We start from the raw sequence: 66,945 nt of genomic DNA on the forward strand, positions 1-66,945 counted from the left end.
TCATCTTCCCCAAATATTGTGTCTAGATCAATGTATCCCCGCACCATTACTTGCTCCCCCGCGAAACCTACCAAGGTTCCCGCATATGGAGTCAGATCATTGTCAGTTAGTCCCAACTTGTCAAATGCATCACCATAGATAATATCAGCCGAACTACCCTGATCCAGGAGTACCCTTCTGACGTTGAAACTGTTCATCCTTAACTGTACCACAATCGGGTCGTCCTTATGAGGCTTTATCCCCTCAAAGTCCGCCATCGAGATTGTTATGTCAGGGTGTACGAATCCAAAAGCGACCTCATGAACGGAATTAATGGCACGAACATGGCGCTTACGCGCCGCATGAGTGTCGCCACCGCCGCCAAATCCCCCGGCGATGGTGTTGATGGTTCCGACGGGCGGGCCTGAGTGTTGAGCGAACGTGTCATCAGCCCCTTTTGTGGCGATAGCCGCTGATTCTTACTTTTTCTTGCCCTTAGTGTCCGCTCGCTCCTCCTCCCGCTTGTGCGCTTTGTTTTGATTGCCACCGTTGCGCCACAGACCTTGACGATTTCCTTGATATCCCGCCCGAATCAACTTATCAATCTCCCGCTGCAAAGTCCAACAGTCATCCGTATCATGCCCGGCGGACCGGTGGAACTCACACCACTTCTTGGGATTGGCGTCCCGTGGCTGATACTTTGGGGCCTCCGGTTCATCCACTAAATTTGCGTCCCTCGCCCCTTGGAGCATATCCGATAAATCTGTGTTCATCACCATATCAGTTTCCTCCCGCTGGCGATGAGAGTTAGATTGCCAAGGCCGACGTTGTTCATAATCATCGCGCCGTGGATACAACTGTTCCTTGGTCGGTTTGAATACCGACTTCCCCTTACCTGGTCTCTGCTGCTTGCCATCCCCCTTATCTTCGCCGTTCCTATCTTTTTTCGCACGCTTGGGCGACGAGTCACCCTTTTCCAACTTCGCGCGCTTTCTTTTGAAAGCGTCGTCCTCCTCGTCGAGAATATAAGTGCTGGCACGAGCACGCATCTCTTCCATCGAGCGCGCCGGCTTACGTGTCAATTTGCTGTTCAATCCTCCCGGCAGCAAACCGTTTTTAAATGCTAAAGCACAAGCTCGAGGCTCCTCGTCCTCTACCTTTACCGACGCTGCGCTGTACCTTGCCATGTACTCTTTCAGCGACTCCCCTTCTTGCTGGCGAATATTGTATAGGTCATTGATCGTCACCGGCTGATTCTTATTTGCCGAGAATTGCACTAGAAACTTGGATGAGAAGTCTCTGAAATTTGAAATCGATCCTCGCGGCAAAGTTGTGAACCACGCCATCGCCGTCGATTTGAACGTCGATGGAAACATCCTGCACTTCACCGCATCTGACGCCGCAATTATCACCATCTTCGTATTAAAATACAGAAGATGATCTTTCGGATCGGAATCTCCGCTGTAAGAATCCAGAACTAACGTTTTCATGTTATCCGGAATCGCCACACTCTCAACATCTTCCGAGAACGGACGGAACTCAGCCACGGAATCTGCTTCTCTGCTTCCATCATCTCGCTGCTCGCGACGGTAGAAATCTAACTGAGCCTGTAGATGCTCATTCCGCTGCTGGATGTTGCCAATGCTGCGCATCAAATGGCGCCATTGCTCCTGTGTCACCGCCGGCTGTTGTTCCGGAGCAGGTGAATTCTCTGGTGAGCGCTCCAGAGATCCCACCTGTGAAGGCGATGGAGGAGGTGGTGGTGATGGAAGAGGAGAAGGCGACTGTACTCCTGTCGTTCGTACCGGAGAATCCAGGTCCACACGATGAGGCCGCCGAGGCGGCGAAATCCCCTGTCGCATTGGTGAATGATGCTGCCTCCTGCGTCGAGTCTCCATCCAAACCAGAAACGATGCAAACTCGATCGGAAAACCAACACTAGTCACAGAATCAAAATCAGAAAACCAGAGAATTGCCTAATCACAATCAGAGGTAACTTCATGCACAATCAATCCACGTGAATGGGAGTAGAAAGTTTACAGTCCCCACAGACGGCGCCAAATGTTCTTGGAATGAACATTGAAGAGAGGTATAGTACCTAGAGGTGGAGGATTGCGCTAAGAGAGAATGAGAATGAGAGAGAGAGTGCTGAATTTCATGTGTTATTTCATCAAATGAGCCAAAAGTCCTTTACACTTGATAACTACCCCCTATTTATAGAGCTTGGGTACTACCTATTGGGCCAATTGGGCCTCCAAGGTCAAGGCCCATCTGAAGGCCAGGGCCCCGCCTCAGGGCGGGATACATGCTGGGCGTTGCCCCTCTAGGGGCTCGCCCAGTCCAGCTCTTATAAGTTATAAAACCGGAATTATTTAAAGGAATTGATTTACTTTATTTTGATTAGATCTGTCTTAATTCTCCAAAATAAACAATATTTACCATTTTGTTTTTCCAAGCATTCCGTAAAAACTTGGATTTATTTTACTGTTCATGTGTTGACATTGGTGGGTTATACAACGTTTATTATTTAACATTTTTAAGTTGGTCTATTCACATACATATTTGAACATATTCTCTGTTATACAACTATTCTACATATATATTTACACAATAAACTTAATCGTAGTGCAATGCACGGGGTAAAAACGCTGGTGTAGACAAGAAGAAACTAATTAAAACACTTTTAGCTAGACAAAGTCCCCCACTCACAAGAGAGAGAAGAAGGATCATGGAAGTAAAGACATAATAATCATTTTACCCAAAATGGAGGAGGAGTTGGGTTTGTGACCACAAAATTTCTTGACTCCATTAATGGGTGAGTTTGGCACATGGATATTATGTTAGTGGGGATGCTGATGTTTACACTTTGCACACACACACCCCAATCTGTCTAAAAGCTAGAGAAAAACAATAGTTAACAATGTTCCTCCTTTTTATTATTCTTGTGTTTCTTTTTAGTTTCTCTTTTCCATGTTTCATCCATAGTGGGATAGGCTTTTGCATTCAAAAATGCAATAAATAATGTCCTTATCTTTACCGTCACTCCACCGATCGCATCGCACCAAATCCAAATCCAAATCCAAATCCAAATCCATCCTTGTAGAGTACTAGAATCATCATTCATGGCAGGTCATTCAAATACCCTGATATATACATAAAGAAAAATATGCTCATTATGTGAGATATGATTTCTAGGTGAATGGTTCATGCCTCTTTCTTTTAGAACCTAGTGGATTCTTAATTGCTTACATGACCCACTATGCCTTTTCTTTAAAAATATATAGATAGAAAGATATCACCCCCATTGTCCTTACAAATTAAAGTAAATCTAGAATCACAGAATGTAAGAAAGAAAATGTTTATATAAAACGCCAGCAAGGCACTTCCCAGTTAATATAGGATTGCATCATCCAAAAACAAATACTTATCTTAGAGGAGAAAAAAATATAGATGAAACGATGTTACTTATCAAGCTTAGCTTCTTTTTAGCATTTTTATTGAGAATTAAAGGAATCTAATGAAGAAGACTAGTTCACATTTGGCTTAATTAAAAAGCCTTTAGACAATGCGCCTATTGAGTATGACCTTCCCCATTAATTTCAGGAAAATAATGTAATTTTTTAAAGTTATTTGGCCGACCTCAACTAGCAATATGTCATTGGTGATTGAAAACCAAGAATTCCATTCTTTGGATTTATCAAATGCCTTTTCACTGTGGCAACTTTAGACTTTGAGATTCTCAATTGTTATGAAGAAGACAGAATTTGACATGCTACTTTGGGAGCCAGCTTCATTTCAACTCCATCTATTTTACCTACAATTAATATTTATTGTTATGTAAAGCGATTAGTGGGGTCCTCTTCTTTAAAGAAGAAAACATGTGTTAGGATAGAACAAAAGGAAGCAACTAAATCAAAATCAATTATATATGATGATGGACTAGTTACTAGTTAGTAGTACATATATGAGTGCCCCCTTTCACAAGGGAAGAAAGTTAGGTTTCAAAACATGGACCCCCCCTATATGCCCTCTTTAATTAGATCCATATTCTATGCTTTGTTTTGTACTATCCCATTTCTTGGAGCAGGTCCACCCAACCCCCAACTGAAAATTTTGGAATATATATATCACCGATATAGACAACCTTATGTCACACACTTTTCTAATCCTTTTGCACCAGTCTAACACGTCTACACATTCTTCAACAAGATAATCAAACAAAGGAACATGCCATGGGGTCTAGATACTTACAAGGCTTTAGGTGATTGTTTGAACTATAAAGTTTAAAGTTTGATAATTATAGAAACTACATTTTTAGATATTATAAATGATCTTCTAATTGTGAAATAATTTAATTTTATAAAAAAAAAATGTATGTAATGTTTTCATGACAAAAGATTTGATATTTGAACCTGTCTTTGACAATTCAATCTCAGGTCAGTCGAATTGTTATGAGGCGGCCCAAAAAGTTATGACCCAACTGAATAGAGTCATACAAACTGTTAGTCGCTTAGTTGTTGGGGTCTTATCTAAATACACCCTCGATCTTTTACCTTATCAATAGGCCGCCACAATTTTCTCTCGTAAATGTACTTACACAATTCCATTTTTCAATATCATTGTAATCATGGAATTATCCCCTTACACTAATGATCACCATTTAAGAGGCCTTAATTAAGGAAAGAGTCCTCACATATTGTATCAATATGTTTATTGGAAATTCTCAAATTCCTTAAGCAAGGCTTTTCACTATCATCTTGTCGATTTTGTTCTTAGGATTTTTCGTGAACAAATTCCATTATCATATTCACTCTATCCTTTGAGTGGATAGATAAAGATGTTTTAGTGAGCAATTAACTTATCAAAATGAATATCATTGGGAGGAGGAGAAGAAGAAGATGGAGAAGGTGGGGTGGCAAATGCTGTGACCCCACAGAAAGTGGATGTGTGATTCTATGCAGAAAAAGGGACCAAAGCAATGAAAGTGGATTAGTTTATTCACACGTCTCTTTCTTAAAAGGGAGACATGGAGCACTGTGGTATAGTGTTTGTTGGTTTGCCTTTCCCTTCGGCAATAATAATATTAGTATTATTCAGTCAGTGTCTTTGATTGGTTCATGTTTGATGATTTGCGTAAAGGCATTTCAAAGCTTCAAAAAGTTGGAGGGGGATTCCAATGTGCAATGCACCACTCAACCAAAAAAAAGCTTCATCAAATGCACCGTTTGACAAACTCAATACTTACTTGAAAATAAAATTGAAATTCAGTACCCAAGTTGACAAAGCCTAGTTATCTTTTTTTTAAGTAAACAGATTGTTTGGTTGGGAGAGACATTTTTTTATTTATCGGACAGGAGGTTAATAACATATTAAAAATCTTCAATAGAGAGAATTGTCTTTTCTTATCTCTATGAAGCCAATATAAGTCCACTCTATGTTTGAGCGCCAAATGAATTCATTATATAAAAAAATCCAAATTATCTTTGAAGGGACAATCTTAAATAAACATAGTTACCATTTTTTAGTCAGTTAAGAGGTCCATAATTTATCCCACTTTTGTTTGGACTTTTAAAATGAACCATATATATCACCATCAATTGAACCTGATGACAGTATGAAAAGGGTCCCACGCACATTCATCAATGTGGATGCTCTAAAAAAAAATCATGCTCAAACAACATCCATCACAATTGCAACTAACAATTTAATTCTTCTAATCAACTGTAACTTGTCATGATTATATATTTGTATTTTATAGATTTGCCCTGTTTGTTCTTGTTTAGACTATGTTCAATTTAAATATTGAAATTGAGCCAAATGTTCAATCACGCTTAGGTCAAATCATGCTTAGTTTTTTTAAATCAGTAACCCATGTAAACAATTTTAAAATGATATAAAGAAAAAACAGTTCAAAATTATAAGATCAATGTTCATTGTACTAATTTGGTGGTCCATCATGGCTCAAATTGTCATAAGGGGACGCCTAATCAGTGGTGCCTATAGTTGAAAACAAATTAGTATATACTGTACAATATATAATTATATATATGTGTCAAATGTGAACTTAGCTCTTCATTTAAAAATAAAAGAATAAAAATAAATAAATAAGCTATCATCATTCAATACGTTGATAACTCAACCACTTTGTTGATCTTTTGCATAAACATTAGGTGTGTTGTATGAACAATGTAGCTTGTAGGATAATATTGGTTGTTCATGGTTGTAAAATGCCGGTGCCTCATTAGTCTTCTCCAAAAAACAAATCAATCTTATAAAGTAATTTCAAAATATGAATGCACAAATTAAAATCAAATATTCAATATTGTATTTTAGTACTCCTACTTCCCTTCTAAGCAATTAGAAGACAAGCATATGACATAGTAAGACAAGGACTTCTCAATTTCAACGTACAATAGTTGGAAATCCCTATAAATTAAATAAATGTGAGGTGTGAAAAAAATGATGATATCGAACAAGATTCAATTCGCAATAAGCAATTATCAATTTCAACACGGCAAATTGATGGAAAATAGAAAATTTATAGATCATACATTTGGAACAAAATAACAATAATAAATTGATATCTAACCATTGTGTGATAAGTGACCAAATTGAATGTTTATACAATTTAATATTGTGAAAGAAAATAATTAGTCAATTTCATGGGGTAGACTATGATATCCATATAGAGGTGGGTGGCACAGACAATTTCAAGGAAAGATAAAAACAAATGCTATTCCCAACAATGATATGGTGTGTCAATAAGACATAAAATTTAAAAATAAAATTAAACAGTGTCATTCAATAACTGTTGTAATATTTGACCAAAAATATTAAATACTGTAATAATTGAGTGAATTAAAATGCAAAGAAATGCAGGCCAAAGAAACACACAAGAAAGAGCCACAATACTTCGGCACATCACATACTATATCTTGTTCATTTGTGTCTCAATTATGAAGCCTGCAATACAAGAAATACTAACTTAAGATGAAAAGTTACATTTTCGACAAAAACAACATATATCCCTTCTAGTAATTATCTCATAAGGTAAAATGTTCACTTACTTTTGCCTAAATTCCTAAGTAGAAATATCCCTTCTAGTTTTATATTTATTTTTCACTCTTATTTCTGTAACTATTCATGGAGTAAGTCCAAATCCACTGGGTGATATAAAATATTAAATTTTACTTAGTAAAAATTAGACATGTACCACTTAAGAATGTTTGTTTAGTGATAAGTAAATTAAATTCACATTGATAAGTAAATTAAATTCACATAAGAGTGATGACAAAAATTAAACTTTGGGAAATTAATTTGTTGGGACGCACTGTCACAAATTTTTTAATAAGTTTACACTCATTAAAAGAAAAAATACATGTACCATTTAAATTAACCACTAAATTGATGGGGCAATTGCTTTATTTTAGTTTGAATTTATCTAACAAATTAAAACACATATTTTCAGTATCATTTATACATTATACATTATTTTTACTAAAAAAGTTAATGGAAAATTTATTTATTTTTTGTTTAAGGCAAGTGTCCTCTTTCGGAGGCAATCATGTTCGAGTCAGGAACATCCATATTGTGGTGGGACTAACTCTTCCAATGAGGGTTTTTTTCATCCACGTCATTGTGGAAACTTAATTATAGATATTCTTCTTATCATTATAAGATAAACAAACAAAAAATGTTTGATTGATTATAATATTTTTTTACTAAATACCCTCACTTATACTCCATCCATTTTTTTAATTTCTTAAACCATCCAGGGGTGTCAATGACAAAATGTTAAACAAGCTTTGAATTATCAAAACAATAAAAAAATTTGAAAAAAAAAAACCAAAAACCAAAACAAGTGAAGTTATTAACCATAGCATGAATAAGATTATAACAATAAGTCAAAATTTAATGATTAAATCAGGTCAGGTGGTAAAATAATGACCTTTATGTGACGATCAACATTATGATGATATATAGTAGTAGTATTATAAAATTGAAAAGATTAGAGGGTGAGTGGAAATCAGATTCACGTGTTTTGGAGAGCTGCCGGTCACAAAGGGACAGATGGTCCTAATCCAGTGGGGGCCCACGAGAGGCCCAAAAGATCCCATCCCACAAAAATAAATGATTATTGTTATTAATTTTTGGTGTTGTCACTGTTACTAGGGACTCCTCACTAAATGCTAACTTTGGCGTTAGCACCTGCCCTACCTACGTGGGGTCATCTCCTCTCCAAGGGGTTGTAGTTGTTCCCTTACTGCATCAAATCAACAAAAGTTCTTTTTAATGTAAAATGTCGGTCGAATTAGTTTTTATGATCAAATAAAACATCAATTAAACTAGTTCATGTAGACATAATATATTGAAGATTTTACACAATTAGAAACCGTTGAAGTGTTTCGTTCTTTTAAGGACAGACTTCCATCCAACGCTTTCAATGACTGATTTAACTATTGACTCTAATTTTTTCCTCCTCTTTCTCTTTTCTCTTTCAGTGTGTGCGTACATAAATCTCTTTTGGCCCATCTAAGCAGTGATTTGAGGTGGGACTGGGACACTGCATCGTGGAGGGTAATGTTAATGGTGATGGTAGTGGTGACTGCTCGATAGATTTGGAAACTTTTTGCCTAATTGCACCACCAACGTAGAACAAGCTCACTACTGCTAGTGCTAGTGCTGCTGCTACCTAAGCCAATTGCTTTTCCAGTGGAGGCCACTATAGTCATATAATATATATGATACATCCTTGTTCATTTTACTGTTGGTTAATATATTTTCTGTTGAACGAATGTGACATGCAAGTGATAACTGGAGCTGATTCCAATGTGACACCAACACCTTCTGGAATTGATCTCTTTACAGATTATGTTGAATAATAATCGCTTGGTTCAATGATGAAATTATTCACTATTTATATATTTAGTTTCAAATGATTTAAAATTAATGGAATCAATTGAATAATTATTTGAAGCTATTATTCCAGCAATGAGATCACCTGAATCTCTTTGTCTCTGGTGGTACGTATGGTCACAGACAACTCTTCTAGTTCGTCGGAGGTGCGTTGGCATGACGAGATATATCTGCAGATGACACGTTATGCTCAAATTAGAAGAGAGCAAAGAGAGAATGTTAAAGTCTAAAACGAACTTTAAACTTTGTATAATGAGTAATGTGTATAAATTAAATGAACAACTACACGAGTGTCCATCATAACACAATTAATCTCTCAAAGTCTTTAAGGAAGCCTTTAAAGAGGACTCCCAAGATCTTGGTTGCCTCAGGCGGCCTCGCATAGTCTTTAATAAGTAAGTCAGAGACTTGTCACTCAGCCATAGCTGGGACGAGAAGTTCCTTAATTAAGTTATCTCGCATGTCTCTACGATGTTTGCTTGTTTGCTAGACCTTTCAAAGGACTATGATGCTATTGGGTCTTTTGACCTATTGGGGTGACCTAAAACAGGAGCCCTCCAGCTTGTCATATAACATGTATATTGCCAGGCTATTCAAACTTTGTCGAACCTTTTTTGCTTGTAGTTTCTCTTAGCTAAGACAATTTATGTATCCTTTCTGATCGTCTATGAGTCACTCACTATTTAGTTTTGACTCTCAACTTCGATTTTTTTTTAAACTCGCTCGGTCATTTTGAATCTTCAACGTTACAATTAATGAGAAGACACATTTCCAACATTTGTGCAAGTAATATATAATTGTATGACATAAAGTCTTGACTCTCCACGCTAGGGCTGTCCATCGGCCGATTATGGTTGGTTTCGGACCACCGATGTCGATTTAACCCAAAATCCAGATCTGTCACCGTCTATGTAAAGTGTGGGTTTGGTCGAATCGCGGGTGATACATGTTTTCAACATAGGCTTCTTCATACACACACAAAAGAACATGCAACAATTCTAATTTATATTATTTATCCAGTTTTTAATTATATTTGTTTTTGTCCTTATTTTCTCAATTAATTCTTACTTTATTTTTTGCGATCCTGATAATCAAATCGATAAAATTAAATTTTTAATTCTTATCCTAACTCGTCTCCGTAGATATTGAATCAAAATAGTAACAGTCATTATTTAAATTTTAATTTAAACTTGTAAAATTTTATATTATCTAATAAAAATATTTCATTTAAAAATTATATACTTAACACTTAATATTACTATAAATTTCATAGGTTTATATGGTTTAATATCTCATATTTTTACATTGTTACATGATTTATTATTTTAATTAAGTTTAAAATTTACTTCTTAGTTAAGCTGAGAAGAAAACTATTGAATAATAGTGTATACACATTATTATGCGGACCACCTCATTGCGCTATTAAAACTATAGGAAGACATTTCAGGTTATCCGGACCATCTCATTATGAACCATTTCAAGGGTATTTGCATTTGGATTTCTTCTTGGTTTTCTTTTCTCTTCCTATAAGGCTTTTGCTTTGGGGTGTTATTGGTTTTGTTGTAATTTTATTTTAAGTTAATTTGTATGAGCGTTTTAGGCTTTCTCCCTCTCTTTGTGGTGTTTTACTGTTTTGTATTTTTTTTATCTGCTTGAGAGTCTCAAAGTTTTTGCCAAATTAATATATATTATTGATCTTTAAAGTATATACATTAAATCTTAAAAATGAACACAAATTATATGTTAAATCTCTTCTTCATCATATGTGAGTGTCCTTTAATATTTCATCAAAATCGAAATGTTAAAGTAGTGTACTCTATATATCTATACTTTTTCTACACAAATTCTCCATCAAACGTTTGGAAGAATAATTCACATGTTTCCTTAAACCTTTCATTCGGGCTTAACCTTAGCGGCTAAGTTAATTGATCTATTTGTTCAAGTTGTGAACCACATGCAACCAGATATGCCAATTCTAGCACAATTTTGCCTTTTACTTTTTACTTGGCAAATCTTAATGTTAAGTAATGGACAGAATATTTGCTAAATATTTATTGCTTAAAATTAATAATATTATTGCATGTGTTGATTGTTTTAAATATAATTAACAGGCAAGTATACATTTCCAATTTGTTGTAAAATATCAATATCAGTTAGAAACATGGCAACTTAAATATTCCCATAAACAGAAACAACGGTATATAAGACAAACAACTTTTATGAAGAAGTGATAACATAACACACGCAACCATGGATGGAGGCTACCTAAAAACCAATAATGGATTCAACACATCCATGTCTATCCACAACTTCAAAGTTTTTTATATAGGTGGATATGGCCAAAGTCTAAGATTCAGGGGATGCATTATATCAAATCAAAGCCTGGCAATCTTGAACTAATTAGAGCTTACTAGAAAATATCAGATTTGGAAGACAATTTCAATGGAAGAAAGCCTACGCATTTGGAACGTAAAGATAAAGTCGAGCACATGACAAATCTGATATCTTGACAAAAGTTCAACATTAATTATTAGTAGTTAATGTATACCCCCACCCAAGGAGATGGATGTATTCTCAGTTTGTCACATAATTGCATCTCTATCGATCTATCTCATTCATGTCAATGCAATTTTTTAATTATTTTTAGTAATTAAGAAACTTTCAAAAAATTATCCCATTTTAAAATCAAACACTCTTGCAAATAAATTTGAACAAAAGCAATCATATTAAAATATTTTCTTCTAAATTTTGTGAATTAATAACTATTTAAATGGCATATCTTATAAAATAAAAAACATGTGACTTGAGAACTAAAACTAGAAACAATTTCAAAAAAAAAACTAAAACTAGAAACAGAAAATCTTTCTAAATTTTTTGCAATGTCAATTTGAAAAGATGAAAATTGTAATTGCTTTTAAGAAGTTTTTTGAAACACCAAAGATATTTTTTCTTTAATTGGTTTTGGTTTTTATATACTAAAAGGAGTTTACAAAACAGGTTCAAGCATGGTCATAATGCTTATAGTGAATTTTCAACTAATTTGATCTCATTGATTAAGTGTGTGTTTGCTTATCCAAAAAAAAAGTGTGTGTTTAAATATTAATTAATTGACATTATTTTTTCATACATTGAAAAATTAATTAATTGACTTTATAATGATATGAAAGGATATTCATTCTCATAAGAGGAGTCTAATCTAGTTATTTTTTGGATCGAAGTGAATGCTAATGCTCACTAATTAGTGTCAATGAGTATTTGACCTACTCTAAGATTCAATTAACCGCAAGTTACTAGTACTAATCTCTTATTTCATGCTTAATTAATGTAATGTAGTACTACTCCATTAAAGAAAGGATAGATCAGGTGAGCTACTAGTAGATGAGTATTTATATTTATTAAAAACAAACATGGCCGAATAAAGAGGTTTGAAATTTCCAAGGGCTACGTTTTTCCATAAGGACGTATAGGTTCAGCGTAATGAAGGGTATGGGCCAGGACGCAACCAAAGCAACAAAGCAACACCAACAACACATGACATTAACATTATGAATGAATGAATCAAAAGAAAAGAAAGACACTTGGCGTGGTGGAATCAATGGTCCAACCTCACAACTCACAACAACAATAAAGCAAAGTAGTAGTAAAAGCAAGCAACGTTTTTCTCTCATCTTTTTACATCCTCATGCCATGCCACCACCATGACTCAACCAACCAACAAACAAACAAACAACATTTTCCAAAGGAAACTGCCAAAAATCCCTTCTTCCTTTGTACCGGGTACACCGTACTACTACTACTACCTTCTCCGGGTCCCACGCCCCCTTCCACGCTGGCAGGTCACACGTGCCCACCACCACTGTTCCCCCACAACCCTGCCACACACGTGTTTCGACGACCACAAGGAAAAAAAAAATTAAAAAAAATAAAAAAACTCTCTTGGATTCTTGCACTGCTTACGTGGCGTCCTTTAGTCGGCACGTTTTACGTGTCACTGTTACTTTTTTCTTATTTTACTATTTTACCTACTCAAGGTTAAAAAAAAGACAAAAAAGTGACAAGGTAAAAAGCATATACTACTACTATACTTGGTTTATTGCTTTCTTTACCCAATTGTTACGAAACAGACGGGATTTTATTACCGAAATACCCCTAGAAATCGGCCTTTACTAACTTAGGCCTGACTCGTCAAATCTCTATGTTCAAGATCATGTATGTAGTACTACAAAAAGATCTCTCACACTAGAACCAACACACCATCTTTATTTATCCTTTTTATTTTTAAATAAATTTTCGGTCTAACGTTATTTTTTTAATTTAAAACCATTTAATTTAATAATGATGTGTGGTGGGCCCATGCAAACCTTGAACAAACACCACCCCATATAAGGATTGCCACCTCTATTTGCATGCCATTTTCTCCCCCCTTCTCTTTCACTCACTTCTTTTCTATTCTCATTTCCTCTCCTATTCTCTCTTATCTTTGCTCTCAAACCAAAACCAAAACCATCTTCAAATATCAAGAACCAAGCTTAAACCTATCATTTCTATGGCTGTTGAAGCTCGTCATCTCAATCTTTTTCCTCCTCAACTCATTACCAACCGGTAAATTTTCCATTTTCTTTATCTTTTACCTTAATAATCTCATGTTTTTTTCATTCTATGTCAAAATTTACTAATGTTTTGTTGGTGAATGAATATGCAGGGAAATGATGGTGAACCCAGTTGAGACAAACGCTAATAATCTCTACAACACCACCACCCAGATGTGCTATTCATCAGTTTTACCATTATCCGGCGGCGTCGGTGGCGCAACGCCGGAAAACATGCTCCTTCCGGCGGCGTATAATTCCATCATGGACAACTCCTTTCCTCAGAAAAACTCAATGAAATCTGACAGTGGCCTCACCTACAATGTTCCCTTATCAACCAAAGCCTGCAACACAAGAGAGAATTCAACTTCAATCAACAACTTTCCATTCCCATCTTACCCTTCTTCCCGAACCACCGCCACCGCCGCCGTGAACAAAAGCTGCGCCTCCTCATCCTTCTCCTTCCTCGGTGAAGACATTTCCCTTCAGATCCACCAGCAACAAGTCGACATCGATAATCTCATTGCACAACGGGTAAGCAAAATTGCAAAAAATATTCACAGTTCAATCTTATCAAATTGGTTTCCATTTCCCAGTTTCTCATCTGTTTCTGTTGTATTGAATTCTTCAGATGGAGAAGGTGAGAATGGAGGTAGATGAAAAACGCAAGAGGCAAGCGAAGAGGCTCATAGAAGCAGTTGAAATCGGCGTGATGAAGAAGCTGAAATCAAAGCAAGAAGAGATAGAGAAGATTGGGAAACTGAACTGGGCATTAGGAGAAAGAGTCAAATCTCTCTGCATAGAGAATCAGATATGGCGCGACTTAGCACAAACCAACGAAGCCACCGCAAACGCTCTCCGATCCAATCTCGAGCAGGTACTAGCACAACGCGACGGCGGAGGCGGTGGAGCCACCGTGTCACCCGCCGGAGCGATGGTGGACGATGCAGAGTCATGTTGTGGCAGCACTGACGGCGATGATGAGGGGTGGCGCACGTTAGCGGGAGAGTGCGCAGGGGTGAAGGATAAGGATAGTGGCAGCAGATTGTGCAGGAACTGTGGAAAAGATGAATCGTGCGTGCTGATTTTGCCGTGCAGGCACCTGTGTTTGTGTACAGTTTGTGGGTCTACCCTACACACTTGTCCTATCTGTAAATCCTTCAAAACTGCCAGCGTTCATGTTAACATGTTCTAAATATGGTAAAAACAAACCCTATATCCTCCTACCCTACAAAGAAAAACTCAATTTTCACCTAATGAAAAGGGTACAAAAAATTTGTTCATTTTGATCCAATTTGTTCTTGTCCATATGCTTCAATGTTTTGTAGTTTAGATCTAAATATCCAGATAATTTCATTAAATTTTAGCTGCAAATTTCACTTACCTTGTGCATTTTTGGTTGTGTGGTTTTTTAATTTTTTTACTTTTTACCCTCAAGTTTTGAAGTAACAATGGTTATTGTTTTAGAAATTGAAGGTTAATTATTAAGTTTTCTTCAATTTTACCATCATTTGATATTATACTACACTGTCATTAATTTTCACTAGCAATCTTCATAAATTACTTATCAATTACTAGCATTCTCTTTAAACTATCTAATTTAAAGAAAGAAAAACAGATGAAGGGGCTCAAACATGTGGTATAGCTTGTTCAAGCTAATGAGTTTGCGAATGTCCGTCCATTGTTAGATAGGGATTGAGAGACTTGCCTCACGCTATTTCAAGAAATCTAATGCTCCTGCTGATTATCTCTCTTAGATGGGTGCCTCGTCTCTATACTGGTTTACGTACGTACTATCCTTGAGAATCCTCCTAATCAGGGACGGATCCAAGTACATTGGTATGAGGGTAAATGCCCTCACTTAATTTTAGAAAAACATTAGAAAAAAAATTGAGGGGTAAAAGTATGTGGTTTTTTATGGCTCATTTGATAAAAAAAAATGCCCTCACTTGTGTTCCACATTACTAAATGCTCTCACTTGTGGACTGTCAAAAAAAAATGTTCTCACCTGTGTCCCACATTGCTAAATGCCCTCACTTGAGTAGTAAAAATATGTGGTTTCTGATGGTTCCTTTGGTAAAAAATGTTCTCACTTGTGTCCCCTTTGGTAAAAAAATGTCTCACGTATGTTAACTTTTTTGTTATTAATTTATATATATATATTTTGCCCATACTACATCAAATTTCTGAATCCGTCACTGCTCCTAATTAAGTTGTCCTATGCTTCAATTACTATGTTTTAAGAGTGTAGTTTCTTCTCTTTTTTTAATTTCACACCGATAAAACATGTGGCGTATTAGCTGTGGTAAATGTGAAAAATGAAAAAGGTAGTTTTGTGGGGCCCGGGGCGCATCTAGGCGACAGTTCCCCCAATGGAGAAACTAGGTAAATCTCGAAGGGATAGAGAAGTGCGCGTGGGTGGGAAGGCGCGTGGGGTCAACTAAGTGGGGACAGAAAGCGACATGTGTGCGGCAAAAGCTGACACGTAGGACGCGCGCAAATGTCGCTGTTATTATTGAAGAGTGCCTGCCTGCAACGGCCATAAGATAAGAGGTGAGGCTTTAGACCAAAAGCCAATGCACAACCCGACACACACGATAACCAGTGGTTCCCAACACCCCGCCATAAATAAAAATTATTAACCTTACGTTAATTACTGTTGGACAATTTCTACTCAATGAAGTAAAAGTCATGATCAGAATCTGTATATCACTGCCACGGTTATTGTGATCAATAGTATTGGATGGTGTACCATAAAGTTTAGAACAACCGGTAAATAGTTCGGCTCCTTAAATATTTAGTTCAGATTTAATTCTTAGGTGTGCAGTGCGTATGAGAAGCATTTGTTGAGAAAGAAATCTACTAATTACTAAATTAATTTTCAAATCCTAAAAGATTAATCTCATGACTATAGGCGGTTACGTAGCTTAAGAAAGTAAAAGATACTAGCTACTATATTGATAGTGTACAGAGAACCTGTAATTTTTTTGTTTATTCACGGATAATGCAAAAAAAGTGTTGTTAATAAATTAGGAGGCGGTGCAGGTGGATTATTATGATCATTTTGGGGAGTGAAACAGAAAAGAAAAGGAAAGGTAATGGTGATGGTGGTTGAGTGAGGCGTGTCATACGAAGCTTACTGTGAGACCTTGATTCGCTCTCTTGTCACTGTTAAATAGGGACTAGAGCTAGCTACCAGTACCCAACCCAATTATATTCTCCCCTTTATTTTGTCTATCTATCTATCTCCATTGAGACGACATTTCAAGGGAAAATATTTTCCTTGTAACACGAAAATGATTTCTGGTACGTACGCAAGATCAGTGAAATATGACTTTCTTCATTTATTTTTGCAGTAATCGTCTCGTACAAAGGTAAATGGAGGTGTATAATTAAATCAGAGTTTAATCTAACAAGTCACAAAGTAATTGTAGTTTTATCCAAACAATGATTCTCAGCTCAAATTTTACTTTTACATTAACATATGTCAGACAAATATAGACTAGTTAATCAATTAAGTGTTCATTTATGGCTCTAAAAGGCTTTTAAGAGCAAAATATATTCTATTAAAATGTACTATTTCATACCTTCATATGTCATTGACGCTCAACCAAAAGTTTTGACAGCTTTAAATCTATTCGAATTACTTTCTAAGAAAAAAAGCTAGTAAGTCTCACTTCAATATTTTTCCAATAATCATTGATTATAATAGAAATTCATGTGGAGTCCACTGCCTATAAAAAAAAAATGTGGAGTCATGAAGAGTCTCGCGTCCAATTTAATGAGACTCGTTGAATTTCAAAATAAAAAATTGTTGATAATAATATTGAATTGAGTGTTACTATGGTAGCGTTTGGTAGACGGGTGAGAAGAGAACGAAACATGACACATAGGTTATGTTATGAAGTAAGCAATAACAAACGGTTTCTATGCAAAATGTTCAATTGAGTTCAATTTATTTTCCTCAATCAAATATTAAACATGCAAGGTTATATATGTAATTAAAATCATGGTTCTGTTCTATTGATTTGGAGTTACCAAACACAACACACAGAACATTATTGTCCTGTTCCATCATGTTCTGTCTCGTTCTGTTCTGTTCTGTCCTGTTTCATTCAGTCACCAAACGCTACCTATGTGTATAAAATGACAGGACAAAAAGAAATAACTTGCAGGGTGCATGTGTTAGTGCAATGTAGAAGGATCAGTAGAAACTCATTTTTAAGTATGTATGGTCGACTACTATCTAGTATCTACTACAAACAAATTCGTGTTATGCTAGGATGGCCCTAGGAGTGCCAAGAAATCTTTATTAGGAGTGTTGTCAAACGTCAATCAACTGAAAAATACTAGTAATAACTATAACAATTAATATTGTTATTACTAGTATTAGTATTAGGATTATCAAGATTCAAGAATTTAGTAATCTCTTAAATTAATTTAGTAATCTCTTATATCATGGTGTTCTTGAATCTTGATAATCCTAATCCTAATACTAGTAATAACTTATAAATTTGAGTTTTAGGTTAAGATAAAACGAAAATGAGGTAGTACTCTAAAAATTAAGTGTTACTCCCTCCGGTCCTATTTATAAGCAAAAAAAAAAAAATTCACATAGTTTAAGAAATGTAGTTAAACTAGATAAAATGCATTAAATTTGTCTTAAATCAAAATGAACTACCAAAATTACCCTTTGTTATTAGTGTTGGAAAGTGGGAAAGAGAGAGAATAATTAATGAGACACATTTTACAAGTTAGAATTAATAAGGGCATTATTGGAAAAAATTAATTAATATAGCTCAAACTTTCATTTGGTTCTTATAAAAAAGACCAAGGTTTTTCTTCTCTTTCATGCTTATAAATAGGACTGGAGGGAGTACCGAGGTAGGTACGGTCGTCCTTTGACTAATAATTGTGCATGTACAAAAAAAGATCCCCTGCAGTTGAGATTTCACGGCACGCGGTTAAAAATGGCAACCCCTCGTTACCAGCTACTCTATCTCTATTATTACTCCTTTTGTTTTTCTTCTGCTACCACGCTGTGCTGTGCTGTGCTGTGCTGCTTCTGTATCTTGCTTCTGTTTCTGACTTCGACTCAACAATACCCACTATAATAATGGCTCGTACACCGAATCAACAAACGGGTCCTATTTTCAACATGTGAGTGGCACGTGATTGTTCAGCTCAATAACTTCAACTCTTTTTTAATTTTGTTTTTTTGTTTTGTGTGCAAGATAATATACTAGTAGTAGTACTACTATCATGCCACTGCCACCACCCCTGTTAGAAGTCAATGTTCAGCCAAGGAGGTGGGGATCTTGGGGCGTGCGTTTGCTTTTTTATTTACTAGTACTAACTATATTGAGAAATCAATTTGTGTTTATTTTTAAAATATACTCCTAAATGTCACTATATACTCCTAAATGAAACATGTCACTATTTATTTAAATTGCTTTAAGATGAATCAAAAGATATAGTAGAAAATTAGGGAGTGATGGAGAGATAATGTACGACTTTATAAAATTAAGTGAAAAATATAAAGCACCATGTATGTTACACGTTCTTATATTATTATCTTTATGCAAACCGAATATTTGAATAATGTGAATATAATATATACAGGACAGCCAAGTTATCACGTTTTTTGGAAAGGGGGTTTTGAATTTGTTACCCGGAATCAAGTATTTCGCAATGTAACTCTGACATACATGTTCGATTAGCAAGTGCCGAATGAAAAGTAAGGTCTTTGATAGGGTTTTAAAATCTCGCAAAATACCGTAATTATTTGTTGACACCTCAAAAATGAGGTGGAATGAGGTGGAGAAGAAGAGAGATATGAAGAAATGAAAAAAGTAAGAGAGAAAAAGTATAAGATGTGATAAGTGATAAGAGGAGAGAGATAAAGATAAAAATAGGTGGAAATGAAGTGTATAAAAAAGGAGGTGTGCATTGTTGCGCAAAATAAATAAAGATAATTTTGTGATAGTCTATGCCTTGCTCCCAAGGTGCCATAATTTTTTTTTAGATACTTTGTAAATTGCAGTGGTCATAAAAATGCCACAATTCCCGTCTTCTCAATCTAATAGATAGCAATTTCGCAAATGTATGGATTGATCGACGTAATAAAAAGATATCGAACCACAATGATAGTTGTTTATCAATTTGTTCTAAGAGTTTAGTGTTCAGAGTGTGAAAGAGAAAGCAATATAAGTTTGTGGTTTTGTTGTGTTTAACACACTGGTGATCAAAATCAAAAAATGTAATTTATAAGAAGAAATGCCCTGGGTAAAGTTTCACTTAGTTCAATTATGTTTCTTTCAACTGAATCCTTATATGAACTTTAGAAACCCTTCTATGGTGATGTAGCATATACCTTCACTTGTTAATACATCAATCAAGCAAATCATTCATCTCAGTTTGCAAAGCCTAATACCTTAGTACCTAGTCAATTCAATTGAAGAATTATTATTCTATGTTCAGGCCAACACAATAAGTTCCCACCCTTATACCTATGTGGGAGTAAACAAATCAATCTAATCTCAAGTCCCTTAATTGTTACCAACTACCGTTGTGCAAGAAGAAAGTCAAACACTTGCATGCATTCAAGAGAGTATTGAAACAGAGAAAAGATACATAAAAATAAAACTTTATTCATATAAGAAACTCAAAAGTTCAAAACATAATCAAAGTTAAGTTTCACTTCACCCAAAGTACAAAGGTAAACTAGCCAAGCATGGCTAGGAAATTCATAATGCAAATTACACCCAAAAGAACAAAAACCTGAAATAAGAGTGTCAAGAAGCCTTCCACAAGCTCTAAGAACTAAAACTTTAAGTTTTGTTCCCAAAATTACAAGATACCTAAAAGAAATAACAAAAGCCATATTTATAGAGTTTCCAGCGGTCATCCACGCTTGTGCGTGGCCTTCTCCACGCACATGCGTGGGCAAAAACGCTCAAAACGCACAAATCGCAGCATCAGGTCAGGCCACGGCGCATGTGCGTGGATCAGGCGGCGCACATGCGTGGTCGTCATGTTTTTCTAACAGTACCTCCACGCATGTGCGTGGGATACATGGCGCACATGCGTGACTCATCTGGTTTTTCTTCAATTTTGTAACTCACACTTCTCATATCATCATGACTCTTAACTTAGCTTTCAATCATCATCATTAGCCATCAAAAACCTATTAAACCTGAAAAGAATCTCAAGAAACCATCAAAACAACAATGTAACTCATGGGAATATGTCATTAATCATGATAATCCATTATCCTTTCATTCAATTCAGCAAATAAAACCCCCAATGTGCAATCAACATTCATGAATTCAAAGGACTTTAGCTCAAAACTGACCATATAAATTACTCTCTAACTAAACTAATAAAAAGACCAAATAAATTGATTAAAAACACCTAAACTAATCTTCTATATATATTAGTAAAGCTCACTTGAGCTAAGTATTAAATACAAAAGACTTGGAAAAATAGCATTAATGAGATGATCAAATTCCCCACCTTTATCTTCATCACGTGCTTTAAGATGAAATTAAAAAAATAAAAAAATAAAAACTACTCAACCTTTCATCTCCAACGCAGGTTGATATAATGGCACAAGTAATTTCATTCGGTTACTTTAATATAAATGGTCCTTTATTTGTCCTTTCCACCGTTAAGATTCCACTCTATAATTCCATCAGTTTTAGTTTTGGGGCCTTAACAATTGTCACTTCACCTGCTAAAATTTGCAATTTTTTAAACGTAAATTTACTAATTTCAAGGGTTGTGCAGCTTCATTCTAGCTCCACTACCTTTATATTACTCATAAAAATAGCTGAATAGCATTGGGCCTATCTGCGTTATGGATGAATTATTGGGTGAGTCCTCTCTCCTTTTATAATTCCTATTCAATCATTATTTAAACGCATAATTTCATAGTTCATACCCATTCTTCAAGTTCTTTTTGTTCCCCTCCAAATTCTTCAAAATTCTAGCTTTTTACGGACATTGTCTACCCAAAGTACTCTGGACATGTTAACAACCGATATCAGCTGAATGTATCAAAACTTGATTGGTTTATCATACGATGTTGCATTGCTCAATTTTTTCTTGGCTTAATTGCAACTTTGGTCCCCGACGTTTAACAATGCCACGATTTTGGTCCCCCACCTAATTTAATTACATGGATGGTCCCCAACGTTGTAGGCCGTGTGCAACGTTAGTCCTACCGTTTATTTCTTAATGGAGGAGGCTTACGTGGACGTCCAGTTGGAGAGAGAAAGGAGGTATGAGGAGAGAGGGAAGCACGTGAGTATCACGTGACCCTTATCTGAACCTATTATACCCAAACCCCTGACCTCCCTGGAACGAAGAAGGTAACGCGATTTAGATCCCTAGGGTTTCAGATTTGGGTATAATGGGTTCATATAAGGTTCACGTGAGTTCACGTGATACTCACGTGCTCCCCTCTCTCCTCAGATCTCCTTTTTCTCTCCAACTAGACGTCCACGTAAGCCTCCTCCATTAAGAAATAAACGGTAGGACTAACGTTGCACGCAACCTACAATGTCGGGGACCATCCATGTAATTAAATTAGGCGGGGGACCAAAATCATGGCATTGGTAAACATCGGGGACCAAAGTTGTAATTAAGCCTTTTTTCTTTTCAATTTTAAATTTCATTCATATTTTGAAATTAACGATTTGATTAAACATCTTGGACTATTATTCATGTGATTGGAGCTTTTGAGTGATAAGTTGGATCTTGGCATACGATGTTATCCGATCCGATTAGTACGAGATTCAGAAACAATGACATGCTAAATTGTTTGGTTTGGAAAAAAATGATAATTCCTTTTTTTTTCTTTCCTACTCCATTTTCTCCTAATTGAGATTTACTTTTTATTTGCATAAGAGGTTTGCTAGGGTTGGACTATAAATAGAATTACGTTCCTATATGCTAACAAGCTATTGAAGGTGAAAAGACAATTCATGTTCATCAAAGGGAACCTTGAGAAAATTAGAGCACTGGATAATTCTCTAATTCGTCTATCTTTTCATTATTCCATATGTTGATCTTAAATAGCTCTCTAGGCTCTAGCAATTTGATCTAAGATGACTTATGAGGTTCGGGGTCATTTTGGGGTCTCTCTGTGGGATTTCAAGGTATATATTCATAGATCTAAATTTTGCTATGTAATTTTAATTTACATAAATTAAGCATACATTAAGAATTTTGTATGTTTATGCATCTTATCTCTTATATAGAACTTCAAATTCCCTTCTTTCCTTGATGTATAACCACTTACTTAATGTATTAAACTATTTGATTGTTATTTAGTTGATTTTCCTTACGGATGGTTTAGGTTTTGTTTCTTATTTATTCTAAATTATGTTGTTGGTCTTGACAGGGGTGTACTTATTTGAGATATTATTATTGACTCTCCAAACAAATAATTTTCTCAGTAAACAATAAAAAAATGTTATTAATTACAACTAATTTAATGATATTAAAAATTTATGACTTAATCTAAAATATTTCAAATTAACTTAAAAATTTATCATATTGTTAAATTTTAAAATTACTTCAATGTTAATTGTTAAATTTGGTTAATACTACTTATTTCATAAAGAGAACACTAATACTATATATTGAAATGTCTTAACACAATTATTTTTTTATTTTTATATCTTATAATTAAAATGCTTTTTAGTGTATATTTATTTTTTAAACTATAATAATTTTATGTAATGTAAAAATATTGTAAATAAACTCGTGCAACGCACATGTAGTAATATCTAGTGCAGATGTAATTATGACTTAAAAAGGGACTCAATTTGACTTAAAACTCAATAAGTTACTAAAAAAGGAAAAGAAAGAAACAAGAAGGACTCGACTAGGGTTGGCAATGAGCCCCGTGGGTGCGGGTTTGGTCATTCCCACACCCAAACTCAAACTTAACACCCAAACCCAAACCCAAATTCAATATGGGTGCAAAACCCAAATCCAAACCCAAACCCCTGGGTTTCGGGTTACCCGAACCCAAACCCAAAACCCAATGTGAGCACCGAACCGACAAAAAATCAAAAATATCAACCTGGAAACAACATGTACATAATGTAAGATCAATAATTGATCAGTAGTTGCACCTCTATGTTTTGATGATTACAATTAAGGTTTTTGAGTATGAACAATTATGGTACCCTAACGTTTGTCCTTTCTAGTTATGACAAACAGGTTCTGATTCTAGCCAAGCCGATTCCATCAGAAGATGAAGACCCAAGGATAACCAAAAGAGAGTTCTAAAGCTCACCATGTTCGTTCAGAACAGTGGCAAATCCTTCAGAAGTTCTGAAGATAGAAGCTCTCAAGAGGTACTGAAGAACCGGAGTCAAAAGTTCTGAAGACCAGATGTTCCAGAAGGAACGGTCCTGAAGTAGAAGACTCAAGTTCTGAAGACCTGCAAGAAGTTGGCTCTGAAGACCCAAGCTATTCTAGCTTTGGCATTCAGAAGTTCTGAGGAACATGCCCAGAAGCAGAAGTTGCAAGGTCAGAGGATCCAATCTTCCGTCTGACTCTGATCAGAAGCTTCACCAACGTCCATCTGAAGCACTACAGATCTTAAGTCAGCTGGTGAAAGGACAGGTCGCTGTCATAGTACACATCGTACTGTCATAGCCTGTCCGCCACCTACCTCGTTCAGCCTAGCAGTCTGATATTACAAGATTGCCACTCCAACGGACAAAACCCTAGCAACGGCTACACCATATGCCTTGGAGTATATAAGGGCTGAACATAGAAGAAAGAAGCCAAGAAACTTTGCTGATATTCTTGAATCCATTCTAACCGATCTCTTAGCAATATTTCTTCATTTTTCTTGAACATCTGAGTTTACTATTAGCTTTTCAAAAGCATTTCTTGTAAACCCAAAACCTTTTACAAACACTTTGTAAAGTTCCTTAAGAGACCAAGTTTGGCCGGATCTTGAGATGACTGAATCAAGTTTGGTTTAGTGTTTAGCTAGTCTTGAGAGGATCGATTGATCAGCTTCTTGAGAGTATACTAGTGAGAAAATCAGTGTACTGTTAGTCACTTTGCAGGTTGCAAGTGCAGTTGTAACATTCATTGATTTTAGTGAATTGCCTTCATCAGAAGAAGGAAGAAATCACCTTCACGGGTGGACTGGATTAACGTGAGCTTTTATCTCAAGTGAACCAAGATAAAATACTTGTGTGCTCTACTTCATATTCTTTAGCACCTAGTTCTTATCTTTAAGTTTGTCAAAACTTAAAAAGGGTAAAACTTTTGTTTAAAAACTCTATTCAAACCCCCCCTTTCTACTGTTTTTCGCACCTTTAATTGGCATCAGAGCTCCGGTTCTGATTTATACACTTAACATTGATCAGTGATCCAGAACCTAGTGTGAAAAACAACGATGGCCCAAGCCAATACTTCCGCTGACAACAACAACAACAACCAACTCAGAGCACCAGTCTTTGATGGTGAAAAGTTTGAGTACTGGAAAGATAGAATCGAAAGTTATTTCCTTGGCACTAACCCAGATCTCTGGGATATGGTCATGGAAGGATATACTGATCCAGTAGATGCTGCAGGAGTGAAGATCCTCCGTACTGAAATGACTGACGCTCAGAAGAAGCGTTTCAAGGATCATCACAAGGCGAAGTCCATGCTGTTCAGTTCAATATCATATATTGAATATGAGAAGATCTCTGACAAAGAAACAGCAAAATCCATCTTTGACTCATTGGTCATGACGCACGAAGGAAATGAAGAAGTCAATGAGACTAAGGCTCTTGCTCTCATAAAACAATATGAGCAGTTTAAGATGGAATCTGGTGAAACCATTGAGGAGATGTACTCAAGGTTTCAAACTCTGATTGCTGGAGTCAGAGTGCTAAACAAGAGTTACTCTACTGGTGATCATGTCAAAAAGATCATCAGAAGCTTGCCTAAGGAGTGAATGACTTTTGTCACTGCACTGAAGCTTTCCAGGAATCTGAACTCCTTGAAGCTAGAAGAGCCTGTGAGTCATCTCAGAAGCCATGAGATTGAACTCAAAGAGCACAAGCCTCAAAGGAAAGACAAATCTATTGCTCTTAAGTCAAAACCTGACAAGGCGAAAGCCTATCAGGCAGAAGAGGAAGATTCCTCTGAAGAATCATCAGATGCTTCTGGTGATGAAGAGCTATCTCTTCTCACAAAGAGATTGAGCAAGCTCTGGAAGAACAGACAAAGCAAGGGCAAAGGACCGAGGAAAAGTAAAGGAAGATTTGAATCTTCATCTGGTCAGAAGAAGCCCTCTGGGAAGGAAGTCACCTGCTTCGAGTGCAAGGAATCTGGGCACTACAAGAGTGACTGTCCCAAGCTAAAGAAGGACAAGAGACCAAGAAACGTCTTCAAGAAGATAGCTCTTGTGACCTTTGATGCGACTGACTCTGATGAAGCTGAGTCAGAAGAAGATGAAGCTGTGGAAGCTCTGATGGCTACCACTAGCAGAGATGCTGAAGCACAGGATGATATGATAGCTTCAGAAGATGACTCAGACTCTGAGAATGACGATGAGGTATTCTCTAAATTTTCTTCATCTGAACTAAGAATTGCATTATCTGAAATAATGAAGAAACACGATGTGCTTTTAAATAAACATAAAGAGCTTAAAAGAAAATATGTTGTTAAAACTAGTACATCAAAAGTTCATGAGAAGTCAGTCTCTGGACTCATTGAAGAGAACTCTTCTCTTAAAAATGACAACTCTGTTCTTCGTGCTAAAAATGCCATGCTAGAAGATCAACTTGCATCATCTGATGTTAAGCATGAAACTTTATATGAGAAAGCGTTTCAAAGGTTCTTAGCCAAAGGCATAGACAGAAGTGTTATGGCTTCAATGATCTATGACATAAGCATAAATGGGAACAGTGGTCTTGGCTACTCCAAACCTATGAGAGGTGAGCCATCTGAGCCCAAACGCGAACCTTTGCATAAGCACTTTGTTCCCGCTGGTACTGTCATTCTAGAAAGGGTTACACCCAAGGTGGTAAAACCAAAGGGAAAATTTAAACTTGACATGTCTAAATATTATAATCAAGTTCCCTTGTATTATCCTCCTGTTGCACCCAAAGTTCTGAGAACTTCTGGGAAAACTAACAAGAAAGGACCCAAGATATGGGTACCTAAGACAAAAATTATTCCTGTTACAGATATCTTATGCAGCTCAGTTAAGACACCTGTCATGGTACTTGGACAGTGGATGCTCGCGACACATGACGGGCATAAGGTCTATATTCCAAAAACTGATGCCACTTAAGTCAGGAGGAGACGTTGGCTTTGGAGGAAACCAGAAGGGAAAGATCATTGGAAAAGGTTCCATAGGAGATGGAAAAACTCCAGTTATTAATGATGTACTTCTGGTGGAAGGATTATTGCATAACTTGCTCTTCATAAGCCAAATAGCTGACAAATGTTATGATGTGATTTTCAATCAAACCTGCTGTAGAGCTGTCAGTCAAACAGATGCATCTGTTCTGTTTTCTGGGAAGAGGAGAAATGACATCTACAAAATCAAATCCTCTGAACTGCTATCTCAGAAGGTCAAGTGTCTCATGTCCATTAATGATGAGCAATGGGTTTGGCACAGACGCCTAGAGCATGCAAGCCTCAGGAAGATCTCCCAACTAAGCAAGCTAAACCTCGTTAGAGGATTGCCTCGTCTGAAGTTTTCATCAGAGGCTCTGTGTGAAGCCTGTCAGAAGGGAAAATTCAACAAGAAGCATTTCAAAGAAAAGAATGTGGTATCTACAACAAGACCCCTTGAGCTACTTCACATTGATCTCTTTGGACCAGTGAAAATTGAATCCATTGGAGGAAAGAAGTATGGGTTAGTCATTGTGGATGACTACAGCTGGTGGACATGGGTAAAGTTCTTAAGGCACAAGGATGAAACACACACTGTGTTCACAAACTTCATTACCCAAGTTCATAAGGAGTTCCAAACTTCAGTGATTACTGTCAGAAGTGATCATGACGGAGAATTTGAGAACAAAGCCTTTGAAGAATTGTTCAACTCTCAAGGGATCTCTCACAACTTCTCCTGTCCTCGCACTCCTCAACAAAATGGAGTTGTTGAAAGAAAGAACATAACTCTTTAGGAGATGGCTCGCACCATGATGCAAGAATCAAGTATGGCCAAGCACTTCTGGGCAGAAGCAGTCAACACTGCATGCTATATCCAGAACAGAATCTCCATCAGACCAATTCTGGAGAAGACTCCTTATGAGTTGTGCAAAGGAAGACAACCTGATATCTCTTACTTCCATCCCTTTGGGAGTACTTGCTACATGCTCAACACAAAGGAGCAATTGGGTAAATTCGATTCTAAAGCTTTAAAATGCTATTTTCTTGGTTATTCTGAAAGATCTAAAGGTTTTAGAATTTATAATATTGTCCCTCAAACTGTTGAGGAATCTATCCAAATTAGATTTGATGACAAGCTTGGCTCAGAAAAGTCAAAGCTGTTTGAAAGATTTGTAGATCTCAGCATTAATCCATCGGAAGCAAATCAACCAAAGGACAGCCTAGAGGATGCTGCTCCAAAGGCAGAAGCATCAGAAGATGCTCCAACAACTTCTGATGAACTTCAGAAGAAGAAGAGAATAGCTGCCTCTCATCCAGAAGAACTGATTCTTAGCAACAAAGATGCTCCTTTCAGAACTAGGTTCATGCTCAAATCTTCAGAAGAGACTCTTCTGAGTCTGAAGGGACTTGTATCTCTCATTGAGCCCAAATCAGTTGATGAAGCTCTTGAAGATAAAGGCTGGATTCTGGCAATGCAAGAAGAGCTAGATCAGTTCACCAAGAATGATGTCTGGTCTTTAATGCCTAAACTCAAAGGTTTCCATGTCATAGGAACCAAGTGGGTATTCAGAAACAAGCTGAATGAAAAAGGAGAAGTCACGAGAAACAAGGCAAGACTGGTAGCTCAAGGCTACAGTCAACAAGAGGGGATTGATTACACTAAGACCTTTGCTCCTGTGGCAAGGCTTGAAGCTATAAGGCTACTAATCTCATTCTCAGTGAATCACAACATAATTCTTCATCAGATGGATGTCAAGAGTGCCTTCCTCAATGGCTACATTTCAGAGGAAGTGTATGTCAAGCAACCTCCTGGCTTTGAAGATGACAAGCATCCAGAGCATGTCTACAAGCTCAAGAAGTCGCTCTATGGAATGAAACAAGCTCCCAGAGCTTGGTATGAAAGGCTTAGCTCCTTTCTTCTGAAGAATGAGTTTGTAAGGGGTAAAGGTGACAACACTCTTTTCTGCATAACCTATAAGGATGATATTCTTATAGTTCAGATTTTTGTTGATGACATTATATTTGGTTCTGTTAATCCCTCTCTTTGCAAGGAATTCTCTAAGATGATGCAGGCTGAATTTGAGATGAGCATGATGAGAGAGCTCAAGTACTTCCTGAGAATTCAAATTGATCAACGACCGGGAGTCACTTATATCCATCAGAAGAAATACACCTTGGAACTTCTGAAGAAGTTCAACATGAGTGACTGCAACATCTCAAAGACTCCAATGCATCCAACATGCATTCTTGAGAAAGAGGAAGTTTCCTCTAAGGTTTGTCAGAAGCTCTATCGTGGAATGATAGGCTCTCTTCTTTATTTAACAGCTTTCAGACCTGATATATTGTTTAGTGTGCATCTCTGTGCTAGATTTCAATCAGATCCTAGAGAGACTCACTTAACAGCTGTTAAGAGGATCCTCAAATATCTGAAGGGAACCACTAACCTTGGCTTGATGTATAGAAAAACATCAGAGTATACACTTTCAGGTTTTTGTGACGCTGACTTTGCTGGAGACAGAGTGGAAAGGAAAAGCACCTCAGGAAGTTGCCATTTCCTTGGAGCAAATCTTGTCACTTGGTCAAGCAAGAGACAGAACACAATTGCTTTATCAACTGCAGAAGCAGAATATGTCTCAGCTGCCACTTGCTGCACACAAACCATTTGGATGAAGAATCATCTGGAGGACTATGGTTTGTTTCTGAAGAAGATTCCAATCTTCTGTGACAACACAGCTGCTATCTCCCTCAGCAAAAATCTCATTCTACACTCAAGAGCAAAGCACATAGAGGTAAAGTATCATTATATTCGAGATCATGTTCAGAAGGGCACTCTATCATTAGAGTATGTTGATACTGACCATCAATGAGAAGATATCTTCACTAAGCCCTTGGCTGAAGATCGGTTTTTATTTATTCTTGAAAATTTGAACATGGACTTTTGTCCAGAGTAAGGAATTTTCAGAACCTCTGACCATGGTGCTTCTAAAGTCATCAGATGCTGCATATTCAAAAGGTACTCGATCAGAAAGTACTTAACCCACCGGTTAAACTTCTGTGGTAGACAACAATACATGTGTCACTTCTTTTGTGACATAGTTCCTTGTGTCGCGTGGTGTATCTGCTATAATGATGATACCTACTCTCCTCCACTGTGCTATTTTCTGACTAAGTATTTTACAAACCGTTGATCTTGCTTTTTGCTTTATGCTTTTTAAAATCTCAACGGTTATCATTAAACCCACTATACGCACGATCTCACACACGATCTAATCCACACACATACTTAAAATGTTTTTCAAACCTATTGTGTGCATTGCATTTCATTCACTCGTCTCCCTCCAAAATTTCCCTTCTCTCTGAACCCTAAACCTCGCATTCCTGAGAATCATGGGCAAATCAAGGAAATCGAAGGCGACTGTTACTGCTTCTTCCAAACTGACTGTCGAAGAGCAAGAGAGGCAAAGATTCGAAGAAGCTCAGCAAATCCTGAACGCGGCCAATGCGGTCAGCTGCATCAAGAAGATTGAAGAACTGGTTGTATGCAACGAGTCAAGAGTGGACTTCGACAACCTGGCTAAACACGGGTTTGACATCAGGGATCAAGTCGATTTGCAAGGTTGGTTTGGCTATTTCAATCGGCTTTGTGGCCCTATCTATTACAAATTAGTTGTGGAATTCTAGAAGAATGTTGTATGCAACGACTACTACGTCGTTTCTCATGTATTGGATAGAAAGATTGTTATCTCCGAGGAATCCATTGCAAAATTGCTGGGAATGGAGTTCCAACAGGGCAAGAGAATCAAGAATGTGGATGCTAATGTTCCTGGCATGAGGAACTTAGTTAATCGGGCTATTTATGATAACTGGTCTTTGGAGAAGACAAAGTATGCCATAAAGGAATTGAAGCCAACAATGAAGATCTGGCAGAAGATTTTCATATACTGCATTCACCCTAGAACAGGAGGAACTGATTACCTCAATGCAACTCAAAAGGTAATCATGTACTATATCTCTAAGGGTGAGCATGTGTGTCTTCCATTTCTGCTCTTCAACTATCTGAAAGAGTGTGTTGAGAAGTCAAGGACTACTGCAATTGAGACCAAGAGGTCTATCTCCTACATTCCTTATGGCAGGTTGCTTTCAGATATATTCACTCAGAACAAACTGGTCAAGACTCTATCTGACATATGCCTTCATGATGATCTGGCTATGTCCATTGGAGATGCTCTCAATGGGACTAAGTTGAAGAGAATGCAGATCATTGACAAAGTTCAAGTTGAACCTGAAGAAGAATCATTTGAAGAGGTTTGTCAGAAGAACTACTCTGTTGATGACTTTCTTCTCTGGTCTAAAAAGGATAATCCAGCCAGTATTCTGGAATATGTGAGAATGCTCAGAAGTCAAGGATATCCAATCACTCTCGAGGAATTCATCAAAGCACTTCCTGAGAGTCCTCCTGAGGTATTAACAAGGAAGTCTAAGAGAGCAACAAGCAGCAAGCCTTCAGATCCCAAGGGCAAAGGGATTCTGATAGAGGAAACCAAGAAGATGAAAGCTGCATCAAAATCTGTGGTCATCAGGGCAGCAATTCCATAACCCTCTCCTAAAAGAACTCCAGTGCATTCATCTCATAAATTTAAGTCTGATAGCTCTGAGAGCTCTCTGGCTTCCATTATTGGAACTCAAGAGGAAGAAGATGACACCAACAGAGGAAGAATTGTTCACTCTAACTCTGAAGAAGGTTCACCCAGAAGGAGTGTCAAGAGGAAAACTGTCATGAAAGAATCTTCTGGTGAGGAAACTGAAGATGATGATACTCCCCTAACCAAGAGGCAAAAATTTCAGGTAATTCAAGTTGAGGAGGAAATTGAGCAGGATGATAGTGAGATTATTGGGTATGTGCTCCAAGACATAAGGGAATCTCCAGAAGCTGAATCAAAAGAATCCACTGATTCTGATGAAGTGCTCATAGCCAAGAGGAAGAAACTGCCTCTGAAGGGTCCACTTCAGAAGAAGGAGCCAGAACCAAAGCAAGCATCTGAGAGTGCTCATGAGGTACAAAGGGAAAGGATATCAAAGATAGCTTATGATCCTGCAAGGACTGCCAGACTCACCAGATCTGCCACCCTCAGAGGTCCAAGTAAGGCAATTACTGAAAGCATTAATTTAGATTCTGCTTTAGTAACTATTCCTGAACAACCTGTACCTATATCTACCTCCCTGCCAATCTCAATCCAAACAGTTCCACCTCAAACAGAACCTCACACACAAACCATATCTCAAGCCGAAACACAAGCTCCCAACTCAAACATCCAAACTGCTACCACTTCCATTCCATCCATCCCAATCCAAACCTCTTCCACATCGACCACAACTGAGTCAGTACCTCTCATCAATTCATTCATTAAGGGTATCGCTCAGAGTGAGGCCACCTTGAAGGACTTGGTTCAACAATTCACACCCAAGCCTCCATCCACCTCAAGAACCTTTCTGGTAACTGAATCTGGTGAGATTCCTGCTGTGGAAGACAAAGGAGATGAGGATGTTCAGATTCTATAACCTCCTTTCAATGTGCAACCTATCCAGCAGGTAGCCTCTTATTTTGAAGATCTGTTCACAGATGTTGCTGCTGAGTCTTCTTATGTGTCCTTGTCTCACTACTCCACGGTGAACTCAAGAGATCTGAGCTTCACCTCGCCTGAGAAGACAGCTACATCCAGGCAAAGATAAGAGACCATTCCTGAGATTGAGTATATGGATGAATCAGATCATTCGGGACAAGAGAAGGTTCATGTGGATGAATCAGCACCTTCAGGATAAAATAGAACTGAGAGTTCTAATGCATCAAGCTCTGACGCAACCAACACTCCTCAGCCAATCATGGATTTGGCACCCTCCTTCAGACCATAAAGTCTTATTCAACTCATTCAGGAGTTCTCTGATGAAGAGCAATGGCGGCAAGAACATATGTTGTCTCTGAACGTACCTCAGAAGATGTTGAGATGATTCCAGCAGAGGTTGCAGAGGACAATGCTGAAGAGATCATCATTCATGAGGCTGCAGAGGTTGATGAAGTTCAGATGGAAGTACCGATTCAAGTTGCTGCTGAAGTTCAATCAGAGGAAGAAGTTCAAGCATCTGCATAAGTTCCTATTCCTGTTCAAGCTCCAGAACCAGCTCCACATCCGGAAGTTGCTCTCCTGGCTGCCAGAATTGATAGGATACAAATGATCAGCAGAGGCTGTTTCAGATGGTTGAGCATCAAGGCATTATTCAGAGTGAACAAAGTCGGCAGATTCGGGAATCTTCAAGCAGAATGGAGGATATGATGAAGTATCTGATCGAGAATCTACCATCTTCATCAAAGTCCTGAACCCCTCTCATCTATCTTTCATGCATATTTATTCATCTTATCTGTCTGTGAATTTATTCTATGTTTGACTATGTTTTATTTCCTTATGTGTTTTTGCTACAACTTATTTAATGCGTTTTATCTGAGTTAATTCTTTGTTGTTAGTATTTTTGTTTTTCACTCTTTTTGCTTATGACAAAAAGGGGGAGTACATAAAATGGTTTTGATAAACTTTTAATAAACCAGTTGAGGAGAATAAGTATCAAATATTTATAGCACATAGATATTGCCAAACGTCCTAAACAAGGAATACATTTTGTTCAATCTTCTGAACAAACATGCCTCTGACGCCCTATCACAATCCATCTGGACAATACTCTATGTTTCCAAGTGATCTACGCAAGTTCTGAACCATCAAGTCATCAAGTTCTGATGAGTATACACTCTTCTATGCGTATCTTCTGATCACCTCACAAGACTCCGAATCTAGACTCTTCATCATCTCATCAAGTCATAGATTCAGGGGGAGTCAAGGGGAGTCCCCAGCTCAGAATCAATCCTAGATTCAGAAGGAGCAACATAAACCGTTACACAAGGATAAGTTTAAACTCTTATCTCTTCTCTCTTGTGTATTCAGTTTATTGACTTAGGATTGTTCATCAAAATACTTGTTTTGTCATCATCAAAAAGGGGGAGATTGTAAGATCAAGAATTGATCAGTAGTTGCATCTCTATGTTTTGATGATTACAATTAAGGTTTTTGAGTATGAACAATTATGGTACCCTAACGTTTGTCCTTTCTAGTTATGAAAAATAGGTTCTGATTCAAACCAAGTCGATTCCATCAGAAGATGAAGACCCAAGGGTAACCAAAAGAGAGTTCTAAAGCTCTCCATGTTCGTTCAGAACAGTGGCAAATCCTTCAGAAGTTCTGAAGATAGAAGCTCTCAAGAGGTACTGAAGAACCGGAGTCAAAAGTTCTGAAGACCAGATGTTCCAGAAGGAACGGTCCTGAAGTAGAAGACTCAAGTTCTGAAGACCTGCAATAAGTTGGCTCTGAAGACCCAAGCTATTCTAGCTCTGGCATTCAGAAGTTATGAGGAACATGCCCAGAAGCAGAAGTTGCAAGGTCAGAGGATCCAATCTTCCGTCTAACTCTGATCAGAAGCTTCACCAACGTCCATCTGAAGCACTCCAGATCTTAAGTCAGCTGGTGAAAGGACAGGTCGCTGTCATAGTACACATCGTACTGTCATAGCCTGTCCGCCACCTACCTCGTTCAGCCTAGCAGTCTGATATTACAAGATTGCCACTCCAACGGACAAAACCCTAGCAACGGCTACACCATATGCCTTGGAGTATATAAAGGCTGAACATAGAAGAAAGAAGCCAAGAAACTTTGCTGATATTCTTGAATCCATTCTAACCGATCTCTTAGCAATATTTCTTCATTGTTCTTGAACATCTGAGTTTACTATTAGCTTTTCAGAAGCATTTCTTGTAAACCCAAAACCTTTTTACAAACACTTTGTAAAGTTCCTTAAGAGACCAAGTTTGGTCGGATCTTGAGAGGACTGAATCAAGTTTGGTTCAGTGTTTAGCTAGTCTTGAGAGGATCGGTTGATCAGCTTCTTGAGAGTATACTAGTGAGAAAATCAGTGTAGTGTTAGTCACTTTGCAGGTTGCAAGTGCAGTTGTAACATTCATTGATTTTAGTGAATTGCCTTCATCAGAAGAAGGAAGAAATCACCTTCACGGGTGGACTGGATTAACTTGAGCTTTTATCTCATGTGAACCAGGATAAAATACTTGTGTGCTCTACTTCATATTCTTTAGCACCTAGTTCTTATCTTTAAGTTTGTCAAAACTTAAAAAGGGGAAAAGTTTTGTTTAAAAACTCTATTCAAACCCCCCCCCTTTCTAGTGTTTTTCGCACCTTCACATAAGAGAACAACATGAACATAAGCTGATTAAACCTCATTATCATTCCAATACAAAGGAAAAAATATAGTTCATGAACATAAGCATACTTAGTAACTTAAAAAAAACTATACTTAGTAGCTTTAATAGTATATATATAAGGGTTGGTAATTACATGCATAAGACTTTGGGTTTGGGTGCGGGTTTAATCAATCCCACACCCAAACCCAAACATGTTTTAAAATTTGGGTGAAACCCAAACCCGAACCCAAACCCAAAGAAATCGGGTTTCGCCCACAATTTCGGGTCGAGTTCGGGTTGGGCCCCGCGGGTTTGGGTTTTCCTGCCATCTCTAGACTCGACAAACATAGAATAAACCTCGGGTCATCACTAACATCCTGTTTCAAAGAAACTGCTAATTTTTCATAATTAATATGGAACAGAGCAAACGTAACCTTATAATAGCAGGATGGTGGACATAAAGTATATATGAATCATAAAGTTACAAAGATAAGATTATTTTAATTGATAATTAATTAAGGTTTGTCATAAGCTAATACAGTAAGTTACATGTTCTGGGGGTCGTCAGAACGACTGGCCCTTCTAATCGATCACTCTTGACTGCCGAGCACTCAATTTCCCGACCACCCCGGGACAGGTGATGCCAGCTGGAAGAGTGATCTGAATCACCTCAACCATCACACTATTGACTCTAAGCCCCTGCCGCGATAAAGTAGGGATGTAGCCCCATATCTAGCTGCTGGTTACTAGTAACCCCTGACTCTTAGATCTCTGAACACAGTTGAGACTTCATGGAAATCCAACGGTGAGGAGACCCATAGTGACCTAGGCTAGCTCTCATGACCCATCCCCAGGAGCTACCCATGCCCTTGAGGGAAGTATAAAAGACTCCCTCTACTAGAGAGCAGGTACGTTTTCATTTAAAATATTTGCTAAGGTCTCTAAACTGACTTTGGCATCGGAGTCCTTGCAGACCTCCCTCCTGGGCTCACTACAGAAGATCGGACCCTACTCATTCCCTCGAAGATCCACACACATTCCCTTTCCATCACCAACAGCCCAATCGGCAAGCTCCCCTCTCTCATGTCTTCTCAGCACCTTCCCCTCTCTAGGTAGTTTTGGTCGGCTTATCCCGATCACTGCATAAGGCAGATAGCATGCCGTACATACAGAGAAATTAAACCTATTGCATATTATTCCCGATGGTTTAATGTGACATCAAATTTGGCTCTTATGCTAGATTAGAAACGGAGATATAAAAAAGCTGTGACATTACCTTGGTTAAATTATTATAATTATGGTACAAGTAATGGAAATGAATGTGGCTGAGAAACTCGACACAATAGTAGGGTTGTTATCTGTAATTTTGTGGGAAAAAATCCAGACTATGGAGCCGGTCTTTTACAAATAATGTAAGGTAAAACTGTCATCATATTAAATTTACAAAGTGAATTCATACCGTACCTTTCTTTTGAACTTCACAATAACGGAAGTTTTATAACTACTAGATTGGCATTTTTTTAATGCAAATAAATGGGACATGCATGATCATATGTAGGAAGTGACATGATCTAGGCATAGAAAATAAAATTATCATCGCATATGGAGGGCCATCTTTTTCCAAGAACCTTTTCTTTTTCTTAAGCAGGGCCCCAGGTAATTAATAAGGCAGAAAGTAAAAGAACATTCAAATAAACACAATTAATTAGGCTAGTTTTTTAAGTTTAAAAAATTGCCAGCCTTATCAAGCTTCTTGAAAAAGTGAAATTAACGAGAAAGAGAAATGAGTCATTGCAAGATGAGTAGATGAGAAGTATATATACTTCCAACCATATTGACCCTACTTTATTTTAACCACCATCGAAATGAATATGAAAAAGATGAAGAACAAGAGATCAAAGTAAGCAAAAGTTGGGGGAAAAAAGAGGGGTCATAAAACAACTACATTAATTTGATTAATCACTTTAGTGGAGGATGGATTTAGGGGGATCATGTGTGTTTGTGCTTGCCCCTCTTTTGAGGGAAAATTGTTTGCATCTTGACTTGTGAGAATAGTTTCTTTAATGGAGTATATATCTCTTTTCCCTTTTTTCCATTCAATATAAAGTTTTTGTTATTCTACATTTCATCTGCAACCTCTTGATCACCTGGCATTGTTTTCTTTCTTTGGGAATCTCCTTTATCCCCTCCACAATACAAGCATATAAAGCCAATCTTTGAACATGTCAAGCCTCAATCTCTACTTTCCCTTTGTCATTCAGTGTGTGTGAGACACAGAAAGAGAGAGAAAACAAAGATTAATATTTAACGGAGGAGGATCTTCGGAATGACAAAGGGGAACTGAAAGAATACTTTCTTTTTCTTTTTGTTCAAGTTTTTTAATTTTTTTTACGCAAAAAAATTACACATGCAAATAAATAGATCCAACAATCAATTTGAGACTTGAATTAGGTACTCTAGCATGGGTTCTTAGGTTCGGTGATTTTACAAACATCAAAACATGCATTGAGTGTGTACGTCATAAGTGTGATTTTGAAATGTTTTGCAATAATGATGGTTGAGAATAACACCAAGTTATTATATGATAACTTGAAGAATGAAATGACTAAAAATTTACAAGAACTAATGAAATCAAAGAAAAGTGAAGTAAGATGCAATTTGATTAAAAAAATTGAAGTTGGAAAAAGTAGAAGAAGATCCTTTTACATGAACTTTGTGTGCCGTGTGTCGTATAAGGCAAGCTTAGACTTTTAGAGTTTAGTATCATATACCCAACCCTTTTTCAGTAATTATAGTATTTACATAATAAATGCAAATCTAATGTTATGTATTTAGATTTAATTAACTTAAAGAATTATGTATAAATTTGGCATGCCGGTTGTTAATACCCACTCCTACATATCTTTGAGTGCAACGGTCAACGGAGAACTCAAAGCATGTAATCTGGATGAAAGAGACTTAGTATGTTTATGTTTTTTATAGGTTTTTTTATCTTGATTGGGTTGAGAAAAAACGTAATTTATGAGATTGCCTATAAGAAGATTTTTATTTTTAGGTTTCTGAGGAGAATTGATTCCCCGACCTACATCTGTGAAGAAATATAAGACTACGTAGTTCTAAGTGAAAGCTTGATGCTTGAAGGAACTTGAGTTGAGAGGATCGGAGATTTTAAAAATTGAAATGTTTGAAGAAGTCGGAACTTGATATTGGTGCATTTGAAGAAGACATTTTTAAAATTTTCTTGAAGGAATTATGTTTGGGATTTTGACATTTTTGAATGTTTCTTCAAGTTTTTGATATTTGGACCAAACATATATTTAGTCCACAATGCTACTACTACTCCTCTTGTGGGCTTTTGACACTCACTGAAAGAAAGAGGAGTACTAAACATAAGCAGAATAATGGGCCTATGTGTGAAGGGCTGCTGATAAAAAAGAGAAACGAAATGGGTTCAGGGTAATTGTTTCTTTTGACCAAAAAACAAAGGGTAATTGTTTCTTTTTGCTTTCTTCTCATATATTCATGCAAACGTCAATCTTTTTGTCTTAAGACTTGTTTTCATTTACAATTTCAGAAGACACTTTGATGGAGACTGAGAGCATCAAATTCAGTATGATGAAGACATCATTATTCTACGATTTTGCTTTTACCTGTACATTATGGTATGGTTTTGAGAATTATTTCTGAATATTTAGTTAGGAACATGATGTAGCAACTGAACTTCTAGCATACCCATAATTCCAATTTCAACAGTTTTTATACATTTTGCAAAGTGTATTACTAACCTCTATGATGTTTCCTTTGGTTTGTGATGTTCCCAAGTTTCACTGTTCTTTTGGTTTTGCTTTATGATGTAAACATTGTTCCTTATTTTTTATATTGGGATTGTTGAGGGCACTTCTGGTTAATTTCTGGTTGAAGTGTGATTGAAACACTAGTCCTTTTTTCTTCTTGTATATTTTTCCTTGATTCTCTGGCCTTGTTTCTCCAGTAAGTTGCCTTTTGTATTCTTCCTCTGGTAATCTCAAGTATTTGCTCTCAAACTTTGGTTAAAGACCTCAGCAATTGTTTTCCTCCTTTCAGATCATTCTTCCCTTCTTCAACAACAGTGCTACCTCTTTCATATGATATCCAAGTTCCCTATTCTCCCTCTTCTTCTTTCTGCTCCCAGTGGTTTCTTTGGATCAACAGGCAATATTAATTTTCCAAACAAAGTCTCCAACTTTGAACTCTTTAGACTTAGCATTTTTGTTGTAAGATCGATCTATTATTTCTTTCAATTGTGTTAGGTCCTCTTATGCTTCAAGTCTAACCTCATTGAGTTCATTCAACTTGTCGAACATCATATTGAGTAGAAAATTGAACTATCTTTGTAACCTCAAAGACTGAAGATTAATTTCTAATGACAATACAACTTTGTGCTCGTAAACCAACTTATAGGGTGTTAAACAAATGAAATCTTTAGGTGAATTTTTGTACGCCCATAAAATTTGAGGCCTCAGGTAAGAAGAAGGTTCAAGGAGCTTTGATTGAAGAAGTCGCCGACATTCCAAGGGTTGAGCTTTCACTGGAAAGGGTTCCTTCTCTGGTACTTCCTACAGCCCGTGGATCTGATCGTGCTTTGTACAAGATCTCAGAGGGTCTTTTTAATTGTCAAACAAGTAGGTGTTGTCGCCGGTGGGTCTGAAGATGAAGCCATTCAGGGCTTGGAACATCTCGTTGCTAACCATCCAAGGCTATATGGCGATCCTTAGGGAGCGTTTGCGTGTCAACATGTCTTTTATGGTGTTCCGGGCTTTTTTACTTGCGGCACCTTTCTGATTTTCTTTTTTTGGCTAGTTTGGGCTTTTCTTTTCCGAGGGGTTCTCCTCGGGAGTGGGTTGTGTTGGAGGTTTTGCGTTTTCTTTGGGCAATTTTTAGGCTTTGGGGCTGTTTGTTTACCTGTCGTTGCCTCTTTTTTTATCCCTTTGAGGAGGGTTGTGTATCTGAACATTTCCTCACCTATTGAATGAATATATTTCCTCTTTCATAAAAAAATTTGATGAAGTTTTTCGTGCTAGTTCTTAGGCTTATGACCTATGTGCTTCTTAATTAAACTTACGATTATCTTATTAACGACCTCAACCTAATCGTCGGCGCGAGTATAGTAAGGGGAAGAAGTGATCAACTTAATGTTTCTCGAATTAGCATACTCTACTATCTTTCTCCCATGGGAATTGTGCCTTGATCAGTGATAATTGTCTTAGGTATGCCAAATCATAAAACAATGTTCTCTTCCATGAAGTGAATCACATCTTTCTGTGTTACTTCTTTTAATGTGATAGCGTCTACCCACTTTGAGAAGTAATCAACTCCTTTCGAAGAGGTTGGATGAATTTGACTAATAAGTCTAGAACCCATCCTCAAATGAATAGATAGACAAATTGTTTCATGAACAGATAGCGACAGACCAAAATATAGTATGTGCCAATTCATCTATTTGGAATGGGTAGATACACAAACCACTATAGAATGCATGCATGCTATTATTGGACCAATTGTCATCATTTTTTAATGATAAATATTTTGTGACTGTTAAAACCGTCTATAAATATAGATGTATAATCGTAATTCAAATCGGTGAGCCGTACACAAATAATTAGCGATTTGGAATTGGAACACCAAATCCATTTAATTTTATTTCACCAAAACACAGGTGAGTTGCAAGATACAAATTCTGTAGAATGGATGGATTATTAATTCCTTATTGGACAAGGTACAAAAATAGTGTGCAAAAGGAAAAGGGTAAACAAAAGATAGAGAACAAAGACCCACACACATGTTGTAGTGATACTCAATCAATCACAGGCAGCAATCCAGGGCACAGCAACAACATAATCCAGCACAACTACAAGAGAACATTTACATAGTAAAAATCAAAGTCAGATACTTTGAGAAATCAAATTAAATAAATGTTATTTTAAAAACTCAATATATAAAACAGAGAGATTTTGGGTGATGAACTCACCATCCTTTCCAGAACCCATCACCCCTGCTAGTGGTTTTCACTGGAACACTTTGTTGGGGACCATCGTTGGTGGGATAGCCCACAGGTGGTGGTATAGTATTAAGATAAGAAGATGGAGGATTGCTCTGACCCACAGCTGGATATGCAGTCACTGATTGAAAGAAATTATAACAACTATATGTTAAAAAAATCACAATTTTCTAATAAAAATGAAAATTTCTAGCTACCACAACATGAATAAGACTAGCTTTGAATATAAAACATGCATGAATATTTTAGCACCCAAATATATATGATCAAGCCATCCATTAATTCAAGGATGTAAAACAAAAGCCATTAATAAAGGAGAGAGGATTGGACTTAATTTTCTACAAGATGGAGGTCAATTTTGTTGAAAGAATACTACTTGATTTATTATTCAATTGTTTAACTCAAAAGACTTACCAGGGGTTTGTTGTTGATTGATTGGTTGGCTCATTCTTATGATGATCGAGGTTGCTCTTGACAAGAGAATATATGTGTAATTAACTGAGATATTGGGAAGAAGTGAAGAAGGTTAAGTATATAAATAGATAGTTGGGGCAGTCATGGTGGCTTTTCAGTTGCCAAATAAGTAAAAGTATAGCGCGTTTTAGGTGAGAAACAGAACAAATTAAAGTGAACTTGGGGGAGGTACATTAGATGAAGCAGCCTTGAAAAGACGGCATCACTATGCACCATTTCATTTTCAATAACTCCAACTTGGGGAGGAAGTTTTATCGTGCATCATAGCATTTTCCTTGTATAAATGTAGTCAGAAAAAAAAAATGGTTTTTCTTGACATCACGGTCTAGTGTGGTGTGTGTTCGTATATACTTTCAACTTACATGACCAATAAGTTGTAGTATAATTAGTAGATATTTTGCCTCCTTTAACATTTCGTTCAGGGTTTGATTCTAGACGATGCGTATGAAGAAACATTTATTGATAGATACCTACCTACTTAACGTGATCTCCGATCCGTGAGGGTTAGTCTAATAGTTGTCGGCTAGGGGTTGCAATATGGGTTGGCAGGGCGAGCCAAGACTGATCCGCCATCAACCTGCCGAAATACGGGCTGCGTTAGGATAACTCACTTCTCACATTTGGGTTGAAAGTCTCAACCCAACCCACATTTTGGCAAGTTTGCCCACTTTAAGTATATAATGAAAAAATATGTGTAATTAGTAAAATGTCAAAAATGTTGCTCCATTTTCCTTATGCAATAGACAATAAGCTAAAATTTGCAATGAGCAACACTACAACACTAAGAGCAAATTAAAGAAGAAGACGTGATTTATGCATATTTCTTTGTTCTATGTCAGCATTACTATTGGATTTTGATTTGTAAAGTAGAATCTATTTCACAATTAAATTATGAATAAATCCACAAATTCATAACCAACTCACAAGTTGCAAAAATTCACAATCATCACAACTCATAAATGTCTTTTAAAACAACAAAAGCACAAATCAAAGTCCAACAATCTCACAATAACATAATATTAGTTCAAAAACTTCTAAGTTTAAATATACTTTTTAGTTTGAAACATAAGATGTTGTATTTGAAGAAGATGCATCCGCTTTTCCATCATCATCTTTCAAATCTTCATCACCATTAGGTGCAACAATATGGGTTGGTGGGACAGAGTCAACCCGCCATTAACCCACTAAAATGTGAGGCGGGTTGGGCGGACCGTATCTTAATATTTGGGTTGAAAATGTCAACCTAACCCGCCAAAAAAGGTAGGCTAAATAGACCGCTTGGGAAAAAAACACATTTTTTCAAATGAATAAAAATCTTGAATTGGATGAAATGACTTTTACATTCAACCTAATTTTAATACAAATATACCTTAAAAAATTAAAGTCGAAATAATGCAGGTATAGATATTTTGATCCTTGACTTTTGAGCTCAAGTTTTGGATAAGAGAGCATATATATATAGATGAATTTGCCATCTTCCATGATAGGATTGCCTATATATATATATATATATTTCAAACTAACATTATTGGAGTTTTATATTTGGACCCAAAATTGAAAATCCCATCAAGGAAAAAAAAAAGGACCCAAAACAATTTTTATACATTTGACCATATAATAAAGAAATTGATCCCGGCCTTAAAGGTAAAGTGGTAGACGAATCTTTAGTTGGTTTTAAACTATAGTGAGACATAGAGACACAAAACCATATATTCCCCAATCCAAACTAATCCACCATAAATGTTAGATGACCAACTCCAACGAATAGCTAGCTATTAGCATTTAGCAGCGGGCTATATTTTTTTTCTACATCGGAAAATAGCAGCGGGCTATATTGACATGACAAAATTTAGGGTGAGGGTGCAAAAGAAATTAGAAAATTGTTATCCTAACCTAACCTGTTAGGTTATAACTCAGTCTCAATTTAAAATAAATTTTACTCATATAAAATAAGGGACATAATTGCATTATCATATCCTATTAATGTATTAAATAACACATTACACTAGAATGATATGATCACATTATCATATCATGCCTGCTTCATAGAAAGAAATTTTAGCAAGCCAACAAACATATATGTAAGTAGTGCAAGAAACTTTAAAATCGTTGTTGTTTAGGTTTATGTGCACGATTAAAGAATTCAATAAATTAATATATAATTTGACTGAAATACTATTATTTAAATTTGAGTTACATATATTAAGGAGAGAAAATAATAATTATTAGTTAAATAAATGGCGAGTATTGTGATATGTGAAAATATAACGTGATATATGAGATATATAACATTAATTGAGAGTATAGATGAAAGAAAGTGTTAGTTTTGAATTTGTAAAACAATAAAAAAATTGAAAAATATGTGAAAAGCTAAAACAACGACTATTTTCTAAATCAAAGAAATAGTGAAATATTTAATGTCATAATAGTTCGTCTAAAAAAAACCTTTGAAAATAATTGGTGGCTATGTTTAGAGATGTTTTGAAGTTTTTTATTTATAGGCAAAGAAATGCATTAAAGAGAGCACAAGGGGTACTCAACCCATAATACAACAAAGTAGGGAGAAAAAGAAGAAATAACAAAAAGTAACAAGAAACCTCTTGGAGGCAACACTTTATATACCACCAAGAGGACCAAACCAGCAAAGTGTTACAATAATCTTGAACCCAAAATAAATACCCCCAAACAAACTGCTACAGAAACAGACCACCAAGCACCATTATCTTCCACCATCAGAATCCAACATAGAACACTTGTACAATCTGCAATTGTTTCCCTATAGAGATATTGCTTCATATTCTAGTGATGCGTCACATTTAAACCTTGAAAACTAGCTTTCGTCTTTTATGAAGAGATTTAGACGAATGTATTGATGAGTTTCGGACTGATGAGTCATTGAACCATTAATGAGATTCTTCGGACGATGCAAATCGGCTTTTAAAAAAATAAACTTCAACAACTAAAAAAGAAGCGAATTAGCGACGGAAAAAATCTATCGCTAAATGAGGAAAATTCACTCGCTATAAGCGTTTAGCAACGGAATGCAATCTGTAGCAAAATGTGGTATCGCTAAATTATTAACAACGGATTCTGATATCCGTCGCTAATTTATTTGCCGTAGTAGACCTTCTCCCGTTGCTATTTCCGACGGATCGGTCCGTCGCTATTTACGATGGAACGGAACAGTTCGTCGCTATTTGAAACGGATTTGTCGCCATTTGTGACGGAAGAGTCTGTCGCTATTTGCGACGGGATTGTTCGTCGCTAAAGAATCACATTCCGCCGCCAATTACATAACATTTTTATTTCCTTTAGCGACGGAAGTGTCACGTCGCTATTTGTATTTGAATTCAGCATCTTACCGAGGGATTTTTTTTCCCGCTAATTTGTGACTAGGTAAGTGACGAATTTTGTTTTTTGAGCAGATTTTTTTTCTCTACAATAATTATTCAGTTTGATTATTTTTTTCAAATCCTAATGAAGTAATTGAAAATGTAATATTTGTTTAAAGTTCCACATTCATATTTATGATCAAGTTCATCAACATGCATAATTAAAAACTTTAGTATCAAATACATAAATACTCATCTAAATGAAAGGCCATCGAACTCATCATCTAATTCATCATCATCTTTGTTCTGCTGATCTGTCGGTGGTTGGAGTGGTTGTTCAACAGAGCGTGAGGCCAAACCTTCACGTGTTTCAAAATCAACCTTAACATAAAATTTAGAAATTAGACATAATGGGAACTGAAAACTACAACAGTAGGATAACTAGAAAAAAGCAAACAAAAAATAAAGTTACAATTGTGTAAAGAAAGATATAACCAATCTCCTCTCAAGTATATGCACCTATTTTTGCACCTACAACATATAGTAACTTACCGCAATATGTTTTGCTCCTGGGGAGATCCATATTGTGGGTCTTTAAAAATAACTTCCAACAACCTGGTTTTTTTTCACTCGAAATTGTTTGCATATAAAATGTAAATCGGTTTTTAAATGTTACCAAACAATCTAAAATTTGAAGATGAAAGTTTCTTACTAATCTCTTAAAATGCTCAAATGTAGGAACTGATCCTCTTGTATGTAGGGGACCATTGGATGATCTTCTATTTTCAACATTCACTTTCACCTTTTTCCTTTCAGTCGTCTTTGTTCCAATTTTGTTCCATCTCCCTACGGTTTTGAAGGGAAATCCAACTTCCACTATCTTGCTTCTAACGCACTTATACAATGTGTCTGATAGCCCACTAGCTGCTCTGTGGTCGAAAGTATCACGAATTTGGATGTCATGCTTAGGAAGTTATCATACTTCCTCTGCATAACAAATATTGCAAGAAGAAAATTTGGTAAAACAAATATGAAGAAAATATGTATAACAAATATGCAATTCATATTGTAACAAATATTGTAAGGCAAAATGATCCATACAACACTAAGAAAGACACTACCCAGTGTGCTACATTTGTAAATGTGCAAAGAAGATAGATTGTGATGGATCACTTTGAATCCATGTTGAATGATAAAAAAAAATAAAAATAAGTTGTTTAAACTCTTTGTGTTTCGGCCGAGTCAAAGGATAAAAAGCTCAGCAACATCATAACTGACTCAAAGGTCTTGCAACTAAGTGAGTACCGTACGGGGAAGATGTGATTTAGTTTAGAAATGCCATGTCCTATCTAAGGTCGATTGGTCGTGCGACGGCCCACTTGCTAACAATCAAGTAAGGTTGTCTAACGGCAACCACGATCTTGAAAGACCTTCTACTAGGTTTCCTAGAGACTTGCAAAGATAAGTACGGCGAATTTCGAGCTTATAAAATACATGTGTAGTCGTTTATTTACACGCGCATTGTTCATTATGCAAAAAATATAAGCTTTTCTTAGACTATGAAATTCTCTCTTTACCCTATCGTGACTTGAGCGTTAGAATATTCTGCTATACAAATACACAGTTGTGTCAATGTAGCTCAGGTGCACAAGTTAAGCCACAATATAAACGCAAGGAATCCCAACAACCTCATAAAGAACACTGTGAGAGTATAAAATATTGTAACTTGTAAACTACTCAACCTAAGAATCTCAAGAAAACCAATATATAACTCTCCAATAATTATCTATTCACACCTCAAAATGAGGTGGAATGAAGTGGAGGAAGACAGAGATAGGAAGAAAAAAAAAAGTAAGAGTGAGAAAGTATAAGATGTGATAGATGATAAGAGGAGAGAGATAGAAATAAAAATAGGTGGAGGTGTATAAAAAAAGAGGTGTGTATATATCATTACCCTATAACTCTCATATGATCTTTAGATAATGGAATAATATAAAATAAAAAAATCAAATCATGAGCATGAATCAAGTTCATAGTTAAAGACGACTTGGAAACATATTATAGTTGAAATCATAGTTAATGATACCATGACTCCATCTAGAAAGCGAAATAAATGTTTAGAAACATACGCGTGGAAGTTGAAAACATAGAAGAAGAATAAACGTTAATGGAAGACTTATCTTAATTCTTACGTGCCACTGCACATACGCAACTAGCGTGTTGATCTAGAACTCATCAAATATGTAAACTCCGTCTCTCTTTTCCTACCGACCCTGCTACTCAACGCGTTTGTCTCACACGTCATTCCAATTTTCTATTTCCTATGAAGGAACCAATGAACCTATATATATTTTGCACCCCCTAGATTCCAATCACATTCAACCTTCTCATTGTTCAACTCATTAGAAAACAACAACTAATTCAACAATCGATCATCATCTTCAGTTCTTCAGCATGAGTAACTTCAACAATCAGCAACAAGCCCCTAGTGAGTTTTAGTTATTTGACATGAATTTGCCAATTTGGTTTTTGAATTTTATGTGAACGTTAAGGTGCAATTACTCATGTGAATTTTGTGAAATTGTTTCAGTTTCATATCCAGCAACTGAGACAGCATACCCTACAGCAGCTCCATATGTTGCTGCCCCACCACCCATGGGTTATCCTTCCAAGGATGGTTCTGAAGGGAACTTCCAACAGAGAGTTCCAGAGGAAACCACTAGCAGGGGTGATGGTTTCTGGAAGGGATGGTGAGTTTTCAAATTTCATACCCAAAATCATCTCATCTGGCTCTGTTTTTCTGTTTGATTATTACACTTTGCATCTCTATAATTTTGAAAAGGACTTGCCTAAATGACCTTAAAAAGTTTGGGTTCAAGTCCTAGGTGGACATTGATATTCAAGATAACTGGAGTTTTTAGTTCATTTATCTTAAATATCATTGATCATCTAGGATTAAGGTGGTTTAGTCCAAATTTTTTTAGATCATTTAGACAACTAACGCCATTTTTGACTCTACAATTTCAATTGTTCGATTTACATCTTAATTTTGTTCGAAAAGTTGATTTTGTTCGAAAAGTTGAATTTTTATTACTAACTTCACATTTTTTAAAGTGTAAAGTGATATAAATTGTCTTACTTTGTCATCTCTGTAAAAATTATGATCAACCTCAATTTTTTTAGTTATTGAATGACAAATCAATATTTACTATTTAGATAAAAAGAAATTAATTTTGAAATTAGAGGACTTAAATCGAGCAATTGAAACTATAGGGACTAAAATCATACATTATTGAAATTATAAGGACTAAAAGTATAATCAAGTATTTAATTTTCACAAACACTGATTAATTGTTTTGGCTTTTTTCTTGCAGTTGTGCTGCTATCTGCTGCTGTTGTGCCCTGGATATCTGCTTCTGATTGAACCGCTCAGCATAGACTTGTGGCGCGTGTGTTAATTCTTTGTAGTTTGTTGTAGAATAATGATCTTTGTCTTTTTGACAGAATGTATTTGTTGTCCATTTGATGGATGTTTTTCGTTTCCCTATAGTACATGGAAACTTTATTTTGATGTATGTATTTAGACAATATCTTGTGATTTTTTATCTATAAGAAAAATTTCTCGAACCCCCCTGTTATTTTATCCAAGAACCTTGCCATCTATTGGTAGATTAAAGATGAAAATCTGAGAATCAAAATGTGTATCGAGCTTATCAACTAAGGATATGTATAATTAATTAACACGTAAATTGACTGGATCATTTTAAAATTATGGTGAGCAACTAAAAGTGAATTGAAAAACCACAAGGGTGGCACGTGAATGTGCATTTTCTTAATAGATTTCGCCTAGGCTTTTGGTCAGAGTTCGATCTCCTCTGAGATAAAAAATAATACATTTATAGTCAAGGACATCACTACCGTATCCCGAGTCAGATTAGTCACGTGTAGTCTCTTTTCCCGTGGAGACTGGTGGTCTAAGGGAAAAAAAGTGAATTGAAAAAGAAAAAACAATAATAGCAATAAAAATGCAAGAATAATAACGAGAGAATTCTAGCGGCAAGTATTCCCATATAGTCTCATATTTCTATTGTTCAATGCTAATTTTTTTCTAACAAGCTGCTACAATGTCCACTTCCCACTATGAGGCAAATCAGAATTGCACATATTCAAGTACAATAGAGAGTTATCTAGAGCATTAAAGCAGAAAAATGAAAATCAAGCTAGAAGAAGGGCTTAGAAACATGTTTTTTACTAACAACGTTATGGTTACTACCTTAGCTAGTACAACATTAAGTAAAGCAGACAAAGCCCACGCAATTATATCAAAGGTTTTTTTTTTTTTAAATTATATCAAAGGTTCTACAGCTAAAGAATGGAATATACATAAATAGGCTTGTCTTTTTACTGCATTAACAATGGCAAAATGAGATACAAGACATAAGGGTTGAGAGGAATGAACGGTGAAAAGTCCAAGATTCGATCTTTAAAGAATGACTAATTTACTAAAATTACTAACAACTAACATTGACTTATAAAAAAAGTGTTAGGTTCCGCAAATTGAAAATTACGGATAAATGGCAAATTAAGCTTCCGTAAATAAATTGCATTAGCTAAAAAAACAAATTTACGTTCCATATTTTGAATTGGGGGAAGCTTAAAAAACTTGAGGCTATTTTCAGAACTCACGCGAGTGGGGGATGGTGATATATTATTGGGATAAATCGTTGCTGACAACGTGAAATGCTTCCCTGCTGGCTGCTGGATACACGATGCTGATTGGTAAGGTGATCATGGAATGAAATGAAACAAGTGTAAGATAAATGCTAGCTTCAAGTACATACTCAATAAGTGATAAGTAGGTACAACAAAGATGTAAAAACAAAATTTGACAATCCAAATGTTTTCTTCTCCATCTCAAAAAAATGGTTCCCAACAATTGTCTCCCTTCCCATATACCTAAATTCATCTCACTTTTCTATAACTGGTGTTTGTCTTTCAATTCAATGTTTGTCTTTCACTTCAGTACAGGTGCAGGAGGGACAGCAAGAGTGATTCCGGCTTGGATTTGACCCCACCCGATAAGACGCCAATGCTTCTCGACACGTCGACTGAGTGCGATCTTCTCACCCTGGCTAGTGCACACAGGGCCAGTGAGTTGCAATTTAGCAAGGTCATTCTTCACAGCAATTACTTTGCCACCTGTTGACATTGATCCAATGTTCAACATTAGCGTCTCTCCTTTGGTCAGCTTAGCTACCTTTCCCTGTCTCTCTGTGCCTTTTGTTCGGACACCGAGAAGCCGCCGAAGCAAGAAAAAGTTTACCTGCAATACCAAGTCACCAATTCATCTATAAATCAAGTTTTTCCAACAACAGGAGAACTGAGTGTCATCTCTTTCGCGGATCATGACAAGAAAGCTTAACACACAAGTAAAAGTGAATAGTGAAGATATTTTGAAAGGCAAGCTATTTATCCCCACTTGTCATTATGAACTAAATAACTGATGGTCACCTACCTCAAGTTCAACAAAAACCTCAGGCAGTGATCCAACCTCTCCAAGAACTTGCCCTACCAACCTGTCAGCACGCGTCAAAGTGGGATCCATCGTGGTCCCAACACCAATAAGGCCTCCAGGCACAGCAAATTGAAGCTCATTTTGTTCAGCGCATAATGATACTATTCTGGAGTATATGGGTGTGCATCGAATGTTTCCACTTTCATCTTTATCAATCATCCCAGGTCGAACTTCAATGAATTGGTTGACCTTTAAAACACCCTGTAAAATACAAATTGTCAGCTTTGCTTCAAAAGAACATGTCATTTCATCTACAGACACAGTTAATTCTTTTAATCTGGTTTGGAAATAAAATGGCATTCAGTGTTCCAAGGTAAAGAAAATAACATGCATAAAAAGTTTCCAAAACAAAAATCAACAAATTAGAAGGCCACTTGCATCTCATTCATTAAGCATCCATGTATTATAAGGCACACAACTTAAACGTAAACAATCTACAGCAGACTTAACATTTTTAAAATTATGCATATAAATGTAAAGGCAGATATCATTCCAAACATCAAAATACTGACATTAAATAGAATGGCATACTGTGTTCCAGGTATTTTGGAATATTACATGTGTAAACAAGTTTTCAAAAATAGAAAAATATTCAACAAATTGAAGGCCACTTATTACTCATTGATTAAGCATGAAGCATCCACGTATAATAGGGCACACCCTTGGCAATTGGCATTATTCGCTAAACACTTCAAATTCTACAGTAGACTAAACATTTTTAAAACTATGCAGTATAAAATGTTAGGGAAGAAATCATTCCAACCATTAAAAATATTAACATATGCAAGTCACATCATACAAATAAAGAATTATATTTGGGAGATGGACCAGAAAAAGAATTACCCTCAGAATGCTTCCACCAGCTACACCTCCTTTTATTTCATCAACCTCATAACCAGGTTTATTGACATCAAATGACCGAATTACTATCATATTTGGTGGAGAAATGAAGTTCCTTTCAGGGATTGGGATCTTTTTCACAATATATTCACACACAACATCAATATTATACTTCAATTGTGCTGAAATGGGTACCACAGGTGCCTTATCAGCAACAGTTCCCTGGTAAGCCACCAAAAAAGAGGAGTATACTCAGTATAGCGTAAGCTTGTGAAAGAGGGATTCACATGTATAGCAGAGACCACTTCAAAGAACACTTACTTCAATAAACTTCTGAATAACTTCATGCTGATTGATTGCCACATTTTCTTGGATCAGGTCTACCTTGTTCTGAAGGATAATAATGTGCTGCAGACGCATAATTTCAACAGCAGCTAAATGCTCAGAAGTTTGAGGTTGAGGGCAGCTTTCATTAGCAGCAATGAGTAGCAGAGCTCCATCCATGATTGCTGCTCCATTAAGCATTGTAGCATGAGAATATCATGTCCCTACAGAAATCGGCCAAGTAAAAACAGAAATCATAAGTAAAAGCAACCAACCTAAACATATATTCAATGATTTAGCAGAGTGGAAACCTGTAGCCTCCTGACACTATTAAAAAGAATACATACCCATAGAAATATAAAAATCTTACTATATGGAAAACAGTCAAAGCTAAAATATACAAGCAAATTTTAGGTTTCTTATTCTAAACCATTGGATCTGAATCACGTCAAATGCATTAAAAATGAAACTACAGAGAGATCGTGATGGATTACATGGTTGAGGGGATACACATTTAATGGTAAAGAACAAGTGTTATCTCTTGCTCTAGAGCACTTAAGAATTTGTGAATGGACATATAGGTATATAAGTACATTCATATAGACATACATGCACACGCATAACAATAACAGTATCTTCCTAGGATTAAAAGAATTGGGTGAGAGACTACCCTGAGGGGAAGAAATGTAAAACCAAATGTGCAGTTATATAAACGTAGATACTCCTACATTATATCTAAAATCTAATGAAAGCATGAATAAAACAGCCTAGTTAGCAAATGACTACTGGAATTTACGGGGCAATCCACAAAAGAAACATGTCTCAACAATTTCATCTTGCAGTTTTCAAACCCTGGTACTTCACACATAGGAGCATCTTCCTTCCCACTTCCATAAGCCCTGTGGAAAATGTTAGATCACATCACAAAAGTTGAAATAACCTGATAATATAATAGAGATAGAGGGTGCAAAATAAAAAAACGCACCTGTAGCTCATAGGCCTCGAACACCGTTCATCTTCACATTTATATATTTTTGCATTTGCATAGCCAAGCTTGATTGTAATGTTACGTTCCAACTCATTTTTAAAACGCACGGTCTGCACGACAATCACCAGAAACCAGAGGTGGACAGTTTTAATATCCAAGGATTTAGGGAAAAATATATTAATAATACAATCTCACATGGTTTTGCATAATCCTTCTTAAAGATTGAAGATGCAAAATAAAGAGGGTAGCATATTCAATTGATCAAAATATTGTCAAATATCTATGTAACCACCAGGAGATGATAGCCACTTCCTTGGGGAGGGCTTCCCCAAACCCACTTCATATTCTATGGCAACTCATTTTGACAAACTTCATGTAGGTACCAAGTACCAGCTACTTATACTGAGCAAATATAAGCTGTTAGCAATAACCCTTATGAGTTATGACTTATGACAATTGAGTAGATACTTTATTTCCATTTGAAACATATCACACATGACACAACAAAGAATCTATCCAAAGACTATGTGACGGGAATTACATATATGTACAAAGTTTAAGTGTTAAACACCATTATCCTCACCGCTAGACCTCCAACAAAAGTAGTGAAAAATTTAAAACAAAAGAATACCTGAACACCTGATATTGCTTTCACAACTGTTGACTTTCCATGGGCCACATGGCCTATGGTGCCTGCCAGGTTACAATATTACTCATCAGGATTAATACCCATCAATGTAAAAAGAAGCTAACATAATTTTTTTAATGACAAAATTGTTCAAGTTCAAATACTGCTGCTGTAACAAATTGGAAATAATTACATTCACAAACATGAGAGAACGTATTACCAATATTAATAGTAGCTTGCCGAGATATGACTTCAGGAGAAAGTGGATGCAATTTTGTCACATCCAACTTACTCAGGTCTTGTTCCATCAAACCCTTCCGTGACATGGTGACTGCTTCCAATGAAAACTCTAATCAAGTGATTTTTGAAGCTAAAGTATCTGATCTGCATTTATATAGATATTGATAATTGTTCAGCATCCTTTTTTTTTTATACTTTTCCAATAAAAGGAAAAGGTCCATAGAAAACCCTTCATATATCAGACATATATAAACAGATTCCTCAACTTCACTTTTTGGCAGTTAATCCCTACAACTTTAGTAAGTCTGTGTAATGGATAGACCATGTATAGGTACTTGGATTTTTATAATTCTCTATACATTTGTTGTGGATTATTTTTCCATGTGGTGTGATGTACTGATGTTTAGAGGTTTCGGTGTTCTATTGTTTGGTTTTTGGTTGGATTTTGGGGGTGTTGGGAAGTGTTGTTAATTGTGGATGGCGGGGTCGTGGCGCAGAGCCTAAATCCCGCCATACATGACAAATAATGGCGGAATATTGCGGCCATATGGCAGGATATCGGCCAAAAAACCGCCATGAGAAACTGCCATGGCGGATATTTGATAACACTAGTGTTGGCTTGATTCAATCTCACCTGATTAAATGGGCAGCTATTGCTATTGCTAGCCATTTTTATTTAAAATGGTAGCACAAGTGGGTGTAATTGCTTCCCATATGCTAAGATCATATTAATTTCCCATAAATTTACTATAGACCAAGACAGTGTATTACTAGTAAAATCAAAACTACATAATTATCAGTAACCCTTCATCCCAAATTCAAAAAAACACCTCACATGCATAAAAATCAGAGTAAGTGAATGAGTTTCAGACTAACAGTGGAAGCAGAAAAAGCGAAAAACGTGAGGATGATAAGAAGAACGAGAAGGGGTACCTCGAGTTAGGGTTTGGGCGCAGATGAACGGTGAATTGCAGAAACAATGTCAGAGGAGGAAGAAGAAGATTTCAGATTAGAGTCTGAATGCGTTGTGATAGGATTTTGATTAGGGTTCGCCAAGAATTTGGATTAAAAGGCAACTTTTTTAACCAAAAAGAAGATGCTTTGCTCTATTTTTTTAAAAATCTCTTGATTTTTAAAGAAATTAAATTGGAATTTGAATAATGTTTCCTTCACACCTCTCTTTGAGGTGGAGAGAGGTGGAATGAAGAAAGAGATAGAAAGAAAAGAAAAAGTAAGAAAGATAAAGTTTGAGATGTGATATATGATAAGAGGAGAGAGATAGAAACAAAAAGATGTGAAAATGAAGTGTTTAAAAAATGAGGTGTGTATATATCATTATTGGACACAACACAAACAAATTCTTAGCAAAAGATCCTTGAAAAAAATAAAATGAATTAAAGGATTGCGCACTATCAGTGTAAAATTGACTTACACAGACATACAATTGATTTCCGCTAAATCATAAAATATATTTATATTTTAATTAAAAATAAAAATAAATGTAACTATTTATCTTATGTGGTATGATGTGATTGGATATCAATGTAAAACTATTTTACACTACATGTCTATTAAAATGAAGGCTTAATTCCAATTTGGGCCCCTGATGTTTCAAGAATGGGCGATCCGCACCCCCCGTGTATAAAAGTTGTGGTCAAACTCCCCTTTGTTACAAAACTGTGCTAACGAAGCCCTTCCGTTAGCTTCCGTCTGTTGACCAAACGGAAGTGGCTTACGTGTATTTTTAATTTCTTTAAACCTTTATTTTTTTTCAAAAACATTCCCTCTAAATTGACCAAACCCGATTCCCCCCAAATTTTTCCCAAATTGAACCCTATATTTCCAATTGAACCCTAAATTCACCATTAGAACAAAGAGAAAGTGTGCGCCTTCAATCCCTCAAGTTCCTGGGTTTCTATCTCTGAATCGAACGGTTGCAGACCAAGATTCGTGCATGGCAAGGAGAGGGAGAGATCGTGGACGGCGTGGATCGGCTGGAGCAAGGAATCCGAGGCAAACCCCTTCGCTGTCGAACAGTGAAGCTCCGCATGTGGTCCACACTGCTGGCCATTCGAGGTACCTTTTCCCTTCCTCTCTGTCGTTTCCTGTATATTTTATGGTTCAGGGTGTTTAATTTATTGCAATTTACTGTGGTTGTTGGAATCTAGATTGGCAACTGTACATATTTGGCATGGGGGAAAGTTTGTGACTCACCCTACGTATGACTATATTGATGGGGTCTGTGAAAGTGTTGAGAAGTGTGATGTTGATACCATAAACTCAATTGAGTTGGTAAAATTAGCCAGAGGTCTAGGTTACAGGTCCTTCAACCTGGGTTTTCCCTTCAACATGGGTGCAGACACTTTTCAAATGATAGTGATGTGGTGAGGTTCTTGGATGAGCACATTGGGGCTGATGAAATTACATTCTACATTGAGACATTGACAGATGTTCCTGGATCTCTATCAGGCTTGGTAATTGATGATGATGATGAGGTTCAGATAGTCCCTAGACCTGAGGTTACTCAACCTGAGCTTCTCACTGGAACTGAAACTGAGGTTGTCACTCCACCAGAGGTCACTGAAGTTGAGCTTCTCACTGGACCTGAACTTGAGGTTGTCACTCCACCTGAGGTTACTCAAGAGGAGTTTGTCACTCCACCTGAAAGTGTTGCTGCTAAGGTTACTCAACCTGAAAGTGTTGAGGTTTCTCAACCTGACACTGCTGAGGTTACTCAACCTGAAACTAAGAAGGTTAGTCAACCTGAAACTGCTGAAGTTGTTATTGATGCTAGTTTTGTGAGAAGGTCTGAACCTGAGGTTTCAAGCGAAGATGAAGATTATGATGGCGGTTCTGAAGAAGTTGAAGATGACAGTGACGTGAGCCTTGATGACAGTGACTATGATGAAGCCTTTGACTGGAGTCAAGTTCTTCCAGTAGATTACAAAGTCCCTAATGCTGTTTGCAAAAGCCCAATTGTTGCCTATTTTGAAGATTTTGTGGATGAGAATGGGAGTTCTGAAGACCTAGAAAGTCCAGCAGAGGATAGTGATGAAGAAATTGACAATGTAAAGAGGAAGTTTCCAAAGTTCAAGGCTGGAGATGATGATTCTGTGATCAAATTTGAGGTTGGCCAGATATTCACAAATGCTGATCTGTTTAGAAATGCTGTGAGGAACTATGCTTTGCAGAATAAGAAGGATCTTGTGTTTGATAAGAATGATACAAAGAGGATTGTGATAAAATGCACTGAAAAGTGTCCATTTTACTTGAGGGCTTCCAAGTATAAACAAAATAATTATTTTCAGATTGTCACATTTAAGGATGAGCACACATGCTATTTGAGTAATAGAAACCGACAAGCAAGGCCCAGTTTTCTTGCTAAGAAGTTTGTGCACCTTCTAAGGCACACCCCTCATATGAAACTGAAAGCTTTAGCTGAGGAAGCTAGACATAGGTGGAGTGTGAGGTTGAGCAGATATCAAGTATCTAGAGCTAGAGTGAAGGCTTTAGCTATGATTGAAGGGGCAACCTTGGAGCAATATAAGCATCTCAGGAGTTATGGTGAAGAGCTTAGAAGAAGCAATCCAGGAACCACTGTCAAAATCAAAACCATGGCAGGTGCTGGTGTAGCAGTATTTGAGAGGATATATGTATGCCTAGCTGCATGCAAAAGAGCCTTTGCCACCACATGTAGACCTCTCATTGGTTTAGATGGGTGCTTCCTCAAAGGAGTTTATGGGGGGCAACTCTTGACTGCTGTTGGAAAGGATGGTAATAATCAGATGTATCCTATAGCATATGCAGTTGTAGAGGCTGAAACAAAAGATTCTTGGGAGTGGTTTGTGGACTTGTTACTGGCAGATTTAGACAGTATAGAGAGCAAGAGATGGTGCTTTATATCTGACCAGCAGAAGGTATATATTACTGCATTTTAATTACATTCTTACATGTTGGTTGAGCTGTTGTTTTAATTTTAAGACTAATTTTAATTACATTCTTACTTGTTGGTACTTGAATGTCTTGAATTACAGGGGCTTGTTCCTACACTGGCAGCAATGGATGAGAATGTTGATCACAGATTCTGTGTTAAACATCTCTATGGAAATTGGAGGAAGAAATACCCTGGACAGGAAATGAAAGGAGCACTTTGGTCTGCTGCAAGAGCAAATACTATGTCACATTGGGAGAAGACAATGGATAAGTTGAAAGAATTGAATGAGGAGGCTTGGAATGACATGAAGCAGATACCTATCAAACAATGGAGCAGAGCTGGCTATAGCACATACCCAAAATGTGACTTGCAAGTTAATAACATGTGTGAGGCCTTCAACAGAGCAATCCTAGAGTATAGGGATAAACCTATAATCAACATGCTTGAAGGATTGAAGTTCTATCTTACCAACAGGATTGTGAAGCAAAGGGATATGGTTATTAGGTACCAGGGTGATCTATGTCCAACCATTCAGAAGAAATTAGAGGTGTCTAAGAGAGACGCTGCTGCATGGCTTCCTTTATCTGCTGGAGACCCTAGGAATTCACTTTTTGAAGTAACTAATGGGACTTGGAAGTATGCAGTGAACTTGGATGCTAAATCTTGTGCATGCAGAAGGTGGGACCTAACTGGTATCCCTTGCTGCCATGTTGTAGCTTGCATATGGTACAACAACACAAGGCCTGAGGATTTTGTAGACCCTTATTACTGGTAATTGTGTTAATGTTGTATCTTGTATTACTGAAATTGTATGTTGCATATCTTGTATTACTGATATCATCTCATTTATGTGTTTAGGAAAAGTACGTTTTTGAGGACATATGAAAATATCATACTACCATCAAATGGTCCTGACTTGTGGCCTAATCCTGGGAATAATGTATTGCCAATCATCCCACCAGCAATGAGGAGGGCTCCTGGAAGACCAAAGAAAAAAAGGGTGAGGGCTGCTGATGAGCCCAGAGATCCACATAAGCTGCAAAGGTTTCAATCAACTGTCTTTTGTGACAACTGTAGAAGGGCAGGCCACAACATCAGATCATGCAAGGCAAAAACAGCTGCTGATATTGTTATTCCACCAGGAGGGAATAAGGTAATGATTTGCAACAACTAACTTATTAATTTGTTTTAAATTTATTTTCCTTTCCAACTTTTTTTATTTCAGCTCTGGTTATTTCATGTTTGGAACTAACAGAAACAGAAGAAGAAGACTAAAGAGGCAAGTGGTAGTGGAACAACTGAGGGAGCAACAACTCAGCAACCACCCCTAAACCCAACTAATGGAGCATCTCAGCAACAACCCCAGGGAGCATCTCAGCAACCACCTCAAGGAGCACAATTCAATGTTGGTGTCTTGACTCAAGAAGTTCCATCACAGGGAGGAAGCTCAAGAAATGAAGTGGGAACTACATCAAGGACCAAAAAGAGGTCAAGAGCATCATTGAGTGTTGTGGAAACTTAAGACAGTCTCACTTGAAGAAGGCTGCAACATTATGTGTTTTGATTAAGTGGGAACTAGTTAGGCATATTTTGATGTTTTGGTCCCTTTAATTATGATGTTTTGTGAACCTTAGTTATGATGTTGTGGGAACCTTAATTATGTAATTTGTTATGTTCCTAACTTACCTTTGAAGGTTATGAACCTAAATTATGTATTTTGTGGTGTTTTAATTAAGCATGATACCTTTGGAGCTTCAAATGTTGTGTTAATTAAGTATGATTTGGTTTCTGTGGACATGATTTGGTTTCTGTGAACATGATTTGGTTTCTGTGTTAATTAAGGATGATGTGGTTTCCTTGTTTTGTAACATGCATCAGGATAGATAGCAAGCCATAGCAAAATTAAGGTAATATAGCAACATAGAAACATAGACTTTAGACTAAACTGTGAGAATTCTCATTGCATTAGAATATCAAGTAGCAATTAGGCTACCAATTACATTCCATCATAACCAAGTAGGCTTAATTCCTAACCAGTACATGACATGAGCCCTATTTCCTAAGGTAAATTTTCAGCAACAACATTACAATCACAAGCAGAAAAACTGCACTAAGTCCCCACCCAATGACACAACACCTAGTCAAATAGATCTCCTTCTTCTTATGCACTTCAAGCTTGCGGATTAGCCCAGAAATAACCTTCCTATCACGTACATTGCCTTCCCCATCATACCAATGAAAATATGAGCACAACCTCCTCCCATAAACCTGAAAAGGAAACCCAGAAATATTACAAACATTGTCAATGATATTTTCCAAACTAAGATGAAAAGGAAACCCAGTTTCGATTGTCAAAACTTACTTGATATTTTCCACATCCATAGAATCGCCGGCCAGCATTTTCACCCACCCAACATGTAACTAGTTTCGACTCAGCCCCACAATCGCAAACCCTTGTCGTTCCTCGAACAGACCCATGGGTCATGGAGCTTCCACTTGACATTTGGCTTCCTCTTTCCATCTATCGCAGCAGCGACTTCCTGGGGGGAATCGGTTCTTCAAGCTACTGCTATCGTCTTCTCCCTCGCACCGGTTCTTCAAACTACTACTATCTTCTTCTCCCTTTCTTTTCTCTTCAACAATGGTGAAATTAGGGTTCAAGTTGGGTTCAATTTGGGGGATCGGGTCTTATGAATTGGGGGGGGGGGGTGATTTTCATGAAAAAATAATTGTTTAAAGAAAATATAATAACACGTGGCCGCCACGTCAATTAATGAAGCCACTTCCGTTTGGTCAACAGACGGAAGCTAACGGAAGGGCTTCGTTAGCACAGTTTTGTAACAAAGGGGAGCTTGACCGCAACTTTTATACACGGGGGGGTGCGGATCGCCCATTCTTGAAACATCAGGGGCCCAAACTGGAATTAAGCCTAAAATGAAAGTGTGCTACGATCCTTTGCATTTTTGTGCAAGCATGTGGTTGACCTTTAGAAGTGGTCCCATCATCCAATGTTAGGTATGACAGGAACCATTTTTTCGACTATGATAGAGGTTACAATCAATCTCTAAAACCTACTAGGTCAATGGTACTATTGTACTATGTTGGACGTTGTAGATCTTAGACGATAGGTTTCTTCATCACACCATTGAACATCAAGTGCTTTGTCTTCACATAAGGATGCTGGACAATGAAAGCATGAGTGGTAGGATGTGTTCTTCTTTGAACTTTAGTGTTTTGCTTGGAGAGAGTTCTTGAAATTTCAAAACATCAATATTTTAGTGCTAGCTTACTCCATATATTTATAACTTTAAACGTTTTTTAACATCAAAACATACTAAGAGATTTTTAGGCACTAGATATTGAGGATGAAGATTCGAAACCCTAAGTTGTGTGTGTTTTTTGTTTCTCTTATTGTTTTCTCCCTTCCCCCTCATTAAACTCTTCTTCTCCATTTCTTGTTTCCTCTTGACTTGGGGGCTGAACTTGGTGACAAATATGACGTTATATGAGTTGTTTGCAAGTTTGACTTAGTGGGGTAGAGGTTGCGGTGCGATGGAGCATGAGGTTGGAGAAATAGAGATCGTGTGATGGAGATGAGAGAATGAATGGTTAACGTCGGAAGAAGGAAGCAGAGAAAGTAGGGGTGGTTCGTTGTGGTAAGGGTGGTCTGCATATGGTGGCTGGGGTGGAAGGTGGTGGTGTGGATCGGTTGTGAAAGGGAAGGAGAAGAAGATGGTGAGATGCGGGGTTAGAGTGTGATATATTATGACATGACATCTACATAGCACCCATCGTGGCATCTACATCAGTCAATGAGTACTACACGTAAGCAAACATCATTTGATTTTGGGCGTCCATTAGCAAAAGAACCCAATTTTCACACTTTAACAAATTCTTAGACGAAAATCGCTCATGTTTTACACCTCAGAGATCCTAATCGTACAATCGCAATAATTGGAGGACCGAAAGTGCAATTAAGAAAAATTATATTATATCCTTATTTCAAAATGGGAAAAAGGCAAAATCTAATCTTGTTTGTCATATTTCATCTTCCTCTCTATCTTCTCTTTCACAAATATCTCTTTTGCCGCTACAAATGCCACCTTCAACCACTCTCCTATCACTCGCCGGAGCCAGTGCCAGCGTTCCGGCGAGCTTTCCCGGCGAACTGGGTCATCTCGAAACCAAGTGTTCTCCAAAACCCAGAAAGCTTTTCACCTGCTCCTGCATAAAGGGGCTTCCTTTATCAAAGCACAACATCAATGGTTTCAATTTGAAGAGAAGGAGGAGGAGGAACTCACTTTTGTCCTTTGCACTCGGCAAAGAAGCCGATGACCGTTTTTTATCGGTATACTATTATAATGATTGCATTTCCTGCTCTTACTGTTAATTTTTGTTCTATGTTGGATAATTTTATTTAGTTGCCAAATTGCATGTTTGAAGTTTAGTCAAGGCTGAGCTCATTGAGCATCAGTACATGGTTCGATTCCTAGGAGGATTCTTAGGCGGTGCGTATGAAGAATGAATTATTGGAAGAGACCTCAGGGATTAGTCTTATGGTTGTCGACTATGGGAATACTTTGCGAAACCAATAAAGTTTTGTTAATGGTTTTTTTTTATACTGATTAGTTGCTTGCATCCAATATAAACGGACTGGTTTTCTAGATTTTGTCTTGTGAATTATGACTGGTGATACTTAATTAAGGGTGCATAAGTAACAGAAATGGTATACCTTGCAGGATGTAAGTAAAGATACTGATGATATGTATGATGAATTGTTAAATAATTATGGAAAAGTTGTGTATACGAGAAAAGACCGAAAGCCTGCTAGTGCAGAGGTTGATGATGATGCAGAAAGCCTATCATGTAAGTTGAAAAGCAGTATTGTCTTGTAATTTGCTTGCTTCCACCTTGTTACAATCTTTATTTTTCATTTTTTTGGCTTATATATGGTTTCTTCTTAAATTTAAGATGAATTGTGTGTAAGATAATTTAAAAGGTGTTAAATTACACATGACATTCATTTAGAATTAACCTGCCTCTCTGAAGAATTGGTTTTTAAGGGAACACAAGTATTTTTGTATTATTCATGTAGCCGAGACGTTTTTATTGTAAAATGACTTACTGTTTGAAGCTGTCATCTGCTGCTTCTAGCAATTGCTAGTGCTACCATCTTATAAACATCGGATTTTGGTCATCAATGAATGTATCCTGAAGTAGTCTACAAGGTAGCTTTCTTAGAACAAATACTAGTACAATTTTTTCTGAACAGTTCGTTTCTATAGATTAACTAGAAAAATATAGGTTCTCTTGAGATCACCCCGGGGAAGCATAATCTAGGTTGCTGTTAGCTGCGCAGAACGGAAGTCACGGAGTTGCTGCTGTTCTTGCTGCTAACCCCGAGGGCACAAGGAGATAAGCCATGCTGAAAACATGAAAATTGTAGTAAAATGTTGTTTTGTTAGTTGTCTAGCAGTTCTATCGCATGAATAGATAATATAGGTTAGGATAATCAATACAGAAGTGAGGAAACTTTATAAGCACCAGTTTTGTAACTGGACTCATAGGCTTGTTGGATATTTTAATTTGTATTTATTAAAATTTGGGCTAGACTTAACGCTACCTCAAAAGCTAGCTTAGAGGTGAGGGTTGGTCTACCCTTTATAAACACTTATTTGACCATATGCTCTACCCTTCTCAACAGTATTGAATATATAAGTTGATAAAAGATTTTTTTGTGATGGTTTTTTAACTGATAGCTGTAATTTTTAATCATCCGTGTTTGTAAATGAGTCATGGTACTGAAGTAACTGTTGCATTTACGACTTCTTACATGCCTTCATCTGACGTTTAGATGACCCAACTCCAACATATGCTTGTTAACCTTAGATTGAGCCATATGTCTGGTTCTTTGCAATTCTGGGTCATTGTTAAATTAAAGAAAAACTGTTACTCAAGTGCTGAGTATTAGGTGCTTCTTGAGCACTGGAAGTTTGTTCCCAGTTGAAATGCTGCATCATTAGTTCTTATTTCTTGCTTGTTTGATTGCTCTATGACCAGTATATTTAGTACCTTGTAATCCTTCTTCTATAAGATTATATTGTTTTCCTTTTAATATAAACATATTATCTAGATTAGCTCTTTTTGTCAGTAAAATCGTCAATTCTTTGTACATAAGTTTGTTGAACAGTTAGAAAAACTTGTTCAGCAGTTCAGTTACTTTTTTGTTTACCAAATCTACTGTAGTGAAGAGAGAGAGAGAGAGAGAGAGAGAGAGAGATACTGATATTGTTGTTAATATATATATACTGATACTGTTGTGTATTAAGTGCCATCTAATTGTCAACTGATAGATTCTAAGACTTTGTGGAATTAGAAGAGGATGTGTTATGGTCAGAGAAGAGAAGAAAGTTTATATTCTCTTCTCTGTCATGGCAATAGAGCTTTGTGCTCTTAACCTTGTCTTCTCCAATGATGAAAACGGGGGTGACCGTTGGAGAATTAAATAACTTATGTGTAGAGCAGGGCAGAAGGGAAGTTAGTTATCTCTATCTTATTATATATTTATATGTAATAATTTAGGGAAGTAGGGGGATTTGTTAGAAGTGTATGCAAACAATTAGAGCACATAAAATATTCTGTAGCAGCCTTGGCTCTAGAATCTGTATTAATCAGTGTAATCAATATAATTTCTTTCTCAATTCAGAATTACTAACATTAACTTTCATGTATCTAGTTGCTGTTGAACTGGCCACGATTGCAAGTGAGGTTAAGGCAGGAGATATAAGGGTCTTGTTTGTGAAGCCACTTGTTTACTGGACTCGATTTTTTATCATAGCTACAGCATTTTCTCGTCCCCAGATTGATGCTATCGGGTATGGGCTTTATCATAAATCATTTTATATTTAGCTGTTAATGCTTGGGCATTTGTCTATGCTGAGCTAAAAGCAGGATAAACTTATTTTTGTTTATGTTGCATTTTAGGTCCAGAATGAGAGATCGAGCTGAGAAGAAATATGGAAAAATTCCAACTGGAGACGCTAGACCCAACTCATGGACGCTGTTGGACTTCGGTAAGTCATTTTATGTCATGATAGCATGACCTGCAAATAGAAATTCTGTCACTTAACTGAAGACTTTTAGGTGTCATCACATTCCATTCTTCCGTTTAACAGGTACTGCCACCTAAGATGAACAAAATGAGTACTTGGCCTTAATTTACTATAGAACATCACCAAATTTGCAGTTACAGCTTCACATGATTAAAATGTAGTTTCTTTCATGATGAATAGATTAAGGTTTTATTACTAAGAGAGGAATGGTACTTTCTTGCGAAATATGACATCCACCTCTGAGACTTAACAAAGAGCAGAGCCTGCAAAAGCAGGACTTCATAATTCAGTAAAGCTCTCTATTTCTCTGCATTTTACCAAAGAAATCCCTTGAAGTTGCCCATTGCATTTCTAGAAGATGTACCTAAGATACATCAAAGACAACTTCAGAAAATGACATATGTACTCTAACAAGATGCATATTCAGCAGCTCGAATGCAGCATACCTCATGATTCTGACCTCTTTACTAATACGAAGAACTTCTAAACTAATCAGCATAAATTGCTTCAAATTTCAAAAGCCTGTATATCAAATGACATTTTTTGGACTTACTGCAAGAGTCCACTGGTGCATTGGGTTTAGGTTAGCCAATTAATAGAAGCGATGGCCTCACTTGTTTTAAATGCTGTCTGATCCAGGTTAGCCTTGTAATTGTTTCTTGATCACAGGTGATGTTGTTGTCCACATCTTTCTTCCCCCACAGAGAGCTTTCTACAATTTGGAAGAGTTTTATGGTAACGCAACACCAGTAGAGCTGCCTTTTGAAAATCAACCACCACCATTTCGCAGTTGAGGGAGGGAGCCTATGGTTTGTCAGCAAATGCCTAGCTAAAGATGACGTTGACAGTTATTGGCCAGCTTTAAGAAGGCCAATAATTGCTATCGATTTTGGTTTTTGTTTACATGAGTATGATATGATGTACACCATTCACTGAGCTTATCGGGAAGGACTTTGCTTTCTTTTAGCTGGGATGGGATTAGAGGATCATTCAATTAGGGAAGGGGGAAAGAGCAATATTAATGCATTCAGAAGTTATTTCTGAACTTGTACATTAGAGTTGTAATTCCTTTGAGAAAACTGTGATAAATGGGTTTGCATAGGTTGGGGTAAGGGGGTTTAACTATTATTTGTATTCGTCAACTGGGTCTGTGAATCTATCTATATGTATTTGATTTAGTTTGAATTTTTTTATATTTTGTTTTAGATTTGGTTCAAACTAGTTTTATATTTATTAGTGTTAATAAAATTTTGGTTTGTCTTTCTTTTTGTTCCATAAAAACCTGTAAAGAGATAAAAGTAGGACTCCATAAACTTCAAGACATTCTTATGTAGTCCTGAAAAATTCATTTAGCTCTTCTGTCAAATTTTAGTCAATCAACTAATGAAGTTATGATATGATATAATAATTTTTGAAATAAACGAAGATAACACAAGGGGGTGTGAATTGTGTTCTGAAAATCTCATGGTGCGGATGGTGAAACTGACAATGCCAAAAATTATAGGTCCTATAAACTACCACATAAGGAGGAAGAAACATAGCATGAATTTGATACGTGTGAATTAGCAGATGGTAAAAAAATTGAAAAAGCGTAAGGTACACCAGTAGAAGATTCCTTGATGAAGTTAGAAGCATGCAAACCGTCAAAGGAATAGAGTTCATCTTTGCCAACACTTTCTTGAAGGAGAACTCTAGATGTAACACCCCAATTTCTCAACTGAGGAGTCACATTAGTAACCTAACAAAGTCTAAGGACCAATCTGCAATCCCTAAAAACTAAGGGAATTTTTTTTTCTGTAAAACAACTAAACACTTCGGCTAAAAGGTTGGAAACATACCATAACTTTATTTAGATAACTTGTTTCCCGATATACAGTAATAATAGTTTACAATACCATAAGTAAGGTTCAGAATGAACATGCGCACTTTAACAGTGGCGGAAGCAAGACTTTAATAACAGAGTTCTCATAAAGTAAAAGAGACTCCAACATAATCCACAAGAAGAGAAGCAAAGCTGCTTCTCATACCTCTACTCCACCGCTTACAACTCGATCTCCAACTCGAGTAGCTATGCCTCGGCGGAAGGATCTCCATCGCCTAATAGCGTTAAGCGCCCAAACAACAAGTAGCAAATAAAAAGGGTTAACTCCATGCAATTACCATGTATAAAAGAGAAAAATCATGCTGTTCGAATTTAATTACCTGGCATGGTAAATAACTAGCAACATATCAACAACTTAAACATAAATCGGACTCAGATAATAATAACCTCAACAATGTAACATCAAATCAGATATCAATAAACCAATACGAAAA

General features: G+C 36.7%; 5 protein-coding genes and 1 pseudogene across 5 annotated transcripts; 3 read left to right on the forward strand and 3 right to left on the reverse strand.

Annotated features, from left to right (window-relative positions):
* Positions 1–13,295: 13,295 nt before the first annotated feature.
* On the forward strand, positions 13,296–14,778 carry LOC130748734 (probable BOI-related E3 ubiquitin-protein ligase 3). Its single transcript, XM_057601979.1, has 3 exons — positions 13,296–13,497; positions 13,598–14,018; positions 14,116–14,778. The coding sequence occupies exons 1-3, from the start codon at positions 13,442–13,444 to the stop codon at positions 14,677–14,679; spliced, it is 1,041 nt and encodes a 346-aa protein (XP_057457962.1). The 5' UTR covers positions 13,296–13,441; the 3' UTR covers positions 14,680–14,778.
* Positions 14,779–40,783: 26,005 nt separating this feature from the next.
* On the reverse strand, positions 40,784–41,819 carry LOC130749387 (protein CYSTEINE-RICH TRANSMEMBRANE MODULE 9-like). The gene is made up of 3 exons (XM_057602735.1): positions 41,597–41,819; positions 41,153–41,303; positions 40,784–41,032 (listed from the first exon to the last, which is right to left on the reverse strand). Exons 1-3 carry the CDS (start codon positions 41,628–41,630, stop codon positions 40,987–40,989), a joined length of 231 nt encoding a protein of 76 aa, XP_057458718.1. The 5' UTR covers positions 41,631–41,819; the 3' UTR covers positions 40,784–40,986.
* A 5,433-nt stretch (positions 41,820–47,252) lies between these two features.
* Positions 47,253–48,615, forward strand: LOC130749517 (protein CYSTEINE-RICH TRANSMEMBRANE MODULE 9-like). Its single transcript, XM_057602882.1, has 3 exons — positions 47,253–47,476; positions 47,579–47,738; positions 48,363–48,615. The coding sequence occupies exons 1-3, from the start codon at positions 47,443–47,445 to the stop codon at positions 48,406–48,408; spliced, it is 240 nt and encodes a 79-aa protein (XP_057458865.1). The 5' UTR covers positions 47,253–47,442; the 3' UTR covers positions 48,409–48,615.
* Positions 48,616–49,784: 1,169 nt separating this feature from the next.
* Positions 49,785–54,683, reverse strand: LOC130748386 (eukaryotic translation initiation factor 2 subunit gamma-like; annotated as a pseudogene).
* Positions 54,684–59,451: 4,768 nt separating this feature from the next.
* LOC130748422 (uncharacterized) lies at positions 59,452–60,136 on the reverse strand. Its single transcript, XM_057601647.1, has 2 exons — positions 59,880–60,136; positions 59,452–59,785 (listed from the first exon to the last, which is right to left on the reverse strand). Exons 1-2 carry the CDS (start codon positions 60,036–60,038, stop codon positions 59,570–59,572), a joined length of 375 nt encoding a protein of 124 aa, XP_057457630.1. The 5' UTR covers positions 60,039–60,136; the 3' UTR covers positions 59,452–59,569.
* A 1,409-nt stretch (positions 60,137–61,545) lies between these two features.
* On the forward strand, positions 61,546–65,893 carry LOC130749190 (protein Iojap, chloroplastic). Its single transcript, XM_057602507.1, has 5 exons — positions 61,546–61,865; positions 62,257–62,383; positions 64,254–64,392; positions 64,502–64,590; positions 65,299–65,893. Exons 1-5 carry the CDS (start codon positions 61,614–61,616, stop codon positions 65,421–65,423), a joined length of 732 nt encoding a protein of 243 aa, XP_057458490.1. The 5' UTR covers positions 61,546–61,613; the 3' UTR covers positions 65,424–65,893.
* Positions 65,894–66,945: the final 1,052 nt, after the last annotated feature.

Source organism: Lotus japonicus, chromosome 3, assembly GCF_012489685.1.
Source record: "Lotus japonicus ecotype B-129 chromosome 3, LjGifu_v1.2".
NCBI classification, from domain to species: domain Eukaryota; kingdom Viridiplantae; phylum Streptophyta; class Magnoliopsida; order Fabales; family Fabaceae; genus Lotus; species Lotus japonicus.

Excerpts from the sequence above, each read along its gene's own strand:
- LOC130748734 (XM_057601979.1), top strand. The coding sequence starts at position 13,442 with ATGGCTGTTGAAGCTCGTCATCTCAATCTTTTTCCTCCTCAACTCATT. Across the intron at positions 13,498-13,597 it reads CCTCAACTCATTACCAACCG|GGAAATGATGGTGAACCCAG; the intron begins GTAAATTTTCCA and ends ATGAATATGCAG. Across the intron at positions 14,019-14,115 it reads ATAATCTCATTGCACAACGG|ATGGAGAAGGTGAGAATGGA; the intron begins GTAAGCAAAATT and ends TGAATTCTTCAG.
- LOC130749387 (XM_057602735.1), bottom strand. The coding sequence starts at position 41,630 with ATGAGCCAACCAATCAATCAACAACAAACCCCTG. Across the intron at positions 41,304-41,596 it reads CAATCAACAACAAACCCCTG|TGACTGCATATCCAGCTGTG; the intron begins GTAAGTCTTTTG and ends TCTTTCAATCAG. Across the intron at positions 41,033-41,152 it reads GATGGGTTCTGGAAAGGATG|TTGTGCTGGATTATGTTGTT; the intron begins GTGAGTTCATCA and ends GTTCTCTTGTAG.
- LOC130749517 (XM_057602882.1), top strand. The coding sequence starts at position 47,443 with ATGAGTAACTTCAACAATCAGCAACAAGCCCCTA. Across the intron at positions 47,477-47,578 it reads CAATCAGCAACAAGCCCCTA|TTTCATATCCAGCAACTGAG; the intron begins GTGAGTTTTAGT and ends AAATTGTTTCAG. Across the intron at positions 47,739-48,362 it reads GATGGTTTCTGGAAGGGATG|TTGTGCTGCTATCTGCTGCT; the intron begins GTGAGTTTTCAA and ends TTTTTCTTGCAG.
- LOC130748422 (XM_057601647.1), bottom strand. The coding sequence starts at position 60,038 with ATGGAAAGAGGAAGCCAAATGTCAAGTGGAAGCTCCATGACCCATGGG. Across the intron at positions 59,786-59,879 it reads ATGGATGTGGAAAATATCAA|GTTTATGGGAGGAGGTTGTG; the intron begins GTAAGTTTTGAC and ends TTTCCTTTTCAG.
- LOC130749190 (XM_057602507.1), top strand. The coding sequence starts at position 61,614 with ATGCCACCTTCAACCACTCTCCTATCACTCGCCGGAGCCAGTGCCAGC. Across the intron at positions 61,866-62,256 it reads CCGATGACCGTTTTTTATCG|GATGTAAGTAAAGATACTGA; the intron begins GTATACTATTAT and ends TATACCTTGCAG. Across the intron at positions 64,393-64,501 it reads CCCCAGATTGATGCTATCGG|GTCCAGAATGAGAGATCGAG; the intron begins GTATGGGCTTTA and ends GTTGCATTTTAG.